This window comes from Hemiscyllium ocellatum, chromosome 7 (genome assembly GCF_020745735.1).
Source record: "Hemiscyllium ocellatum isolate sHemOce1 chromosome 7, sHemOce1.pat.X.cur, whole genome shotgun sequence".
NCBI classification, from domain to species: Eukaryota; Metazoa; Chordata; class Chondrichthyes; order Orectolobiformes; family Hemiscylliidae; genus Hemiscyllium; species Hemiscyllium ocellatum.
In genome coordinates this window covers 37,483,377-37,555,465 of record NC_083407.1, presented here as the reverse complement: position 1 = coordinate 37,555,465, position 72,089 = coordinate 37,483,377, and the positions used below count along the sequence as shown (strand labels likewise).

At 42.0% G+C, this 72,089-nt stretch overlaps 1 protein-coding gene across 1 annotated transcript; it reads right to left on the bottom strand.

Moving 5' to 3' along the window:
• Positions 1–17,645: 17,645 nt before the first annotated feature.
• On the bottom strand, positions 17,646–66,422 carry LOC132817333 (histamine N-methyltransferase-like). Its single transcript, XM_060827742.1, has 6 exons — positions 66,286–66,422; positions 58,670–58,725; positions 49,615–49,722; positions 37,695–37,825; positions 31,759–31,852; positions 17,646–17,983 (listed from the first exon to the last, which is right to left on the bottom strand). The coding sequence occupies exons 1-6, from the start codon at positions 66,420–66,422 to the stop codon at positions 17,646–17,648; spliced, it is 864 nt and encodes a 287-aa protein (XP_060683725.1).
• Positions 66,423–72,089: the final 5,667 nt, after the last annotated feature.

Below are 72,089 nucleotides of genomic sequence, written 5' to 3'. Positions count from 1 at the left end.
TTTCCCCTCTCACCTGAAACATCTAGTTCTGGATTTCCCCCACCCCAGGGAAAAGACTTTGTCTATTTATTCTATCCATGTCCCTCACAATTTTGTAAATCTCTATAAGGTCACTTCTCTGCCTCCGCGCTCCAGGGAAAACTTCCAGAGCCTGTTCCGCCTCTTCTTATAGCTCAAACCCTCTAGCCCTGGCAACGTCCTTGTATATTCTTTCTGAACCCTTTCAAGTTTCACAACATCTTTCCGATAAGAAGGAGACTAGAATTGCACGCAATATTCCAACAGTGGCCTAACCAATGTCCTGCACAGCCACAACATGACCTCCCAAGTCCTGTAGTCAATACTCTGACCAATAAAGGAAAACATACCAAACGCCTTCTTCACTATCCTATCTACCTGTGACTCCACTTTCAAGGAGCTATGAAACTGGACTCCAAGGTCTCTTTGTTCAGCAACACTCCCTAGGATCTTACCATTAAGTGTATAAGTCATGCTAAGATTTGCTTTCCCAAAATGAAGCACCTCGCATTTATCTGAATTAAACTCCATCTGCCACTTCTCGGCCCATTAGCCCATCTGATTAAGATCCTGTTGTAATCTGAGATAACCTTCTTCACTGTCCACCACACCTCCAATTTTGGTGGCATCTGCAAACTTACTAACCATACCTCTAATGCTCACATCCAAATCATTTATATAAATGACAAAAAATAGAGGACCCAGCACAATCCTTGTGGCACTCCACTGGTCACAGATCTCCAGTCTGAAAAACAACCCTCCACCCTGAATAACAACCCTCTACCACCATCCTCTGTCTTCTATCTTTGAGCCAGCTCTATATCCAAATGGCTAGTTCTCTCTGTATTCCATGAGATCTAACCTTGCTAACCAGTCTCCCATGTGTGCTTCAATGACCAAGAGAGGAAAATGTGAAATTATTTCTAACAATAATGCAAATGCAATAGTGGTGAACTGTTTATTTGATTGCAATGGTTCAGCCATTAGCTAACTATATTCACTTATAATTTACTTAAATCCTGGAGTGAGACTGAAATATTCTGCTTTAGAGGGCAAGGAGTTCCTAGTAAGCCAATTCTGACTCACTGCTTAATAACTGTACCTCTGGCATCTTAATATTCATTTCTATTTTGTGTCTCATCATTTCTTGATTGTACAATGGGCCCTGGCCATCAAGTACTGCAGTAAACATAAACACCCTTCTTATGTAAGATGAGATAATGATGCTTAGTGGGCTATGTTACCACAGAGAGTGAAAATTTAAACAAGATGAATATTGGTCTCACAAGATGTGTTCTACCAGCAGTTAAATATCAGTTGGGAATAAAAACCTCAACCAAGTGTGCCGAGCCAATTCTAATGCCCTTACTACCATCTGACCTACGCAAGATTGAGGATTAAAACTGTGATCTTCGTCATCTTTATAGCCCATACCACACAAGAATCATCCAACAGCTTCTTTGCACTATCTATCAGATTCAGGTTGTTAACTTCTGCAGAGATCAAGTGTCACAGATACGTAACTGAACTTGAATGAATACAAACGTTGGCATAATTGTTCTACATAGGAACAAAGTAATTATTCACTTTATAACACGTGCTTTTCATTGATCATGCTTTTACCTTGATTATATTCTTGTATCACAGGAGACTACTGACGACATAGTCATAGCGATACCAGTCAGGGAATGACAGGCTGCATAGCCCATAGTACAGGCTACTTAGTGTGGCAGCAACATAGCAATGTACTGCAGCTGAAAAGACAGGACTCGCATGTTATGTATGTGATATTTGGAACAGTCATGTAACTTTCAATGAATATGATTTCTGTTATGATTGATCAAATATTGGTTGGAAGGAATGCTTCAAATGTTTAATGAGCAGGTGGATTATACAACATCTGTTAAAGTTAAAAAATACAAATTTTAAACCTCATATTGGATACCATTTGATCATGGCCAATGTTTTTCGCAACCTCATTCTCCTGTCTTGCCTAATAACCTTTGCCCCTTTTGTTAATCAAGAACCTATCTCTGTCTTAAATACATTTAATGACTTAGCCTCCAAGGCCCTCTGTGGCAATGTGTTCCACAGTTTCATCACTCTCTGGCTGAAGACATTTCTCTTTATCTCAGTTCTAAAAGGTCATGCCTTCAGTCTGAGGTTGTGCCTTTGGGTCGTTGTCAATCCTACTCGTGGAAACATCTTCCCCAGACCCTCTTTATCAAGAGGGTTCTGTAAGTTTCAGTGAGTTCCCTCCCACCCCCCCCACCCCATCCTTCTAAACTCTACCGGGTACATACGTGAAATCCTCAACTACTCCTTCCAAGACATGCTTTTCATCTCGGATAAATTCTTGAAAATCTCTTCTGGACTCCCTCCAATGTCAGCACTTCCTTCCTTAAATATGGGGGCCAAAACTGTTCACAATGTCCCAAATGTGGTTTGACCAGGGCCTTATAATACCTCAGCAAAACATCCTTGCTCTTGTATTCTGGCTCTCTCAAACTGAATGCGAACTTTGTGTTTGTCTTCCTAACTGCCAACTGAACCTGCATGCCAACCTTAAGAATCCTCAACAGGGACTCCTACATCCCTTTTTGCTTCAGATTTTTGAAGCTTTCCTCCATTTAGAAAATAATCAATGCCTCGATTCTTCCTTTCAGAGTGCAAAACCTCCTGTAGAATTCTACTAGACACCAATTGCCAGCCTAAAAAAGACCACTTTATCACCACTCTTTGTCTTCTGCCAGTCAACAAATCTTTATCTGTGGACTCTTATCTATTTAACAGCCTCCTGTATGGCACCATGTCAAAGGCCTTCTGGAAATCCAAATAGATCACATCCACTGAATCTACTTTGTTTAATTTGCCTGTTACCTCCATAAAGAAGTCTAACAAATTTGTCAGACATGACCTTCCTTTGATGAAGCCGTGCTGACTCAGCCCAATTTCACCATGCACTTCCAAGTACTCTTCAATGTCAGTTTGAATCAGTTGCTAAGTCAAGGGCATCTTCCCGCAGCAAAGAGTAAGTATCAAATTACACTGGGTTGAAGTAAAATCACTGAATCCCATACCTGTTAAATTTACAGACATTCAAATAAATACAAAAGACATTCACATGGTAGAATTTTAAAAAGTAGGTCCTCAAGGGTAGTAATATTTGGATTACTCCCAGTGCTATGAGCTAGTGAGGGCAGGAATGGGAGGATAGAGCAGATGAACGCATGGCTGAGGAGCTGGTGTATGGGAGAAGGATTCACATTTTTGGATCATTGGAATCTCTTTTGGGGTAGAAGTGACCTGTACAAGAAGGACGGATTGCACCTAAATTCGAAGGGGACTAATATACTGGCAGAGAAATTTGCTAGAACTGCTTGGGAGGATTTAAACTAGTAAGGTGGGGGGTTGGGACCCGGGGAGATAGTGAGGAAAGAGATCGATCTGAGACGGGTACAGGTGAGAACAGAAGAGTCAAACAGTCAGGGCAGGCAGGGACAAGGTAGGACTAATAAATTAAACTGCATTTATATCAATGAAAGGGACCAAACTGGGAAGGCAGATGAACTCAGGGCATGGTTAGGAACATGGGCCTGGGATATCATAGCAATTACAGAAACATGGCTCAGAGATGGGCAGGACTAGCAGCTGAATATTCCAGGATACAAATGCTACAGGAAGGATAGAAAGGGAGGCAAAAGAGGAGGGGGGTGGCATTTTTGATAAGGGATAGTATTACAGCTGTGCTAAGGGAGGTTATTCCCGGAAATCCATCCACAGAAGTTATTTGAGTAGAACTGAGAAATAAGAAAGGGATGATCACCTTACTGGGATTTCATTATCGACCCCTCAATAGACAGAGGGAAATTGAGAAACAAACTTGTAAGGAGATCTCAGCTATCTGTAAGAATAATAGGGTGGTTATGGTAGAAGATTTTAACTTTCCAAAAATCAAATGGGGCTGCCATAGTGTTAAAGGTTTAGATGGAGAGGAATTTCTTAAGTGTGTACAAGACAATTTTCTGATTCAGTATGTGGATGTACCAACTAGAGAAAGTGCAAAACTTGACCTACTCTTGGGAAATAAGGCAGGGCAGGTGACTGAGGTATCAGTGGGGGAGCACTTTGGGGCCAGTGATGGAAAAGGATAGACCAGATCTAAAAGTTGAAGTTCTAAATTGGAGAAAGGCCAATTTTAACGGTATTAGGCAAGAACTTTCAAAAGTTGATTGGAGGCAGATGTTCGCAGGTAAAGGGACAGCTGGAAAATGGGAAGCCTTCAGAAATGAGATAACAAGAATCCAGAGAAAGCATATTCCTGTCAGGGTGAAAGGGAAGGCTGGTAACTATAGGGAATGCTGGATGACTAAAGAAATTGAGGGTTTGGTTAAGAAAAAGAAGGAAGCATATGTCAGGTACAGACAGGATAGATTGAGTGAATCTTTAAAAGAGTATAAAGGAAGTAAGAGTATACTTAATAGGGAAATCAGGAGGGCAAAACGGGGACATGAGATAGCTTTGGCAAATAGAATTAAGGAAAATCCAAATGGGTTTACAAATATATTAAGAACAAAAGGGTAACTAGGGAGAGAATAGGGCCCCTCAAAGATCAGCAAGGCAGCCTTTGTGTGGAGCCACAGAAAATGGGAGAGATACGAAATGAATATTTTGCATCAGTATTTACTGTGGAAAAGGATATGGAAGATATAGACTGTAGGGAAATAGATGGTGACATCTTGCAAAATGTCCAGATTATAGAGGAGGAAGTGTTGGATGTCTTGAAACGGGTAAAGGTGGATAAATCCCGAGGACCTGATCAGGTGTACCTGAGAACTCTGTGGGAAGCTATAGAAGTGATTGCTGGGCCTCTTGCTGTGATATTTGCATCATCGATAGTCACAGGTGAGGTGCCAGACAACTGGAGGTTGGCAAACGTGGTGCCACTGTTTAAGAAGAGTGGTAAGGACTAACCAGGGAACTATAGACCAATGAGCCTGACCTTGGTGGTGGACAAGTTGTTGAAAGGAATCCTGATGGACAGGATGTGCATGTATTTGGAAAGGCAAGGACTGATTCGGGATAGTCAACATGGCTTTGTGCGTGGGAAATCATGTCTCACAAACTTGATTGAGTTTTTTGATGAAATAACAAAGAAGGTTGATGAGGGCAGAGCAGTAGATGTGATCTATCAGGACTTCAGTAAGGCGTTCGACAAGGTTCCCCATGGGAGACTGATTAGCAAGGTTAGATCTCATGGACTACAGGGAGAACTAGCCATTTGGATACAAAACTGGCTCGAAGGTAGAAGACAGAGGGTGGTGGTGGTGGGTTATTTTTCAGACTGGAGCCTGTGACCAGTGGAGTGCCACAAGGATCGGTACTGGGCCCTCTACTTTTTGTCATTTACATAAATGATTTGGATACGATCATAAGAGGTAGAGTTAGTAAGTTTGCAGATGACACCAAAATTGGAGGTGCAGTGGACAGCGAAGAGGGTTAGCTCAGATTACAACAGGATCTGGACCAGATGGGCCAATGGGCTGAGAAGTGGCAGATGGAGTTTAATTCAGATAAATGCGAGGTGCTGCATATTGGGAAAGCAAATCTTAGCAGGACTTAAACACTTAATGGTAAGGTCCTAGGGTGTGTTGCTGAACAAAGAGACCTTGGAGTCCAGGTTCATAGCTCCTTGAAAGTGGAGTCGCAGGTAGATAGGATAGTGAACAAGGATGTTCACAAAGATTTACGAGGATGTTACCAGGGTTGGAGGATCTGAGCTACAGGGAGAGGCTGAACAGGCTGGGGCTGTTTTCCCTGGAGCGTTGGAGGTTGAGGGGTGACCTTATAGAGGTTTACAAAATTATGAGGGGCATGGATAGGATAAATAGGCAAAGTCTTTTCCCTGGGGTTGGGGAGTCCAGAACTAGAGGGCATAGGTTTAGGGGGAAAGAGGAAAGGTATAAAAGAGATCTAAGGTGCAACTTTTTCAAGCAGAGGGTAGTACATGTGTGGAATGAGCTGCCAGAGGATGTGGTGGAGGCTGGTACAATTGCAACATTTAAGAGGCATTTGGATGGGTATATAAATAGGAAGAGTTTGGAGGGATATGGGCCAGGTGCTGGTAGGTGGTACTAGATTTGGCTGGGATATCTGGTCGGCATGGACAGGTTGGACCGAAGGATCTGTTTCCATGCTGTACATCTCTATGACTCTATGACTTAATGACATGGGATTAAGGTGGAAGCTAAATTATAATATTCATGAAAAATTAAAAATAAATGCGCAATCCTTTATTATGGAAAAAGAATTGACATTCGATAAATACAAAATTAAACTTTCAGGGTCAGTAAGGCAGTTCTGCTATTTATTAAAAGTATGATATGCCATTAAAAATCCAGATATATATCATTAAGCAAGCTGTAACTTTTTCAAGGGACATCAAGAGTGCAATATGACATGTTTTCATTAGTTCAATGAATTCCAATTGGTTGCATTTTGGAGAGACTGCATCAATGCAGCTTCTGTAGATGAGAGACTCATTGGCACAAATATCTTGATTTCTGAATTGGATTGCATGCATGGAATTCAGGAGCTGTATAATGAAAAGGTATAGATATTCTGATGGTCAGAGCAGTTGCTGGAGCAGTGGAGACTGCAGTTGTGTATCAATTTGACTGATTTCATGGGAATTGCCCAAGAGATCAATTCCCTGCATTTTGAACTTTCTAAAAGAGTCCATTCATTTTGGAGACTACAGTGGGTTCAGATTCACTTAGGTTTAACAGGTATCCAGGAAAGGTTAGAGAATTAACAACCTGCTATCGCTCCTCCTTAACCATGAAACTGATCTCTAAACTCATTACCACCCTATCCACTACCTCCCTTGAAACCTCAGGCCACCCAAACCCTTCCCTTCCCCTCCCCTTCCTGACATGGGAACCCCATCCACAAATTTCTACTGCAGAAGACAATTAAAGGTTAAGGCAAGTGAGTCAGCTTTAACCCAGTCATGATCTGATCGAAATATCAGAAGTTGAGAGAATTACTGACATCAGCTTCTAGATATCCATGTTTAACTAGATGCATTTTATCATCCAACACATGGTATTTAATCAAAGATATATTCATTGTGCTGTACAGAATAAATGTTCAAGTTTTAAATAATGATGGTTCTCTTATTCTATTCTATAGAAAACGCAAGAATAGTTCTGTGCCCTTTGAAGTGATGATGGGTCTGGCACAAGAGAGTTAATTGCCTGATAGGTGCATGATTGCACCAGGGTCCTGGAAATGGCCATGCTGATGTTGTTCCCCAATTTTCCAACTAGCAAAAGTCAGCATGAGATGGTGATGAGATCCTGCACTTTAAAAATATTTTATTCTTAGAAGGGAATCGGCAGAAAATTACAAATGGAGCAGGGAATAAAAAGTGTTCAGGAAGAGGTAGCCAGATTTATCTATTGATTTCATACTCAGAGCTACTTGTGTGTGGTGAATCTTTTGTAACTAACGGTTATCTCACATGGTAAGCATATCTTCTAATTGAAACTGAGGTAGGATAGAAAATGTTAAAACCTAACCTTAGATTTTCTGAAGTCTTGAATAAACGTTACACATGCACAGGAAAAAGAAGCAACTGAAAGGTCAGTTTGAAGCTGAAGATTACAGCAAACAAAATGTTCTCATTTATATGTATATTTACTTTTGTAAAGCTTTTCTCAATATCTATTGGCTCAAAACTGAATTTAAGGCCAAAACGTGATCAGAGTAGACCACTTCTCATTACAAGATCATGTGGTGGAATCATGAGTATGTAACGAATCTGTTGTATCAGTGGAGGGCTTTTTCATGTATCTTTCACCAAGCTAAGGCATCAACCTCACATTTCCAACTTTTCTGAGTAATGACAGAGTATAGCTCTGCTGATGACTGCCACTTCGTCAAAGGAAACCCAGCAAGGTTCAAAGTAGCTGCAGCCAATGCTCCTTTTGAAGGCAGGAGTAACAAGAAGGATGGCAGGAAGACAAGGTAAGACTGCGGTCTTCTCCACCTGCCACACCTCACACCCTCCAGTCCTGCTATCCTGATGCTCCACCCTGAGACTCTGTGTTTCCCTGATTCTTCCTTGGAGATCGTGCAAGCATGTTTATCGTGGCAAAGAACAGATAAAAGTTTCTAGTGGCTCTGAGGAAGATGCCAAAGTGAGAGAATTAAGAGCAACGGGAGTATGGTTTCATACAAATGGATACAATGTCACAAGAGGTTTAAGGATCTCATAACTTTCATAAGGATGAGTGATATATATACTCCCGAATTCTACAGAGTTCTCTTACACAGCGCTTGTCAGAAATAAACACCCTATGGTTTCATTCATTCTACTCGCTCCAAGCATCTCCTCACATCCTGACACACATCCCTCACAGTCACTTTCCATAAATGGTCTCATTCCATCCTGTACAAACAAGCCACTTCTTCCACTCAAAATCCCTCTGCTTTCCCTCCTTGCACAACAAGGAAATAGATAGTTCCAGTGAGAGGCCAGAAAGTAGGACTGATTTTGTCACTATGTCTGCTATACAGGACCAGGCTCTGGATATTAGCAGGGTGTCAAAGCTCATAGACAAGGAACAGGAGAGATGGGGATAAATCACATACCTGGTGGTCTCACACCTCAACTCAGTACTCATGCTCTCGTGTTGAATTGATATCAGCACACACTGAAGTTTCATGATATTCATCCCATGCAGAGTTTGAACCAGTTCCTCAGGTCAGCAAGAAATTGTTGACTTCCATCTCTTAAATGTCCTCGAAGGGGAATGGAGGAACTCTAGCAGCAGAAGGCCAAGAATCTTCAGATAGGGTTGAACCCTCTGTGGCTGCATTGATACATGACATACATGCAAAACGCATCAGCACTGATACACATATGTGAAGGCCAAATAAACAGCTCAATTTCCTTATGATGTGGCACATACCATATATGAGCAGGAATAGCTTGTGCCTAACAGAGTCGGAGAGGGCAGAGGATGGGGATGGTGGAGGGAGAGTGTGGAAGACATTTCAATTTCAAAGTGAATTCAGATTCTGATCCTCAGGTGGGGTGGGGGTATTGGAGGTGCTAATCCACAAAGGAGCAATTTGTGGAGTCGAAATTGGAAATATAGCTGCTTCCCTCATTATTAGCAGGGTCTGACACATCACTGAAGGGAAACTGTTAGGAAAGGGGCCATCATGAGTCAGACAGCTACTTTGGTCTTCACTTCCATGGAAATTGGGTCACCTATATGGAGCTGTAACCCAGACCAGAGGACTGCTCACTTTTTCAGGATGGGAGGAAAGTGTCTCTTTGGTGGCTCAAGGCCTCACTGAATTGCAGCCAAGTGCCCTCGAACTTTTGGCTAGTGGGCAAGTACAAAATATCCATATCACAAGGGAGATAGTGCTCGAAGGTTTTTGGCTAGTGGGCAAGTGCAAAATATCCATATCACAAGGGAGATAGTGTTCGAAGGTAGAAGACAGATAGTGGTGGTGGAGGGTTGCTTTTCAGACTGGAGGCCTGTGACCAGTGGTGTGCCACAAGGTTCAGTGCTTTCTGTCATTTACATAAATGATTTGGATGTGAACATAGGAGGCATAGTTAGTAAGTTTGCAGATGACAACAAAATTGGAGATATAGTGGACAGTAAAAAAGGTTACCTCAGAGTACAATGGAATCTTGATCAGATGGGCCAATGGGCTGAGGGGTAGCAGATAGAGTTTAATTCAGTTAAATGCGAGGTGCTGCATTTTGGAAAAGCAAAGCAGGTCAGACTTGTATGCTTAATGGTAAGGTCCTGGAAAGTGTTGCTGAGCAAAGAGACCTTGGAGTGCAGGTTTATATTTCCTTGGAAGTAGAGTCGCAGGTAGACAGGATAGTGAAGAAGATGTTTGGTAAAATTTCCCTTATTGGCCAGAGCATTGAGTATAGGAGTCGGGAGGTCATGTGCGGCTGTACAGGACATTGGTGAGGCCACTTTTGGAATATTGCATGCAATTCTGGTCTCCTTACTATCAGAAGGATGTTGTGAAACTTGGTCAAAGTGGGTACTGCAGATGCTGGAGATTAGATTCAAGATTACAATGGTACGGGAAAAGACAGCAGGTCAGGCATCATCCAAGGAACAGTAAAATCGATGTTTCAGACAAAAGCCCTTCATCAGGAATGTTGTGAAACTTGAAAGAGTTGAGAAAAGCTTTACAAGAATGTTGCCAGAGTTGGATAATGTGAACTAAAGGGAGAGGCTGAATAGACTGTGGCTGTTTCCCTGGTGTATTGGAGGTTGCGGGGTGATCTTATAGAGATTTATAAATCATGAGGGGTATGCACAGGATAAATAGACAAGGTCAAGATTAGAGTAGTGATGAAAAGCACAGCAGGTCAGGCAGCATCTGAGGAGCAGGAAAATCAACATTTCGGGCAAAAGCCCTTCGTCAGGAGTGAGGCAGGTGGGAAGGAAGATTACCAGGTAGGACCGTCCATGAGGATGGTGCTGAGCTGGCAAGTTGGAGCTGGGGTAATGTGGGGCAAGGGGAAATTAGGAAACAGGTGCAGTCCACATTGATGTCCTGGGGTTGAAATTTTCAGATGTGGAAGATGAGGCGTTCTTCCTCCAGGCATCAGGTTGTGAAGGAATGGCTGCGGAGGAGACGCAGTACCTGCATGTCCTCGGCAGGATGGAGGATGTGGGGGGTGGGGAGGGGGTGGGGGTGGGGGTTGGTGGGGGGGGATCGGGGGGAGTTGAAGTGTTCGGCCACGGGATGGCAGGGTTGATTGGTGTGGGTGTCCGGCAGATGTTCCCTAAAGCGCTCTGCAAGAATATGTCCAGTTTCCCCAATGTAAAAGAGACTGCATCGGGAGCAACAGATACAATAAATGATATTGGTGGATGTGCAGGCGAAACTTTGATGGATGTGGAAGGCTCCTTTGGGGCCTTGGATGGAGGTGAGGGAGGAGGTATGGCCACAGGTTTTGCAATTCCTGAGGTGGCAAGAGAAAGTGCCAGGAGGGGAGGGTGGATTGTTGGGAGGCATGGACCTTACCAGGTAGTCACGAATAGAGTGGTCTTGGCAGAAATTGAATAGCGATGGGGAGAGAAATATACCCCTGGTGGTGGGTTCCGTTTGTAGGTGACACAATTCCACCATAGAACGCACCAGATGGTCTCCTTCTTTAAACTCCATAATTCCCTTTCCCATGTGGTTGAAGATGCCCTCCAACACATCTTATCCATGTCCCGCACATCCACTGTCAAACTCCACCCCTCCAACTGCAACAAGGACAGAACCCCTCTGGTCCTCATCTTCCACCCCATGAACCTCCGCATAAACTGCATCATCTGCAGACATTTCCACCACCTACAAACAGGCCTCGCCACCATGGATATATTTTGTTCCCCACTCCTATCTGTTTTCAGCAAAGACAGTTCTCAATCAACCCCACTGCCTCGTGACAGAACATTTCAACTCATTCCCACTCTGCCAAAGTCATGCAGGTGCTAGGCCTCTTCCACCCCCACTCCCTCACTGCTCAACACCTGGAGGAAGAACACCTCACCTTCTGCCTCGGAACACTTCAACCCCAGGGCATCAATGTGGACTTCACCAGTTTCCTCATTTCCCCTCCCTCCACCTTACCCCAGTTCCAACCTGCCAGCTCAGCACCATCCTTATGACCTGTCCTGCCTGCCAATCTTCCTTCCCACCTATCCACTCCACCCTCCTCTCCGACCTATCACCTTCATCCCCACCTCCAACCCCCATTTCACAATTAGCTACCTTCTCCCCAGACCCACACTGCTATTAATTCTCTCACCAACCCAGAGGCTCCCTGCCTCATTCCTGATGAAGGGCTTTTGCCCGAAACATTGATTTTTCTGTTCCTCAAATGCTGCCTGACCTGCTGTGCTTTTCCAGCACCACTCTAATCTTGACTCTGATCTCCAGCATCTGCAGTCCTCATTTATACTGAAATAGACAAGGTCTATGGTGGTGGAGTACAGAACAAGAGGGCATAGGTTTAAGGTGAGAGAGGAAAGATATAAAAGGAGACCTTAGGGGCAACTTTTTCACACAGATAGTGGTGCATGTATAGGATGAGCTGCCAGAGGAAGTTATTACAGCATTTAAAAGGCATCAGGATAAATACATGAATAGGAAGTGTTTAGACGGATATGGCAGAAGTGGGTGCTTCAGATGCAGGAGATTAGAGTCAAGATTAAAGTGGTGCTGGAAAAGCACAACAGGTCAGGCAGCATCTGAGGAGCAGGAAGATCGATGTTTCGGATAAAAGCCCTTTATCAGGACGATGAAGGGCTTTTGCCCAAAGAGGGATATGGGCCAAGTGCTGCCAAATGGTCTAGATTAAGTTAAGAAATCTAGTCAGCACGGACGAGTTGGAAAAAAAAGGTTTGTTAGTGCTGGACATATCTATGACTACATGACGGACATGTGAAAATAGGAATTCTTCTCATTGTAGTCTCCCTTTCCAAGGCAAAATTCCTTAAGCTCTGCCCTGGTCTGATGCAATATGGGGTAGTCCTTGGTAAGACCTCATGAGACTTAAAGTCTTGCGGACATTATTACCAACATCTCATCTGTCAGAGCAGATCTTTCAAGTAATTTGCCTCCGTCCTTGCTGCATTACAGAATTTGCAATGTGTGGGAACAATGACAAGTGAATCAGAAAGATGTAAGAATTGCATAATGGGATTCAATTGGATGTGTATAGTCATATTCATAGAATAGGTTTATATTTCTATCAATGTATCAATTTGAACCCTTCATTCTCCTGGCCTTTATTTTGTTGCACCTGAATTCTACCTGGAGAGTGAAAGGAAGTGGATTTTTTATAATTATGATTTGCGTTACAGCAGAGGTATGGGACTAGTGTTTATAACTGCACTGTCATATCACCTCATGAGCACAAATTAGACTGCCATAATCTTTGCTGGCAGTGAGTAGCTCCTCGTATCTGACTCCACACTAGAGGATGAGGAGGAGGAGAAGCAGAATAGTAATTGTTCTGCACTTTCTTCTTCCAGCAACTTCAATCTTCTATGCACTGTGCTCTGCAGGCTCAACAGACCCTTATGAGGGTGTAGCTTTAAGGTGAGAGGAGAAAGATATAAAAGAGACCTAAGGGGCAACTTTTTCACACAGAGGGTGGAATGTGTATGGAATGAGCTGCCAAAGGAAGTGTGGAGGCTAGTACAATTTCAATATTTAAAAGGATCTGGATGGGTATATGAATAGGAAGAGTTTAGAGGGATATGGGCCAGGTGCTGGCAGGTGGGACTGGATTGGGTGGGATATTGGGTCAGCATGCACAAGTTGGACCAAAGGATCTGTTTCCGTGCTGTACGTCTCTACGACTCAATGTCTCTATGACTAAATGCACCCCAGATCTGTTTCTGGCATCTGAATGCATCTTCAGAATCCCAGTGCTTTCTTAAATGATCATCTGTGTTCCTCTTCTCTCATCAGTAGTAGAGTTCCTCAAAGGAGTCATTGGGGGTAATTGCTGTGTCCAATGAGCTAGAATTTCATGACATCCTAATATAAAAATATATAGGAAGTTACATAGGATATATGACACAGTAACCGACATCTCTTATGCAATAGGTTGCAGACTTTCAATGGCTGGATAGATTATGGATGTGGTAGTGTGGATTCCATGTTTCTTCTGAACCCTGGAAGTGTTCCTGCCTCTGTTGTTACTTCATCACTGCTCATAGCTTCAAGCCTTGCTCACTTGTGTCTGTTCTTCAGTTCTGTGTTCCAACTTGCTTCTGCTACACCTGGGATCTTGCAGCATCTTGATGGGATTTCAGATATTTTGTGTTTCCCCTGTTAATCTCATGGGGCTCTTCATTTGCCAGAATTGAATCTTCTTTTTCCCTTTTCCAAAGCCATCTTGTTAGGGTGTGGTATAAGGTTTGTCAGTGCTCTTTATTCTCCAACGCATAATTATTGAAATTGTTCTTTTCCATGCAAGAGATCTTTCTTTACAAGATATGCACCTTCACTGTTTTTCCTTTACTTTTCTCAATTTTTGTTTTGGTAGAACTAGGAACTGAATTTTGAAGAGTTCCTTGCTTTTAAAGAAAAGAAAATGAACCCATAGTCTCCTGTTGATGACTGGCTTGGAAGATAATTACCACTCTGAGGATCACCATAGATATTTTGTCAAACAAGTATTGCTTTGCTCAAGGCTGAAGCTGATTTGATCCTGAGTTGACGGTTCAAGGGAAGACTGAAGCTAACCAGCCAACCACAGAGGATATTGATTTTAATAAAGCAATAACAATTCTGACTGTTTTTTGGTAGGTGCAGAGACAGTTCAGAAGCTTTCGGATTGGCTGTACTGCTTTGCTCTCTATCCAATTAAAGAATTATTGAATGTCTGTGGAAAGAATCCCAGTCTGTAAAACAATAAGTAAATACTTCTGAAAGTATACATGCCAATGAACAGCTCAGTATCCAAAGACTGCATGAAGGCTTGGCATCCATTTGATACAGTTTGATTGAAAAGACATGTTACAATTCTTTTCTTTTTACGTTTTCCCTCAAATTTGTCCATCTATCTGTTTATGTGTAAGTGGGTGGATATGATCAAAGAAAATTGGGTTTGCATCATAGATATTAATTAGATTACACTATTGTTTAGCTTTATCCTGCAAACGTTACAGTTTTAATAATAAATTGTTTCTTTTTTGTTATAAACTTGCTTTCCAAGATCTGTTATTTGTAAACAAATGGGCAGTTTTGAGGGTCATTGAATATTTTAATTTCATGACGTCGTGAATTTAGTGAGATTAAGGCTGATTTGGTTTGTCTTCCTATTCCTGGTAGTAATAACAACTAAAGATGCATTCCAACTTCTCACAGCTTATGCTGTCTTCTGGATCCCACTCCACCGGTGTTGAAATCATTGTTACTTCATCTTCAGCATCATTATGTGTACTTCTGATATTAATCCACTTATTGCACAGTTAGTGACAAGAGCAAGTTTCATGCTTCACTTGCTGGAGAACAAATCCTCAGTAGCATTATGGTAAATAAAATAATCTTCCTATTCACCATGATGATGTAAGCTAGCCCAACGAGTAGTGCTTCCAGTAGCTGGAGTTAGAGTAAATTTTCTTTTACAGGATGTGAGTGTTATTGGTTAGGCCAACATTTATTACTCATCCCTAACTGTCACCCAGGAGATGGCAGTGAGCCCTTCTTAAAGTGTGGCAGTTCATTGGGAATGTACTCCAGTCTACTTGTTAGTTGTGGAAACAAATTGACTTTCAAAGGTAAAGTCCAGCAAATCTTTGAAACAAACCTAAGGGTAGAGTTTTAATGTGTTAATTATTGAAATAATATACCCAGAAAATCCTAATGGAGTCATACTGCTGTTGCCGAGCAACTACCGTGGCGTGAGTTTTTTTTGGTATGGGTTTGTAAGGATGCAGTGTGGACTGTCTCCTTGTCCCACACGGTAAAAGAAAATAACTTGGGATTGAAACCAGTATACTGTATATCTCTCTGAGTGAAGTAGTTTGATAAAAATTCCAACATTTCAAATATCCAGGCTCCTAACGCAAACTCAGCCGAATCTGAAAATTTTCCATTATTGTGGAACTGTCAGCATTCAGATCCCATCAATGGAAATTCATTTCAGAGGAATTAAGAGGAGTCAATTTTTTTCTGTCTGAATTTGCTCCTTTACGTAAGTGACTCTTTTGTCTTCATCCATAATGGCTCTGTAGAGTTGTATATGATTTTGTCCACCTTTATATGAATGTGTTGGAATAAAGGTTGGAATAAAGGATATATTATATAATTTGTATGGTGATGGTGGTGTAGTGGCAATGTCATTATACTGGTTATCCAAAAACATAGGTTAATATATGATGGTGGTGTAGTGGCAATGTCAATATACTGGTTATCCAAAAACATAGGTTCAAATTGTATCATGACAGATAATGAAATTTGAATTTCATAAGACTGGATTTAAAAAAAACTTTCTTAATGTCAACTATATTGTCACTGTCAATTTTCATAAAAAAAAACCCTCATTCATCAATATCATTTAGGGAGAAAACATTCACCAGCCTTCCCTCTTCTGGCCTACAATGACACCCCACACGTAGAAATGTGGTTTAATGGCAACTGAGCCATGGATGTCTCACATTCCATGAACCAATAAAACAAATTGATAATCATTTTGTCACTTGTTTGAGTTTATTGAGAAACTTAGGGAAATACACTTTTGTTCTAGTTATAGTAATAAAGAAAAACAAATTAACTATTTTTGATAATTGAATAAGCATTTATACTTTTTTATATGGCTCCTGGAGTAATTAGGGCTTGATTTTCAGTACACTCTTCCCATTAGAGTCATAAGAATGAATAACATAAAATAGAAAAGAATCAATGAAAAGTATGCAAACCTAACCTATAGTGATATATTGTTTAGTTCTTGGTCTTTGCAAAAGAAATATGAAAAGAAATACCACTGAGCAGATATGACTTGGAGGTGTCGGTGTTGGACTAGGGTGTACAAAGTTAAAAATCACACAACAATCGATTATAGTCCAATAGGTTTATTTGGAAGCACTAGCTTTTGGAGCACTGCTCCTTCATCATTTACTCTACAACAACTTGGTGAAGGAGCAGTGCTCCGAAAGCTAGTGCTTCCAATTAAACCTGTTGGATTATAACCTGGTATTGAGTGATTTTTAAGCGGATAAGCCTTTAAATTTAAAAGTATTTGGTAACAAGCAAGAAAGCCCACAGAAATAATCTCAATTTCAATGAAGACTCACTACAGTGCATACATTTCTAAGAGGTCTTAACAGACTGGATGCAAGATATTGAGGCATCTCGCCGGGCATGGTATTGATAACAGTCGAGGTGCTCTGTACAGAAAAACAATCATGACTTTTGGAGAAGCCATGGGCAGAGGTAAGGCAAAATCTTTCCTCTGAAAGGTGAATCTTTGTAATCATTTATCAAAGAAGCCTGTGGAGGATAAGTCATTGAACATTTTTAAGAAGGAAAGAGAAAAATATCCAGTTGTTGGCAGGGTCCCCAGGTATAGGAAGTCAGCAGGATTGTGGCATTGAGATGAAGGATCAGTCATGATCATGTTGCATGATAGAGTGAGCGTGAGGGGATAAATGGCCTACTCCTGTTTCCATTTTCTATCTCTAGTTTTCTAAGTTAAATGAAAGCTACACAATTTATTCTGGTGCAACAGGCAACCCTGTTACAAGAGTTTACATCAATCAAAAGGAGATTTCTGCCAGGAGATTCATTTACAGAGACCAGAAGTAATTGCAGTCGTGAATTTTAAAATGTATCAAAATAACTCAGTGTTCAGATAATATTTTAAAAGTTCTTTTCAAAAATGCAGGAATTTTTGTTTCTAATTTGCTGAAAAATTGTTCTAATAATTTTAAAGAAACATATTGTATGAATTTAGAACATTAATGCAAGAATAATTACTTAACATAACTAATACAGCAGCAACAAAATGTAGATTAAAGGAATTTGAGTGAAGTTAACTGGAAAACGATGTGCTGAAAGATATACGATCAGTAGTCAATTACTATGAATTTCAAATTATTGCAAAACAGAATTTTCTTGTTTTCCTCTCTTGAACATGAAGGTTGATGTAGGTATTGAAGAACTTCAGATTTGAGATCCTCAGGAGCGGTTTTCCTGAAATCTGCTGAATCTGTGAGGAAATCCAACAGACAGTCCCCATTTTCATTTCCTTCAATGAAACACTCGGTGATGTCAAAGTCAGAGGAATGCTCATAAATCTGATACTTCATTTTCATTTCAGCAAGCACGTTTTGCACATCAAGAGAAATGCTTGTAGGAAAACGAGATCCAAATTTCGTCCAAAGTGAACTCCATCCGCTATCATCTGTTAGCAGTAAAATTTGACATGTAAAACAAAATTGAAATGTATCTGATGTAGATTTCTTTTGGGAAAAATATTGATGATATTTACAAATTATTCATTATTTTTCAGAAAGAAAATAACCTGTTGTAAAATTTATTTGGGATATTAAGCAAAGCGATTTAGTGCAAATATGCATTGAATGATAACGCATGAGGAAATTACAGAAAATCGTGTATTGTTTGAATATCATTAAGTGTGAAATGCTGGATTAAAAAGCAACAGTTTTTTTTGTCATTTCACCAATACCAAATATTGGAGAATTATAGTAAATTGTAGAACTGAAAATAGGCCATTCAGTCCATCAAATGTTCCCTCCTACATCTAATATAATCATAGGAAGAGTCACCAGACCTGAAACATTAGCTTTGATTTCTCTTCACAGATGCTGTCAGACTTGTTGAGCCTTTCAGCAACTTTTGTTTCTGATTCACAGCATCCACAGTTCTTTCTGTTTTTAATATAATTCTGAATTGTTCCCTGTATATTTTCATACTCTCCGCATTTTTAGACGCTTAACTCTGCTAAAAGTATCTGCTGACTTCACTTCAGTGACAGTTTCTTGAGACATGAAACAATTTTTCTAGACGTTATACTTCTGTAATATTTTCTTTAACATCACAGAAATAGAGTTGTGGAAGGAATTATTTGGTCCTTCATGTCTGCACTGGCTCTCCAACTTCAATTATTGCAATTCTTCTGCCCGCTCCTCATAACCCAGAACACTGTTAATTTTCAAATAATAGTTTAATTCCCTTTTATGTGCTTTATTTGAAAAAGTGTCCACATGTCCTAAGGTAGTGCATTCTAGACCTTAACCACGCACAGTACAAAAAAGGCTTTGTTTCTCATTTAACTTCTGTTTCATTTGCCAATTAACTTAAATCTGTGCCCTTGCACTGATGATATTTTCGGGTGTGAGAATATTTTGTCTTATCTACTCAGTCCATGATTTAGAATACCTTTATCAGACCTCATTTCAAGTTTCTCTTTTCAAGAAAACAGTCCTAGCTTGCAGTTAAAGAGTCATGGAGCTGTACAGCATAGAAACAGATCCTTCAGTCCAACTCATCCATGATGACCAGATATCCAAAATTAAATTAGTCCCATTTGCCAGCATTAGACCAATATACATCTGAACTGTTTCTGCTCATATACCCATTCAGATGCCTTTTAAATGCCACTTTCTCTGGCAGCTCATTCCATACATACACCACCCTCTGCTTGAAAATGTTGCCCCTTACTCCCTTTTAAATCTTTTCCCTCTAAATGTAAATCTATGCCCCCTTGTTTTGGACTCCCCCACACTGCGGAAAAGACCTAGTGACCCTATCCATGCTCCTCATGATTTTATAAACCCCTATAAGGTCACCCTTCTGCCTCCAATGCTCCAGGGAAAACAGTTCTAGTCTATTCAGTCTCTCCCTCAAGCTCAAACTCTCCAAACTTGACAACATCCTTATAAATCTTTTCTGAACCCTTTCAAGTTTCACAACATCCTTCTTACAGAAGGGAGGCCAGAATTGCATGCAGTACTCCAAAGGTAGCCTAACCAATATCCTGGATAGCTGCAACATGACCTCCCAATCCCTATACTCAATGCACTGACCAATAAAGGCAAGCAGACCAAACACCTTCTTTATTATCCTGTCAACTTGTGACTCCACTGTCAAGGAACTAGGAAGCTGTCCTCCAAGGTCTCCTTGTTCAGCAACAGTACCCAGGACCTTATCATTAAGTATATAAGTCTTGCTAAGATTTGCTTTTCCAAAATGCAACATCTCACAATTATCTAAATTAAATTTCATTTGCAACTCCTTGGCCTATTGGCCCATCTCATCAAGATCTGAGGAAACCTTCTTTGCTGTCCACTACACCTCCAATTTTAGTGTCATCTGCAAACTTACTAATCGTACCTCCTATGTTCAGTTCCAAATTATTTATAGAAACACCGAAATGCGGTGGACCCAGCACCCATCCTTGTGGCACAACACTGTCTACAGGCCTTCAGTCTAAAAAACAACCCTCTACCACCACCCTTTGTCTCCAACCTTCCAGATAGTTCTGAATCCAAATGGCTAGTTCTCACTGTGTTCCATATGATCTAACCTTGCTAACCCATCTAACATGTGGAACCTTGTCAAAAGCATTACTGAAATCCATATAGATCACGTCCACTGCTCTGCCCTTATCAATCCACTTCGTTACATCTTTAAGAAAATCAATCACGTTTGTGAGACATGATTTCCCACATACAAAGTCATGTTAACTATCCCTAAATCAGTCTTTGCCTTTCCAAGTACATGTAAAATCTTGTCCCTCAAGATTCCCTCCAATAACTTGCCTGCCACCCATGTCAGGCTCACAATTCTATTATCCCTAGCTTTTCCTTACCACCTTCCTTAAATAGTTACACTACATTGGCCAACCTCCGGTCTCCTGGCACCTCATCTATGTCTATCAATGATGCAAATATCTCAGCAAGAGGCACTGCAATGACTTTCCTAGCTTCCCTCACAGTTCTAGGGTCCACCTGATCAGGTTCTGGGAATTTACCCTTCTTTATGTATTTTGAGACATCCAGTACACCCGCCTTTGCAATATGGACATATTTCAAGATGTCGCTGTTTATTTCACCAAGTTCACCAGCTACTATATCCTTCTCCAAAACATTGATACAAACTACTCATTTAGTATCTCCCCATCTCCTGCGACTCCGCACATAGGTGGTGTCATTAATCTTTAACCGGCCTATTTTCTCCTTAGTTACTCCTTTGTCCTAGGCACCAGAAAGGACAATAGCAGGAACAACCCTGTCAACTCTGTAAAGTCATTCTCACTAACATCTCGGGACTAGTGCCAAATTTGGGAGAGCTGTCTCACAGATTAGCAAAATTACAGCCTGATATAGTCATACTTACAGATAATGTCCCAGGTACCACCATCACCATCCCTGGATATGTCCTGTCCCACTGGCAGAACAGACCCAGTAGAGGTGGCTACACGGTCAGTTGAGAGGAATTTGTTCTCAGAGTCCTCAACATTAACTCTGGACACCAAGAAGTCTCATGGCTTCAGGTTAAACATAGGCAAGGAAACCTCCTGCTCATTAGTACATACCATCCTCCTTCAGCTGATGAACTGGTCCTCCTCCATGTTGAACAACACTTAAAAGACATACAGAAGATGGCAAGGGCACAAAATCTACTCTGGGTGTGGGATTTCAATATCCACCACAAAGAGTAGCACCAGAGCAGTACCATTAATGGAGCTACTAGACTGGGTCTGCAGCACGTAATGAGGGAGAAACATTCTGGACACTATCCTTTCCAATCCACCAGTTGCAGATACAACTGTCCATGACAGTATCATGAAGAGTGACCAACACACAGTCATTGTGGAGATGAACTTCCACATTCACATTGAGAATAAACTCCATTTTGTTGTGTGACACTATTACTGTGCTTAATGGGACAGATTTGTAACAGATCTGACAACTCAAGGCTGGACATCCATGAGGCACTGTGGACCATCAGCAACAGAATTGCCTTCTAGCACAATCTGTAACCTCATGGTCCAGCATATTCTCCATTCAACCATTACCATCAAGCCAGGAGATCAACTCTGATTCAATGGAGAGTGCAGGGGGGTAATGCCAGGAGCAGCACCAGGCATATCTGCAGATGAGGTGTTAACCTGATGAAGCCAACAAACAAGACTACTTGCATACCAAACTGCATAAGCAGCAAATGATAGACAGACTGAAGTGATCCCGCAACCAACTGATCAGATCTAAGCTCTGCAGTCCTGCCACATCCAGTTGTGAATGGTGGTGGACAATTAAACAACTCACAGGAGGAGGACGCACCACAAATATCCCCATCCTCAATTATGGAAGAGCCCAGCAGATCAATGCAAAAGATAAGATTGAAGCTTTTGCAGCAATCTTTAGCCAGAAGTGCTGAGTTGGTGGTCCATCCTGGCGTTCTCCAGTGGTCCCCAACATAACACATACCGATCTTCAGCCAATTTGTTTCACTCCCTGTGAACAAGTGGTTGGAGACACTGATACTGCAAAGGCTATGGGCTATGACAACATTTTGGCAAGAGTGCTAAAGACTTGTGCTCCAGAACTTGCCGCCTCCCCAGCGATCTGTTGCAGTACAGTTACAGTGCTGGCATCTATGGGACAATATTGGAAATTACCCAGGTATGTCCTGTACATAAGAGGCAGGACAAATCAAAGTCAGCTAATTAGTGGCCAATCAGTCTTCTCTTGATCATCAGTAAAATGTATCATCAATAGTGCTATAAGCAGCATGTGCTCAGCAATAATCTGCTCAGTGACACCCAGTTTGGGTTCCGCCAGGACCACTCAGCTCCTGACCTCATTACATCCTTAGTTCAAATATGGGGAGGATGTTTCTGGTGGTGGATGCATCCAGAACCAGGGGTCACAGTCTGAGGATTCAAGGTGGATAATTTAGGATGGAGATGAGGAGACATTCCTTCACCAAAACAGTGTTGAGTCTGTGGAATTCATTTAGGTGAAGGAGACAGTGTTGAGTCTGGGGGAGGGTGGGATCCTCAACAGCAGGAAGGCAAGTGCGAGGCTGGAAGGCAATACAGTAATCACAAATAGTAAGTTGAAGAGACAGGTCAGTCTGGAACATGACAGGAGCAAGGAATGTTTGTTGGATTAAATTGCATCCAGTTCAATGCAAGAGGGCTAACAGGTAAGGCTGGTGATCTCAGGGCATGGATAGGTATGTGGGACTGGGATAGTTTAGCCATTAGAGAAACATGGCTAAGGGAGGGACAGGACTGGCAGCTTAATGTGCCAGGGTACAGGTGCTTTTGGTCAGAACAGTGGTGGGAGAAAGAGGGGAGGGGGAGTTGCATTTTTGATCCAGGTGAGTATCACAGCAGCAGTCAGAGATGAAATAACTAAAGGATCATCCTTTGTGGGTGGAACAAAGAAATAAGAAAGGGATGGTGACATTATTGGGGTTACACTATAGGCCCCCAAATAGTCAGTGGGAATTAGAGCAACAAATATGTAGGAAAATTGGGAGACTTGGATTGTCACAGTAGGGGATTTTAATTTTCCTACCACAGACTGGGACTACCATAGTTAAGGACTTAGATCGGGTGGAATTTGTTAAGTGTGCTCTGGAAAGTTTCCTTAGGCAGTATATAGAGAGTTGTATTCAGGAAAGGGCAAAACTCGACCTACTCTTGGACAAGTGATTGAGGTGACAGTGGGGAAGCACTTTGGGACCATATAGAGAATATAGAACATAGAATATTACACATAGTTGTACCAATTTTAAAATAGTTATGGAGAGGGACAAAGCTGATCCACAGGTTCAAGTGCAAAATTGGGGCAAGGCAAATTTTGACGGAATTAGATAGGAGCTTTCAGGGGTTAATTGGAGTAGCTTGTTTACAGGCAAAGGGACCTTTGTCAAGTGGGAGGCTTTTAAAAGTGTGATAGCTAGAGTTCAAGGTCTATATGTCTCTGTGACAGTGAGGGGAAAGGTTGGCAGGGTAGGGAACCCTGGATGACAAGAGATGCTGATGCTTTGACCAGAAAAAAGGAGGCACGGCTCAGGTACAGGTAGCTGGGATCAAAGGAATCCATGGGGGTATATACGGAACACAGGAGTTTACTGAAGTAGGAAATCATAAGGGCGAAAGGGGGCGTGACATAGCCTTGGCTGAGAAGAATAGGACACATCTAAAGAGATTCATTAAGTATATTAAATGAAAAATAATAATTGGAGAGAGAATAGGATCCCTCAATGACCAAAGTGGACATGTATGTGGAGAAACGCAGGAGATAAATGAGGGTCCTCAATGAATATTTCTGCTTTGTATTTACCATGGAGAAAGTCATGATGACTTGGAAACTTAGAAAAGTTAGTGGTGATATATTGTGGACAGTTCATATCACAGCAGAAGAGGTATTGGATGCAGTTGAATGTACGAAGGTGGATAAATCTCCTGGAGCTGACCAGATACTTATGCCCGAAACGTTGAATCTCCTGTTCCTTGGATACTGCCTGACCTGCTGCGCTTTTCCAGCAACACATTTTCAGCGCTGACCCAGATACATCCAAGCACCCTGCAACAAGCTAGAGAAGAAACTGCGGGGGCCCTGTTTGATATCGTTGATTCATTGCTAGCCAGCGCTGAGGTCCCAGAAGACTGGAAGGTACTGTATATTGTCCCCTAATTCAATAAGGGTTACAAAGTAAAGCCTGTGAACTATAGATTAGGAAGCTTAACATCCTAGTAGGTAAGTTGCCTGACAATACTCTGAGGGCTAAGATATATGCATTTGGAAAGACAGGGTTTGATAAAGAGTAATCAGCATGGTTTTATGCATGGGAGATCACGCCTCATAAATTTGTGAGAGTTCTTTGCTGAAGTGACCAGGAAGATTGATGAGGGCAGGGCGGTAGATATAGCCTGCATGGATTTCAGTGAGACATTTGATAAGGTTCCACATGGTAGTCTGCTCTGGAAGGTTATATTGCATGGAATCCAGGGGAAATTGGCAATTTGGATACACAATTTGCTTGATGGTAGGAAGCAGAGTGTAATAGTGAAAGGATGCTTTTCAGATTGGAGATCTGTGATTAGTGGAGTGTTACAGAAGTCAGTGTTGGGCACAATGCTGTCTGTTATCGATGTCAATGATTTGGATGAGAATGTACAAGGCCTGATTAGTAAGCTTGCAGATGGCAATAAAATAGGTGGTATTCAAAGTTTGTGCGAAGATTTGTAGCTCGGGTGCTTGTTGTAGTGGTTCTGTTCGACGAACTGGAAGTTTTTGTTGCAAACGTTTCGTCCCCTGGCTAGGAGACATCATCAGTGCTGAGGAGCCTCCTGCGAAGCGCTTCTTTGATGTTTCTTCCGGCATTTATAGTGGTCTGTCCTTGCCGCTTCCGGGTGTCAGTTTCAGCTGTCCGCTGTAGTGATTGGTATATTGGGTCCAAGTCGATGTGTCTGTTGATGGAATTTGTGGATGAATGCCATGCCTCTAGGAATTCCCTGGCTGTTCTCTGTCTGGCTTGCCCTATGATAGTAGACATGAATAGTTGCCCAACAAGCAACATGAATTCGACTGGGCAAACACTACTATCATAGGGCAAGCCAGACAGAGAACAGCCAGGGAATTCCTAGAGGCATGGCATTCATCCACAAATTCCATCAACAGACACATCGACTTGGACCCAATATACCAATCACTACAGCGGACAGCTGAAACTGACACCCGGAAGCGGCAAGGACAGACCACTATAAATGCCGGAAGAAACATCAAAGAAGCGCTTCGCAGGAGGCTCCTCAGCACTGATGATGTCTCCTAGCCAGGGGACGAAATGTTTGCAACAAAAACTTCCAGTTCGGCGAACAGAACCACTACAAGTAGGTGGTATCATGGGCAGTGAGCAAGGTAATAAGAAATTGCAGCAGGACCTTGATCAGCTGGAGAAGTGGCCGAGAAATGGCAAATGAAGTTGAATATAGATAAGTGTGAGGTCTTGCACATTGGAAAGTGAATCAAGGTAGGAGTTCCATGGAGAATTGTAAGGCCGTAAGTGGAACAGGGGGAAATTATAATCTATCTGAAAGTGGAATCACAGGTAGACAGTGAAGTACTTGAGGGAGGGAGAGGGACCAGCAGGAGGTCTTGTACACATTGGGACCAATAACATAGGAAGGGAAAAGGTTGAGATTCTGAAGGGAGATTACAAAGAGTTAGGCAGGAATTTAAAAAGGAGGTCCTCGGAGTATTAATATCTGGATTACTCCCGGTGCTACGAGCTAGTGAGGACAGGAAAAGGATGATAGAGCCGATGCATGCATTGCCGAGTAGCTGGTGCATGGCAGAAGGATTCATATTTTTGGATCATTGAAAGCTGTTTTGGGGTAGAAGTGATCTGTACAAGAAGGACAGATTACACCTAAATTGGAAAGACTAATAAACTGGCAGGGAGATTTGTTAGACCTGCTTGGGAAGATTTAAACTAGTGAAGTGGGGGTGGGACCCAGGGAGATAGTGAGGAAAGATTTCAATCTGAGACTGGCACAGTTGAGAACAAAGGCAAGTCAAACAGTCAGGGGCAGGCAGGGACAAAGCAGAGAACAAGGTAGGACTGATAAACTAAACTGCATTTATTTTAATGCAAGAGGCCTAACATGGAGGGCAGATGAACTCAGGGTATGGTTAAGAACATGGGACTGGGCTATCATAGCATTTACAGAAACATGGCTCAGGGATGGTCAGGACTGGCAGCTGAATGTTCCAGGATACAAATGCTACAGGAAGGATAGAAAGGGAGGCAAGAGAGGAGAGGGAGTGGCGTTTTTGATAAGGCATAGTATCCCAGCTGTACTGAGGGAGAATATTCCTGGAAATACATCCAGGGAAGTTATTTGGGTGGAACTGAGAAATGTGAAAGGGATGATCAGCTTTTTGGGATTGTATTATAGAAACCCTAATAGTCTGAGGGAAATTGAGAAACAAATTTGTAAGGAGATCTTAGTTATCTGTAAAAATAATAGGGTGGTTATGGTAGGGGATTTTAACTTTCTAAACATAGACCGGGACTGTCATAGTGTTAAGGGTTTAGATGGACAGGAATTTGTTAAGCATGTACAAGAAAATTTTCTGATTCAGTATGTGGATGTACCTATTAGAGAAGGTGCAAAACCCGACCTACTCTTGGGAAATAAGGCAGGGCAGGTCACTGAGGTGTCAGTTGGGGAGCACTTTGGGACCAGTGACCATAATTCTATTAGTTTTAAAATAGTGATAGAAAAGAATAGACCAGATCTAAAAGTTGAAGTTTGATATTGGAGAAAGACCAATTTTGACGGTATTAGGCAAGAACTTTCAAAAACTGATTGGGGGCAGATGTTTGCAGGTAAAGGGATGGCTGGAAAATGGGCAGCCTTCAGGAATGAGATAACAAGAATCCAGAGAAAGTATATTCTGTTAGGGTGAAAGGAAAGACTGGTAGGTATAGGGAATGCTGGATGAATAAAAAAAATTGAGGGTTTGGTTAAGAAAAAGAAGGAAGCATATGTCAGGTATACACAGGATAGATCGAGTGAATCCATAGAAGAATATAAAGGCAGTAGGAGTATACTTAAGAGGGAAATCAGGAGGGCCAAAAATGGACATGAGATAGCTTTGGCAAATAGAGTTAAGGAGAATCCAAAGGGTTTTTACAAATACATTAACGACAAAATTGGCATGGTGGCACAGTTAGCACTGCTGCCTCACAGCGCCAGAGACCCGGGTTCAATTCCCGACTCAGGCGACTGACTGTGTGGAGTTTGCACATTCTCCCCGTGTCTGCGTGGGTTTCCTCCCACAGTCCAAAGATGTGCAGGTCAGGTGAATTGGCCATGCTAAATTGCCCGTAGTGTTAGGTAAAGGGGGTAAATGTAGGGGAATGGGTGGGTTTCGCTTCGGCGGGTCGGTGTGGACTTGTTGGGCCGAAGGGCCTGTTTCCACACTGTAAGTAATCTAATCTAATCTAAAAGGGTAACTAGGGAGAGAATAGGGCTTCTCAAAGATCAGCAAGGCAGCCTTTGTGTGGTGTCACAAGAGATGGGGGAGATACTAAATAAGTACTTTGCATTAGTACTTACTGTAGAAAAGGACATGGAAGATATAGAATGAAGGGAAATAGATGGTGATATCTTGCAAAATGTCCAGATTACAGAGGAGAAAGTGCTGGATGTCTTGAAATGCATAAAAGTGGATAAATCCCCAAGGCCTGATCAGGTGTATCCTAGAACTCTGTGGTAATTTAGGGAAGTGATCGCTGGGCCTCTTTCTGAGGTATTTGTATCATCGATAGTCACAGGTGAGGTGCCGGAAGACTGGAGGTTGGATTGATAAGTTGGAAATAGATATAGTGACCATATAGAAAATGGAGCTTAGAATGTTAACTAAAATGGCTGAAGCACATTGGCTGTATTGCCCAGCATCCTGAGCGAACAAATTGCTAATACAGCAACTTGCACAGGCTGGGTAAACATGTCCAATCCCACAGATCTGAGAATGACATAGTACCAGCACTAGGTCAAAGGGCAGCCATCAGAGGAGTACTGGTGCCTTACGGTCTAGCTGTAACACAGTAATGAGGTTTGAATGTCTACATTTAAAGAGCATCTTTGAGATTTGACTGTTGCCTTGAAAGAGCTAGAAAAATAATGGGAGTTAATGTCTGACTTTAAAGATAGTGTTAATATCTTAACCAGATGGCTGCTGGTGTCTGTGTGTTAGATTTAGAGCATGTCTTGATGTGTAAGCTTACAATTAAGTATACTTTGATTAATATACTTTGCGATAGCTTAATGACATGGGACTCTGTATTGCGTGAGAAGTTATGTATAAATGTAACAACTTTCCCTATCAACGGTGAGAAAATCCACTCTTTAGTACCCAGTGTGGTCTAAGTGGCTTTTCTCCGAGGATTGCTTGTATATTCGTATACTAACAGTCTTGAATAAAAACAGTACTGTTGAAGTGTATTAATTAAGTGGTGGTTCTCTGTTCTTGGACAGGCGTTCACAGAAAGCCAGGTAACGTGGCTGAGCTTTCACAGGATAACGTGGTGCCACTGTTTGAGAAAGGTGGTAAGGACAATCCAGGGGACTATAGACCAGTGAGTCTGATGTTGGTGGTAGGCAAGTTGTTAGAGGGAATCCTGAGGGACAGGATGTAAATGTATTTAGAAAGGCAAGGACTGATTCGGGATAGTCAACATGGCTTTATGTGTGGGAAATCATGTCTCACAAACTTGATTAGGTTTTTTGAAGAAGTAACAAAGAGGATTGATGAGGGCAGAGCAGTAGACTTGATCTATATGCACTTCAATAATGCAGTCATCAAGGTTCCCCATGGAAGACTGATTAGCAAGGTTAGATCTCATGGAATATAAGGAGAACTAGCCATTTGGATACAGAACTGGCTCAAAGGTAGAAGACAGAGGGTGGTGGTGGAGGGTTGTTTTTCAGACTGGAGGCCTGTGACCAGTGGAGTGCCACAAGGATTGGTGCTAGGTCCACTACTTTTCAATCATTTATATAAATGATTTGGATGTGAGCATAACAGGCAAGCTTGCAGATGACACCAAATTGAAAGTGTAGTAGACAGTGAAGAAGGTTATCTCAGATTACAACGGGATCTTGATCAGATGGGCCAATGTGTTGAAAGTGGCAGATGGAGTTTAATTCAGATAAATGTGAGATGCTGCATTTTGGGAAAGCAAATCTTAGTAGGACTTATATACTTAATGGTAAGGTCCTAGGGAGTGTTGCTGAACAAAGAGACCTTGGAGTGCAGGTTCATAGCTCCTTTAAAGTGGAGTCGCAGGTATATAGGATAGTAAAGGTGGCGTTTGGTATGCTTGCCTTTATTAGTCAGAGGATTGAGTACAGGAGTTGGGAGGTCATGTTGCAGCTGTACAAGACATTGATTAGGCCACTGTTGGAATATTGCGTGCAATTCTGGTCTCATTCCTATCCAACAGATATTGTGAAACTTGAAAGGGTTCAGAAAAGATCTACAAGGATGTTGCCAGGGTTGGAGGATTTGAGCTATTGGGAGAGGCTGAACAGGCTGGGGCTGTTTTCCCTGGAGCATCAGAGGCTGAGGGGTGACCTTATAGAGGTGTAAAAATCATGAGGAGCCTGGATAGGATAAATAGACAAAGTCTTTTTCCTGGGTTGGAGGAGTCTAGAACTAGAGGATATAGGTTTAGGGTGAGAGGAGAAAGATATAAAAGAGACCTAAGGGGCAACATTTTCACACAGAGGGTGGTACGTGTATGGAATGAGCTGCCAGAGGAAGTGGTTGAGGCTGGTACATTTGCAACATTTAAAAGGCATCTGGATGGGTATATGAATAGGAAGGGTTTGGAGGGATCTGGGCCAGGTGCTGCAGGTGGGACTAGATTGGGTTGGAATATCTGTTCAGCATGGATGGGTTGGACTGAAGGGACTATACCTTTATATAACTCTATGATTCTATAACACTCAAGAAGCTTGGCACCATTCAGGACAAAACAGCTCACTTGACTGGCACCATACCCACAAGCATCCATCCCTCCACTACTGATGATCAGTATTAGAAGGTGCACTATCTATAAGATGCAGAGCAGAAATTCACCAAAGATCCTCAGCACCTTCCAAACTCATGACCACTTCCAACTAGAAGAACAAGAGGAAAGACAAATGGGAACACCATCACCTTCAAGTTCCCCTCCAAGATACTCCCCATCCTGACTTGGATATATATCACCATTCCTTCACTGTCACTCATTCAAAATCCTGGAATTCCATCAGCCAGGGCATTGTAGGTCAACTCATAGCAGGTGGACTGCACCAGTTCAAGAAGGACAACTGAGGTCAGGCAATAAAAACTGCCTTGCCAACAACGTCCACATCACTGAATTTCTTTAAAAGGTGGCTGCTTGTCATCACCTCACCAGAGAACAATTCTCCCACTGGTTAGCCATTAAACCATTGCAGACTTCTATCAGGTAGTCTTTTCTCTCCTCCAATTAAAATCTGATAAATTAAACCTGATGAAGGGCTTATGCTCGAAACGTCGAATTCCCTATTCCTGAGATGCTGCCTGGCCTGCTGTGCTTTGACCAGCAACACATTTTCAGCTCTCCTCCAATTAAATAAGGCCAAACTTCTGACTATTTTTTTTCCAACCATAAATCTTCATCACCATCACCACATGAATGAATTATGCCACACTTTTTTATTGTTACTTATCACCATTCAATATTAGATCAACACAAATTTGTACATAATATTCCAAGAAAAACAAAATTAAGTTAATATTCTGGTTCCACTTGACCATTTTGAAGCAATTTTCACATTAAATCATTAGTTTGGCAGTGTAAAGTGAACAGAATTATATTTGATGCTGGAAATGATGAATTAGTGAAGACAAGTGTTTCCTAATGCTGTGGATGTCTCTGTAATGATAAAGGACATTATCCTCCAGTCAGAGTGTGAGAGATTACTGTGGCAAATTTGGGAAAGGGTGGAGCAAGTAGTTGAGCAATAGTTGAAATGGCCTTGCATGCAATACTTGGCACTGCCTATTCTTATTGAATTACGATAGCAATTTTAAAGTTCAGCACCATCTACAAATGGATTGCCTTTTGAACCTTTAGACAGAAGTAGAATCTAGAAACAGAAATATCAGTAAATAGAGCCATAAGGGCCAACTTATGATTCACTAATTATAATTAGGCACTTTCAATGCACAGCATTGACAGCTATCCACTTCTTTCTGTCATCTAGTCAATTATTTATCTGCTACACAATTTTTCACTTTGTTCACAGTCTTCTTGTTTGTTGCAAACTTTGTGTAAAGGGAAAGTTGCTGTAGTCCCAAAGGACTGCTCTCATGCGAAATGGTTTAACCTGAGGGTTACCACACCTCTGGCAAGAGGGTCCTTCATGGTAACCTCTGCTGGTATGGAAATTTAACTTGTGTTGTTGAAATCACCCAGCATTACTAGCCAGACATCTGGCCAATTCAGAGAATCAACTCTCAGGAATGCCAAGAAGTTGATCAATAGAATCCTTATGAATTTAGTTATCTTCTCCATATACTTTCAGATTGCTCAGGTAAAAGGCTGCATAGAATAACAGTACCAGTTTATCAGAAACACTGGACAATAACTTACCTGCAACTTGTATTATTAGAAGTTTGCCATTCCTTTCCAGAAGACTGTGAAAATACTTAATGGTATCATGCACATTTTCCACAAAGTACAGCAACTAGTCAGCAAAAAAAATAGAAACAAAAAAGTTATGAATATAAATCCTTATATTAAAATTAATTGGGTTACAATTATCAGTGCCTAAAAACACAAACTTTGAAATTCTTGTGGGCATATCCTGGAATCTTTGATCCAATGGCTAAAAACCTTAATAAAGTCAATTTCATTTTGTGAAATATCATTCAAAAGTAGCAAGGTTTAAATGTAAGAATGTAAATACTTGGCTGGCAGTTCATACTTGTTGATACCTGGAATGAGTGGTGATTTCTTATGAGGATAGGTTGGACAGACTGGACTGGTTTCTCCTGGAGTTATGAAGAGTGAGGGGATTTCATTAAAGATTATGAGATACTGAACAATCTTATCAAGGTCAATGTCAAAATGTCATTTCCCATTGTGGATGAGCCCAGACCCAAGTGGCTCTCTTTAAAAATTAGATGTCACCCTGTTCAGATTCAGAGGAGGACAAATCTTTCTGACAGCAAGTTGTGCAACACTGGAATTCTTTCCCTCTCAAAGTGGTAGTAGTTGTAGAGTCGTTGAATACTTTTAAGGCAGAGTTAGTCTCTTTTCTGGAAAGGAATCAAAGGTTATTGTATCCCTAGCAGGGACTATGAAATCTGATCTCCCATATCTCATAGGGGGAGTGGTATGCTCTTCCTGTGAGATATGGGAGATCAGGGAGAAGTCAAATCATCCCTGACAGCTATGTCTGCAGGAACTAAGAAGTGTGTCCACCTGCAGCTCCTCTCAAATTGTATAGCTCAGTTGAGTGGCAGTCGAACCCACTGAGGAGCATACATGAGGCAGAAAGCTTACTAGACAAGGTTTCAGGGATGTCATCACCTAGATTAATAGTTACTGCTGCGAGGGACAGACAGACAGGCAGTATAGGAGTCCTCTGTGGATATTTCCCTCTCAAACAGACATACCATATTGGATGTTGCTGGGGAGTATGATATCTCAGGGCAATGCAACAGCAGCAGTCCGATCAGTGGCTTCACAATTAGTTCTGCTGTTCAGCACAAAGTGTCAAAAGTGTAGGTAAGCAGTATTAATAGAAAACTCAATAATTAGGGTCATAGACAGGTGTATCTGTGGCCATGAGTGAGACTCCAGGATGGTGTGTTGAAAGGGGAAGTTGAGCAGCTTGATGTCATGGGCTATAAAATGAACAACAATGGAAAGAAGACAAATGAGATTCTGCAAAGAGAATGTAGAGCATTAGGTAGGAAATTGAAAAGTAGAACCTTTAGTGTTGTAATGTCTGAATTACTCTCTGTGCTACGTATTAGTGAGGCCAGGAGGAGGACAGTGCATTTCAATGCATGACCAAAGGACAGGTGTAGGAGGGAGGGTTTCAGGTATCTGGATCATTTGCATCTCTCTCAGGGCAGGATGGACATGTACGAGAAGGACAGGTCGTACGTAAACTGGAGGCACACTAACATCTTGCAGGAATACTTGCCCATGCCACTCAGGAGGGTTTGAACTGATGAGGCAGGAGGATGTAAACCAAAGTATTAGATCAGTATGTGGAGTTATGAGTAGAGGTAGAGGTTATGTCAAACAATGGGAAGACAGGCAAAGTCAGGCTAATGAACACTGCAGGACTGGCAATCAGAAGGTTTAACCTAAGAAGTAAGGCAGAGGAGTTTTGAGCCTAGATTAGTGTAGAGAACCATGATAATGTCACCATTACAAAAATTTGATTGAGAAAATGCAGGACTGACAGCTCAAAGTTCCAGAATTTAGATGTGATAGAGAGGTGGGGGAATGCATTACTAGCTGCGAACAATGTCACAACTGCAGCAAGGGAGGATATTTCAGAAAGCTCATCCAGCAATGCCCTTTGGGTAGAACTCAGGAATAAGAAAGGTACAATCACAATTATGGGGTTATATTATCAGCCTTCAAACAACCAGCAGGAGGTAGATGAACAGACATTTGGCATAGCATCGACAAACTGTAAGAGCATTTTACTGGGTTGTTGTATGGGGTGACTTTAATTTCCCCATTGACTGGGACTCCTTTAGTGCTAGGAGCTCAGATGGGGTAGAGGGCTTCTTGAAACAATATGTGGGTAGACTGACTGAACTAGACCTTGTCTTGAGGAATAATCCTGGGCAGATGATTGAAGTTTCAACGGGGAAGCATTTTAGGAACAGTGATCTTGAGACCATAAGTGTTAAGATATTTAAGTCTCTCGGCCTCAGGTGGAAGTACTAAATTGGAGGAGGTTAATTATTACAGAATTTGGCAGGAACTGGAGAAATTAGATGGGGGGGGGCAACTGTATGAGGGTAAATCTATCTGACATGTGGGAATATTTTAAAGATCAGTAGATCATTGTTCATTTCCAGCACATTCTGGTGATGTTGAAAGGTAAGGTGGCAAAATACAGGAACCCAGGATGATGAGATATCAAGAGTTTAGATAAAAAGGAAAAGCATATGGAAGGAAATAAAACAGGGCCACTGAAACAGAAAAAACTCAAAAAAAGGAATCTGTAGGGCCAAAAGAGGCCATGAAATGTCCTTGGCATGTTGGATACCAGGAGAATTCCAAAGCAATTTATATGTATACTTGGAGCAAGTATGTATATAGGGAAAGGGTAGGTCTACTCAAGGACAAAGGAGGAAAATTATGCTGTATCTGGTTCCAGGAACATGCTCGGACAGAGTCCGCTTGCAATCTCCGCTTACCAGATCCCTCGCCAGATCCTCAAACATGCTGGAGCAGGGTCTGTTCACAGCCTCTGATTGCCAGAACCCTCACCAGATCTCAGAACATACTGTGGCAAGGCCAGCTCGCAGCATCTGATCACCTGGTCTTGTAACATGCATGGACAGGGCCCACCCGTAGCCTCCAATCACTGGATTCATCCTCAGATGCCAGAACTTACTCGGGCAGGGCCAGCTCACACCATCCAATTGCCAGGTTCTATACATGCTTGGGCAGGGCCCACTCACTGAATGCTGGATCCATCACTGGATCCCAGAACATGCATGGGCAGGGTTGATCATCAATGCCTCGGTGACACAAAATACTTTAAACAAAAGGAAAAGAAAAAGAAAAAAAGATAAACAATAAGCAAAATAAAGAAAAGCAGATGGGTAGGAATGAGCTCAGGAGCTTGAATACGGTGCTGCTGGTTTCTAACAATGCCGTTGCCTCACCATTTTTGAGGTAGCGTTATTCTCACATTCTTGATTTGTCTGTAATTACATTAACTATCTTTGATTTGCCTTGGGTTGATCCAAACAAACAGAAAAATTACAGTATGTGGACAGTATGGATGTTAGCATAAAACTACAAAAAGAATTTGATAGACACAGTGAAAGGGCAAAATGGTGGCAGATGGAGTTCAATGTAAACAAGTGTGTGGTTATCTATTTTGGGGATGTATGAATTTTAATACGCAGAATGTCCAAATAGACTTGGGGATCAGCTGCATCGATCTTTAAAATGTCACTAAGAGGTGTAGAAAATAAATAGGAAAGCTAATGGAATGCTGGCCTTTTTATCCAGAGGTATGGAGTTAATGATGCAGAAGTTACACTGTAGTTATACAAACCCCTGGTTAGACCCCACTTGCAGTATTGTGAACAGATCTGGGCATCATATTTAAGAAGGATATATTGGCCTTGTGGGGAATACAATATAAGTTTACATGAAAGTTACATGGACTTCAGGGATTAAATTATAAGGCGTGATTATACAAATTAGGCTTGTTTTCTCCAGAATTTAGAAATGTAAGGGGTGCTCAAAGTCTTCAAGGTATTAACAGGAAAAGACAAGGTAAACAAAGTATTTCCACTAGTTGGGGATTCTATAACTTGGGGCATGGTCTCTAGAATTAGGACCAGACAATTCAGAGAGATGTCAGGAATTGTTTCTTCTGTTTGGAACTCTTTTCCACAAGCAGTGGATGCAGGATCAGGTGTAAATTTTAAATTTTAGATGGATAAGTTTTTGTTAAACAATGTTGTTAAGGGGTATAGGCCAAAAATAGGTATGTGGAATTAAGCCACAGATTATTGAACGTTAGAACAGGCTCAATGGGCTACATCTGCTCCTATGTTCCTATATTCTTACTGATATTCACAGATATGATCTGAAGCGTATAAGCTAGCTAACCACACAGCCTTGTCCATCACACAAGCCAGCCTTCCATCCATTAACTCCATCTACACTCCTCACTGCCTCAGGCAGCCAACATAATAAAAAATCCCTCTGACCCTGTTTATAATCTCTTCCAAAATCTTCTGTTGGGCAGAGGACTCAAAAGCTTACACACATGTACCAGCAGATTCAAGAATAGCTTTCTTCCCCACTGTCATTAGACTTCTGAGTAGACCTCTCCAGTTTTAAATTTAATGTTGACCTCGTTCTCTGTGCATCTTCTCTGCAGCAGTAACATTTTATTGTTTGCTTTGTTCTATTACCCTTATGCATTTTGTATGGTATGGTCTGCCTGTAATGCACACAAAACAAAACTTTTCACTGTACCAAGGTACATGCAACAATAATAAAGCAAATCAAATTGAACCAAAACAAACCATGAGATTATGTTGAGTTGAAGTAGGCCATTTGGCTCATTGAGTCTGTTCCAACATTCAAGGGGATCATGGCTGATCTAGTAATTCTCAACTCTACCTTCATGGCTTTTCCACATAACCTTTGATTCCCTTACTGTTTAAAAATCTGTCTATCTCAGCCGTGAATATACTTATGACCAAATGTCTACAAGCCATCTGTGATAGGGAATTCACAAGTACAGGTAGTTCAGCTATTACACAGTGGTTGTGTTCTTCTGCAACCCCGCACTGCATAAAAATTATGCAATACAAATACACTTAAAGTGTTGGCAATGTAATAAAGTTATAGACAACACACACTTTAAAAGTTCTTGTTTTACAAAAAGCATTCCTATTCATCCAATCACGTTAACAGTTGCAGCTAATTTGCATTATAGCAGAATTGCCTGTATCCGAAGAACAGAGAGAAGCCATTCTTTCTTATCTTTGTTTTTAAAAGGTGATCCCTTATTCTGAGAGTAATTTCCCTGGCCTTAGATTGTTCACAAGGAGAAACAACCTTTCTGCACCTACTCTGCAAATCCCCTCAGAGTCTTAGAGAAATTGAGGACTGCAGATGCTGGAGATCAGAGTCGAGAGTGTGGTGCTGGAAAAGCACAACAGGTCAGGCATCGTCTGAGGAGCAGGAGAATGGACACTTCATGCAAAAGTCCTTCATCGATTTTCCTGATCCTCAAATGCTGCCACCCGCCTCCTCAGAATCTTGTATGTTTCGAAAATTTCACCTCTCATTCCTCTGAATTCCAATGAGTAAAGGCCCAATTAATTTAACCCTTCCTCATAATACAGTCCCTCCATACCTGGGATTATAAACCTTCGCTGGACTGCCTCTATTGTAAGCTTTTTATTTCTTTAGATAATGTGCCCAAAACTGTTCAGTGTTCTAGCAGGTCAGTGGAGGGAATGCAGAGTTAACTTTTTGTATCCAGTGACTCTTCTTCAAAACTTTCCTTTCCCTCCATCCATTACATTTTTGCCTAGTTGCTTAACTTGTCCATATTTTCTGTGGACTCATCTGCACCAGAGGCACCAAAGGACAGGCAAATTAAAATAAGGAAAAACTTACAAAGACATAATGTCAAAATGAATATCAATTCTTAAACTGACCATGGTACTTAGAACCATTAGTATTTTAGACATTAAGCAGCATGAATGTGAATTTGCTCTCCATTTAGCCCTGAGTGACAGGTTGAATGTGCTGTGACTGCTGGTTATTAAGTTAACCTGAACAGCAGGTACCTGAATCATATGAATGAAATCAAACTTCTTGCTTTCCTTTCTCTCCTTGTTTTGCTTTTCATAGTCAGTTGTATACATCTGGTTCCAAGTGAAAGAGGCATTAAGTCCTTGACCCTTCTCTTTTACGAGCTCTGAAAGTAATATAACATTAGAAGGGCTTTCCTCTTACTAATAAAGTAATCAGAAATACTATTCATCATATCCAGGTTTCTGAAACCGAATTGTAGGAACTTGGTTGTCTGCTTTTAGGTGAAACAGTGACATGTTAGATTTAGTCAAAGGAAATAACATATTAAGCATTGTATTAATTTGTTTGCAGTTCAACATATTATTGAAAATCATAAACTGCTTTGTAAAATGCATGCACCATCAATCAACAAATCTAGTATGAGGTGGTACATTTTAAAAACAATTCTTTCTTGGGATATGGATACCACTGTTAAGGCCATGATTCATTATCCATCCCTAATTGTCCTTGAGGAGATGGAGAGCCATTTTCCTGAACCTTTACTGTCTTTGCTCTCTGTAAATATGGTCAAATACTGTTAAAGTGTTAGTTCCAGAATCTTGATCCAGTGATTGTCAAGGAATAGCAATATAATTCCAGTTCAGAATGCTGTGTGAGTTGGAAAGCTCCCATGTATCTGTTGTTCTTGTGCTTCACATTATAGCTGATATTTTAATGATAATAGCCAATCATTTTTGACCTAATTAACCCTCTGGATTTATGAAAAATTTAATAAAACACATTTCAAATTAAGAAGCAAATATTACAGCAAACTAATCGATTTCTACATGTGTAGTTTGCAACCACAAAGCAGACCGAGTCAGGCAGAGTCACAATATTGTATATACACAGTACATGAAGGCATAGAATCAGGTGGAAACAGGCCCTTCAACTCAACAAGTCAACACCGACTCTCCAAAAGAGTCACCCACTCATTTACCCTGACTAATTCACCTAACCTGTGCATCCCTGAACACTATAGGCAATCTAGCTTGACCAATTCACCTGGCGAAACTGAGGACTGCAGATGCTGGAGTATCAGAGCTGAAAATGTGTTGCTGGAAAAGCGCAGCAGGTCAGGCAGCATCCAAGGAACAGGGGAATCGACATTTCGGACATAAGCCTGAAGAAGGGCTTATGCCCGAAATGTTGATTCTCCTGTTCCTTGGATGCTGCCTGACCTGCTGCGCTTTTCCAGCAACACATTTTCAGCTCTGACCATTTCACCTAACCTGCAAACTTTGGACAGTGGGAGGAAGCCAGAGCACCTGGAGGAACCCCATGCAGACACGGGGAGAATGTGCAAACTCCACACAGTCACCCATGGCTTGGATTGAAACCAGGTCCCTGGCACTGTGAAGCAGCATTGCTAACCACTGAGCGACTGTCTTTAAAGGCAAACTTTCTTAAAAGGAAGGGACATATAAAACTAGTAGAGGTCCTGTGTTTCAAATGTGTTTTCAAAGGAGGCTTTGAGAGTTTTTGCAGTATATCTTGTATACGACACAGGCTGCTGCTGGTGTTCAACAATGGTGAAGGATATGAAAGTTTAAGGTGTTCAATGAGATTCTGAGCTTTGTCTTTTATTGTGTCAACCTTCTTACGTGTAGGTAGGGTTGCATTCATCCAGGAAAGAGAAGAGAATTGGAGATAGTGAGGACTGCAGGTGTATTGGCGACAGTGAGGACTGCAGGTATATTGGCAACAGTGAGGACTGCAGGTGTATTGGAGATAGTGAGGCCTGCAGAAGTATTGGGCGACAGTGAGGACTGCAGGTGTATTGGAGATATTGAGGACTGCAGGTGAATTGGCGACTGTGAGGACTGCAGGTGTATTAGTGAGAGTGAGGACTGCAGGTGTATTGGCGACAGTGAGGACTGCAGCTGTATTGGCGACAGTGAGGACTGCAGGTGTATGGGCGACTGTGAGGACTGCAGGTGAATGGAGACAGTGAGGACTGCAAGTGAATTGGAGACAGTGAGGACTGCAGGTGTATTGGCGACAGTGAGGACTGCAAGTGTATTGGAGACAGTGAGGACTGCAGGTGTGTTGGAAACAGTGAGGACTGCAGGTGTATTGGCGACAGTGAGGACTGCAGGTGTATTGGTGACAGTGAGGACCGCAGGTGTATTGGTGACAGTGAGGACTGTAGGTGTATTGGCGACCGTGAGGACTGCAGGTGTATTGGAGAAAGTGAGGACTGCAGGTGTATTGGCGACAGTGAGGACTGCAGGTGTATTGGTGACAGTGAGGACCGCTGGTGTATTGGAGACAGTGAGGACTGTAGGTGTATTGGCGACAGTGAGGACTGCAGATGTATTGGTGACAGTGAGGACCGCTGGTGTATTGGAGACAGTGAGGACTGCAGGTGTATTGGCGACAATGAGGACTGCAGATGTATTGGAGATAGTGAGGACTGCAGGTGTATTGGTGACAGTGAGGACTGCAGGTGTATTGACGACAGTGAGGACTGCAGGTGTATTGGAGATAGTGAGGACTGCAGGTGTATTGGCGACAGTGAGGACTGCAGGTGTATTGGTGACAGTGAGGAGTGCAGGTGTATTGGAGACAGTGAGGACTGCAAGTGTATTAGTGACAGTGAGGACAGCAGGTGTATTGGTGACAGTGAGGACTGCAGGTGTATTGGAGATATTGAGGACTGCAGGTGTATTGGAGACAGTGAGGACTGCAGGTGTATTGGCGACAATGAGGACTGCAGGTGTATTGGAGATAGTGAGGACTGCAGGTGTATTGGAGATATTGAGGACTGCAGGTGTATTGGTGACAGTGAGGACTGCAGGTGTATTGGAGAGAGTGAGGACTGTAGGTATATTAGCAACAGTGAGGACTGCAGGTGTATTGGTGACAGTGAGGACTGCAGGTGTATTGGCGACAGGGAGGACTGCAGGTGTATTGGAGATAGTGAGGACTGCAGGTGTATTGGCGACAGTGAGGACTGCAGGTGTATTGGTGACAGTGAGGACTGCAGGTGTATTGGAGATATTGAGGACTGCAGGTGTATTGGAGACAGTGAGGACTGCAGGTGTATTGGCGACAATGAGGACTGCAGGTGTATTGGAGATAGTGAGGACTGCAGGTGTATTGGAGATATTGAGGACTGCAGGTGTATTGGTGACAGTGAGGACTGCAGGTGTATTGGAGAGAGGGAGGACTGTAGGTATATTAGCAACAGTGAGGACTGCAGGTGTATTGGAGATAGTGAGGACTGCAGGTGTATTGGTGACAGTGAGGACTGCAGGTGTATTGGCGACAGGGAGGACTGCAGGTGTATTGGAGATAGTGAGGACTGCAGGTGTATTGGCGACAGTGAGGACTGCAGGTGTATTGGTGACAGTGAGGACTGTAGGTGTATTGGAGACAGTGAGGACTGCAGGTGTATTGGCGACAGTGAGGACTGCAGGTATATTGGAGACAGTGAGGACTGCAGGTGTATTGGTGACTGCGAGAACCGCAGGTGTATTGGCGACAGTGAGGACTGCAAGTGTATTGGAGATAGTGAGGACTGCAGGAGTATTGGCGACAGTGAGGACTGCAGGTGTATTGGAGACAGTGAGGACCGAAGGTGTATTGGAGATAGTGAGGACTGCAGGTGCATTGGTGACTGTGAAAACCGCAGGTGTATTGGCGACAGTGCGGACCGCCGTTGTATTAGAGATAGTGAGGACTGCAGGTGTATTGGTGACAGTGAGAACCGCAGGTGTATTGGTGACACTGAGGACCACAGGTGTATTGGAGATAGTGAGGACTGCAGGTGTATTGGAGACAGTGAGGACTGCAGATGTATTGGCGACAGTGAGGACTGCAGGTGTATTGGTGTTAGTCAGGACTGCAGGTGTATTGGAGATAGTGAGGACTGCAGGTGTATTGGCGACAGTGAGGACTGCAGGTGTATTGGTCACAGTGAGGACTGCAGGTGTATTGGAGATAGTGAGGACTGCAGGTGTATTGGCGACAGTGAGGACTGCAGGTGTATTGGTGACTGTGAGAACCGCAGGTGTATTGGCGACAGTGAGGACCACAGGTGTATTGGAGATAGTGAGGACTGCAGGTGCATTGGCGACAGTGAGGACTGCAGGTGTATTGGAGATAGTGAGGACTGCAGGTGTATTGGTGACTGTGAGAACCGCAGGTGTATTTGCGAAAGTGAGGACCGCAGGTGTATTGGAGATAGTGAGGACTGCAGGTGTATTGGTGACAGTGAAAACCGCAGTTGTATTGGTGACACTGAGGACCGCAGGTGTATTGGCGACAGTGAGGACTGCAGATGTATTGGAGATAGTGAGAACTGCAGGTGTATTGGCGACAGTGAGGACTGCAGGTGTATTGGCGACAGCGAGGACTGCAGGTATATTGGAGATAGTGAGGACTGCAGGTGTATTGGCGACTGTGAGGCCTGCAGGTGTATTGGTGACAGTGAAAACCGCAGTTGTATTGGTGACACTGAGGACCGCAGGTGTATTGGCGACAGTGAGGACTGCAGGTGTATTGGCGACAGTGAGGACTGCAGCTGTATTGGAGGTAGTGAGGACTGCAGTGTATTGGAGACAGTGATGACTGCAGGTGTATTGGCGACAGTGAAGACTGCAGGTGTATTGGCGACAGTGAAGACTGCAGCTGTATTGGAGGTAGTGAGGACTGCAGGTGCATTGGAGACAGTGAGGACTGCAGGTGTATTGACGACAGTGAGGACTGCAGGTGTATTGGAGATAGTGAGGACTGCAGGTGTATTGACGACGGTGAGGACAGCAGGTGTATTGGAGGTAGTGAGGACTGCAGGTGTATTGACGACAGTGAGGACTGCAGGTGTATTGGAGGTAGTGAGGACTGTAGGTGTATTGGTGGCAGTGAGGACTGCAGGTATATTGGCGACAGTGAGGACTGCAGGTGTATTGGCGACAGTGATGACCGCAGATGTATTGGAGATAGTGAGGACTGCAGGTGTATTGGTGACAGCGAGGACTGCAGGTGTATTGGAGATAGTGAGAACTGCAGGTGTATTGGTGTTAGTCAGGACTGCAGGTGTATTGGAGATAGTGAGGACTGCAGGTGTATTGGCGACAGTGAGGACTATAGATGTATTGGTCACAGTGAGGACTGTAGGTGTATTGGAGACAGTGAGGACCGCAAGTGTATTGGAGATAGTGAGGACTGCAGGTGCATTGGCGACAGTGAGGACTGCAGGTGTATTGGTGACAGTGAGAACCGCATGTGTATTGGTGACACTGAGGACTGCAGGTATATTGGAGATAGTGAGGACTGCAGATGTATTTGCAACAGTGAGGTCTGCAGGTTTATTGGAGATAATGAGGACTGCAGGTGTATTTGCGACAGTGAGGACTGCAGGTGTATTGGAGACAGTGAGGACTGCAGATATATTGGAGATCGTGAGGACTGCAGGTGTATTGGTGACAGTGAGAACCGCAGGTGTATTGGAGACAGTGAGGACCGCAGGTGTATTGGCGACAGTGAGGACTGCAGGTGTATTGGAGGTAGTGAGGACTGCAGTTGTATTGGAGACAGTGAGGACTGCAGGTGTATTGGCGACAGTGAGGACTGCAGAGGTATTGGAGATAGTGAGGACTGCAGGTATATTGGAGATAGTGAGGACTGCAGGTGTATTGGCGACAGTGAGGACTGCAGGTGTATTGGCGACAGTGAGTACTGCAGGTATATTGGAGATAGTGAGGACTGCAGGTGTATTGGCAACAGTGAGGATTGCAGGTGTTATGGCGACAGTCAGGACCGCATGTGTATTGGAGACAGTGACGACTGCAGATGTATTGGAGATAGTGAGGACTGCAGTTGTGTTGGCGACAGTGGGGACTGCAGGTGTTTTGGCGACAGTGAGGACTGCAGGTATATTGGAGATAGTGAGGACTGCAGGTGTATTGGCGACAGTGAGGTCTGCAGGTGTATTGGCGACAGTGAGGTCTGCAGGTGTATTGGGGATAGTGAGGACTGCAGGTGTATTTGCGACAGTGAGGACTGCAGGTGTATTGGCGACAGTGAGGACTGCAGGTGTATTGGTCACAGTGAGGACTGCAGGTGTATTGGAGATAGTGAGGACTGCAGGTGTATTGGCGACAGTGAGGACTGCAGGTGTATTGGTGACTGTGAGAACCGCAGGTGTATTGGCGACAGTGAGGACCGCAGGTGTATTGGAGATAGTGAGGACTGCAGGTGCATTGGCGACAGTGAGGACTGCAGGTGTATTGGAGATAGTGAGGACTGCAGGTGTATTGGTGACTGTGAGAACCGCAGGTGTATTTGCGAAAGTGAGGACCGCAGGTGTATTGGAGATAGTGAGGACTGCAGGTGTATTGGTGACAGTGAAAACCGCAGTTGTATTGGTGACACTGAGGACCGCAGGTGTATTGGCGACAGTGAGGACTGCAGATGTATTGGAGATAGTGAGAACTGCAGGTGTATTGGCGACAGTGAGGACTGCAGGTGTATTGGCGACAGCGAGGACTGCAGGTATATTGGAGATAGTGAGGACTGCAGGTGTATTGGCGACTGTGAGGCCTGCAGGTGTATTGGTGACAGTGAAAACCGCAGTTGTATTGGTGACACTGAGGACCGCAGGTGTATTGGCGACAGTGAGGACTGCAGGTGTATTGGCGACAGTGAGGACTGCAGCTGTATTGGAGGTAGTGAGGACTGCAGCGTATTGGAGACAGTGATGACTGCAGGTGTATTGGCGACAGTGAAGACTGCAGGTGTATTGGCGACAGTGAAGACTGCAGCTGTATTGGAGGTAGTGAGGACTGCAGGTGTATTGGAGATAGTGAGGACTGCAGGTGCATTGGAGACAGTGAGGACTGCAGGTGTATTGACGACAGTGAGGACTGCAGGTGTATTGGAGGTAGTGAGGACTGCAGGTGTATTGACGACAGTGAGGACTGCAGGTGTATTGGTGGAAGTGAGGACTGCAGGTGTATTGGAGATAGTGAGGACTGCAGGTGTATTGACGACAGTGAGGACTGCAGGTGTATTGGAGGTAGTGAGGACTGTAGGTGTATTGGTGGCAGTGAGGACTGCAGGTATATTGGCGACAGTGAGGACTGCAGGTGTATTGGCGACAGTGATGACCGCAGATGTATTGGAGATAGTGAGGACTGCAGGTGTATTGGTGACAGCGAGGACTGCAGGTGTATTGGAGATAGTGAGAACTGCAGGTGTATTGGTGTTAGTCAGGACTGCAGGTGTATTGGAGATAGTGAGGACTGCAGGTGTATTGGCGACAGTGAGGACTATAGATGTATTGGTCACAGTGAGGACTGTAGGTGTATTGGAGACAGTGAGGACCGCAAGTGTATTGGAGATAGTGAGGACTGCAGGTGCATTGGCGACAGTGAGGACTGCAGGTGTATTGGTGACAGTGAGAACCGCATGTGTATTGGTGACACTGAGGACTGCAGGTATATTGGAGATAGTGAGGACTGCAGATGTATTTGCAACAGTGAGGTCTGCAGGTTTATTGGAGATAATGAGGACTGCAGGTGTATTTGCGACAGTGAGGACTGCAGGTGTATTGGAGACAGTGAGGACTGCAGATATATTGGAGATCGTGAGGACTGCAGGTGTATTGGTGACAGTGAGAACCGCAGGTGTATTGGAGACAGTGAGGACCGCAGGTGTATTGGCGACAGTGAGGACTGCAGGTGTATTGGAGGTAGTGAGGACTGCAGTTGTATTGGAGACAGTGAGGACTGCAGGTGTATTGGCGACAGTGAGGACTGCAGAGGTATTGGAGATAGTGAGGACTGCAGGTATATTGGAGATAGTGAGGACTGCAGGTGTATTGGCGACAGTGAGGACTGCAGGTGTATTGGCGACAGTGAGTACTGCAGGTATATTGGAGATAGTGAGGACTGCAGGTGTATTGGCAACAGTGAGGATTGCAGGTGTTATGGCGACAGTCAGGACCGCATGTGTATTGGAGACAGTGACGACTGCAGGTGTATTGGAGACAGTGAGGACTGCAGGTCTATTGGAAACAGTGAGGACTGCAGGTGTATTGGCGACAGTGAGGACTGCAGATGTATTGGAGATAGTGAGGACTGCAGTTGTGTTGGCGACAGTGGGGACTGCAGGTGTTTTGGCGACAGTGAGGACTGCAGGTATATTGGAGATAGTGAGGACTGCAGGTGTATTGGCGACAGTGAGGTCTGCAGGTGTATTGGCGACAGTGAGGTCTGCAGGTGTATTGGGGATAGTGAGGACTGCAGGTGTATTTGCGACAGTGAGGACTGCAGGTGTATTGGCGACAGTGAGGACTGCAGGTGTATTGGAGGTAGTGAGGACTGCAGGTGCATTGGAGACAGTGAGGACTGCAGGTGTATTGGTGACAGTGAGAACCGCAGGTGTATTGGCGACAGTGAGGACTGCAGGTGTATTGGCGACAGTGAGGACTGCATGTGTATTGGAGGTAGTGAGGACTGCAGGTGTATTGGAGATAGTGAGGACTGCAGGTGTATTGACGACAGTGAGGACTGCAGGTGTATTGGAGATAGTGAGGACTGCAGGTGTATTGGCGACAGTGAGGACTGCAGGTGTATTGGAGGTAGTGAGGACTGCAGACGTATTGGCGACAGTGAGGACTGCAGGTGTATTGGTGGCAGTGAGGGCTGCAGGTGTATTCGAGATAGTGAGGACTGCAGGTGTATTGGTGACAGTGAGGACTGCAGGTGTATTGGAGATAGTGAGGACTGCAGGTGTATTGGCGACAATGAGGACTGCAGGTGTATTGGAGGTAGTGAGGACTGCAGACGTATTGGCGACAGTGCGGACTGCAGGCGTATTGACGACAGTGAGGACTGCAGGTGTATTGGAGACAGTGAGGACTGCAGGTGTATTGGTAACTGTGAGAACCGCAGGTGTATTGGAGGTAGTGAGGACTGCAGGTGTATTGGTGGCAGTGAGGACTGCGGGTGTATTGGAGATAGTGAGGAATGCAGACGTATTGGCGACAGTGAGGACTGCAGGTGTATTGGAGACAGTGAGGACTGCAGGTGTATTGACGACAGTGAGGACTGCAGGTGTATTGGCGACAGTGAGGACTGCAGGTGTATTGGTGACAGTGAGTACTGCAGGTGTATTGGCGACAGTGAGGACTGCAGATGCTGGAAAATTAGAATTGATAAAGTGTGAAGCTGGAAAATGTACAGCAGGTTTAGCCGCATCAGAGGAGCAAGGGAGTCAATGTTTCGGGTCAGAATCTTTCATCAGAGTATTCCATCACACTCCTGCTTTTTGCTTTAAAGGTAATAAGAAGACTTTGGGTGAGTTAATCTTCACAGAATTTGAACACAAACTGCCATGGATTCTCTCTTGGCTCTTCCAGCAGATTCCATGTGTCTGCAGTAACTTCAAGTGAACAAAATGTCCATTTGACTTTTCAATGCACTGGCATAGGTGGTTTAAGGTGGTTTTAGACATCCACTGTTGTGTGCCTATGTTGATCTCTTGAAAACATCATTAATTAGTTTTATCTCCTGAGTTGGACATTTGCCCATTCAAATTTGTTTTCTTTATTTTAAGCTTAAAGAACTAGACATCAGTCAGAACAAAAGATCACCATTTGGCACTTTGTTTTCAATGAGCTAATATGTGTTTCAGTCAATTCACAAATGATAACTCAATATAATGCTAGGATTCTTATCACTGAGTTCATAATTCACTGTTTGAGCTCAATGGGATGCATCACAATTCCAGCATGACTTCCAGCAAGGAGTCATTTAATCAAAATATCTTTTCTTGTACTTTTCTTGTGCCCAGCCAATTGTGGTACAGCGCACTGAGATAGTGATCTGGGCCATCTTGGATTAGGGTGGCTGCACACACATTGCCCCTGAGGTTACTTGCTCCTTATCTCAAAGATAGGCTCTTCAGCTCTATCCACTGGAGTGCTCCTTTACTTACATCTGCACATAGTAGTTTACCCAGTACAGATCTCCAATGAAGAATCTAAGATCCCTCTCTCTCCAATATTCAGGTTTACACTGGTAGCCTCAGACTTGCGGATATCAAACTCATGTGACCAGTTACATCACAATGACTTACATAGATCTTATCATGCTACATCTTCCCTCAGGTTTCTCTCTACTTGATTTAAATTATTCCAATGGTATGATTTTACTTAATTACATAGTCTGTGTAATCATTAACATCAACACTGTCATTGTCAATGTTCTCACCGACCTCAGTGTGGATATGACTCCCAGCATTCCCGGTCTCGAGGTGAAGCCCTGTCTTGGTTGGAAGGACTGTTATTCTGAACTGTTAGTTCCCTATTTTTCTAATTCATTACTGGACTTTTTATTTTTGTTCTATTTTTTCCTAAGAATTTGTACTAATGAAGTAGCTTCAGGCTTCCTATCCCTTAAGCAGACTGTCTGTCCTGGTTTTAAGATTGACTGTTTCTACCCTCAAGTCACAGCATCTCAACTACTTTGTGAATTTTCTTGAGTTATTTTTCTTTCTGTTAGTTTTCAGACATTTTCTTGAACACGAGGCTGTGATGTATTGGTAAATATTCATTATTCAGTGGTGTTGTTCTTTAACTGATTAGAACTAATTCTAATGCATCAGTACCTTTTCAGTGCAACTGAAGGTGGAGTTCAGAAATTGTCACCTTTTGTTTATTCTAGACTGGCATCTCTTCTTTAAGTGAGGTCAAAAACGTATGATTAATTCCATCATCATGATTTACATAAACATCCTTATACCAGACTTAAGTCAATTCTCTATTTTAATCTTTATGTTTCATCTGTGCTAACACAAAACTTCTTTACATATACGTAGAAATGCAAAGGCATCTTCAGATAACATGAAGCCAAGCAGAGAATGTATTTTCAGGCATGCAGGAAAGGTGAATCCTTGAGAATGACTCTGCTCAGGCTTTGGGCAGGATGGATGTTGCAACCTCACCAAAAGCTTCCTTTCAACATTTAATGCTGCACAACATCACATGTGTCTAACAGGTACTTCCTCTCCAACAACATTGCCACCCCAACAGACCTCAATTCTCCTTCACACCCGGAGGGCTTGACACATTTCTGTACTTGGACTACTGGGACTTCTTGCAGTCTCACTGAATGGACTAGAAAGCTGCTGGTAAACCTGTCTGAGTGGAAACTCTCTGAGGTGTGGAGGTGTGACTTCTTCTAGAGAGAGGGGCAGAAACCCCAGATTCATGTAATTAATGACCCTTGGTGTGCTAAACTGATCAATTTTTAAAAGGGAAACACTGCCATCCTAGAAGTCCTGGCCATTGGGTGTTGATCCCACAAACAATGATGTGGATGGGCAATGTGAACCCATGTTCCCATATCTCTCTTTGACTTCTTCTGTGGGTTCTATGCAATTCGCTTCGAAAACCTTTGCAGATGGTTAATTCCAGATCATAATAAAAGGAAATGGAATGTAGAGAGTACCTTTGATCAGCCCATATGTCCCCCAGCAAATGTTGAAAACTGCTCATGAATGACTTTACAATGCACAATTTCCAGGAAGATGCTGCAGTTTTTTTTTACTTCTGACCATAGTTCAGAGCTGTCCCCATTTGTTTGTAACTGATTATACAAAATCTCAGGCCATTGGGCTGAAACATTGAATTTGAAAAGCAATATTTTATGAATTATAATGAGCATGTTCATTGAAGATAAGAATTCATGAATGATTAACTTATCTTTGCCAAAATTGGTTACCAGCCATCTTTGCATTACGTACGTAACTATGTTTTCCATGATCAATTGGAAAAATGTTATGCCTCTTCTACTTGTGGGCATGATCAGAAACAGATCAAAGATGAGTTCACACTTCAAGTAAAACTGCTGTATTTGTCTAAAAGCACATATTGAATATCAGCATTTAATGTTAAAAGGTCACCTTTGTACTTGGAGATGTGTCCAGCATTAGGTTCCACCACTTCGTTGTGAATTGAAACACCTGGATGCCTGGAATGAATTTGCTCAAGAATTGCCAAGTCCATTTCACCTGAATGAAGAAATAGAAAATTGCTGAATATTTATTTCCAAATGTTCATTAAGTCAACCTTCCAATTGAGATATTTAAGCTGCAGTAAAACTGCTAGAATTTCACTTGTTCATTTCAAATATACCATGACCGCCAATTGAGTAGAGTTCAAGATCAACATGTTCCTACAAAAATGAAGGATAATAATTGCAAGATGCAGGAATGTCAGACGATAACAAGCATTGTGAGCTTGGTCAAAAAGAAAAAGGAGGCATATGTAAAGTCTAGAAATCTGAAGCTAGACGGAACCTTCAAAGATGATAAAATAGTAGGAAAGAACTCAAGCAAGTTAGGAGGGCTAAAATGGACCATGTAATACAGGATTAAGGAATAAAAACAACGCATTCTACACATACACAAGGAGCAAGAGTTTAGCTAAGTGATGGGTAGGTTCACTCAAGGGGGTAAGGAGGGAATTTATATGTGAAGCTGGAGAAATTAAATATTTTGCAATTGCATTCACAAAGGAGAATGACATGATGGTTGGTGAGTCCAGAGAGCAGTATGTTAATATTCTAGGGCATGTTGATATTAAAAAGGTGGGTGATTTCAAAAGCGTTAAGATATGCCAGTTGTTATGACACAGAGTAAACCCTCCTGTTTAATTTAAAACCAGCAATAGACAAAGGATTTATCCCATGCAGTAATCTGTAAAAAATCAATCGGCCAAGAACTAGTTAAAGTAAAGATTAACAATGTTATTTCTTAAAGTATAACAAAGAATAGTTAACTAACAACTATTTATGATACCTTACTCTAACCTATCTTTTACCTTCCCTTCTATGATACTAGCCCAATAAAACTCCCAATTATGGTTTACAAAACAAAACTTCTAATCTCAAAACCAGGCAGCTTTAGACTCTCTTCAGCATTTCAGTCTTCTTTTTTTTCTCCTTGGGGATTCTGTTTCACAGGTTACTGATCAATAAAGGTATTTCTGAGAGAACAATTTTTCCAGGCTGCCTTCTTACATGTTGGTAGCTTGGCAGGTCTCCTCTCAACTGTCAATTTTCCTTAGTCTTCTACCCCCAAAGCATCAAATTGTGTCATTTGCTTTTAAGATTGTCAATATACTAAATTCAAACTTGATTGAAGCTTGTCACTTTTTGGAGTATAACTTAAACTGATAGACTTAATTCAAATCTGGTTTGTCATTTCCAGGCAACCAGCTAACTTAGATTTTGACGAAGTGTTACATTGTTGCTTTATTAAGAACACTTGGTGCTGTCAGGTAGCTCTACCAGCTTTTAACTTTCTTAAAGGTGCACTGCACCCACATCTTCATAACTCAATTCCCAGGACCAGTTGGGATCTATCCCAGAATTCTGAGGGAGTCAGGTGAGTTAATTACTGTGGTCTTGTTCAAAATTTTTGTGTCCTCATTTGTCACAGGAGAAGGCTCAGAGAACTGTTGAATTGCCAATGTTGAGGCATTGTTTAACAGGGATGATGCGTAAGATTACAGGCCTTTAAGCTTTAAGTCATTGGTAGGAAAGTTATTGGTCAAGATTCTTAGTGAAAGCATTTACTCACATATGGAAAAATAAAAAATTATTAGAGACAGAGACCATGGCTTTGAGTAGGTAAATTTGATTGAGATTTTAAATAAGTTGTAAAGATGATTGGCGAGGCAGGATTGCAGATATTGTCCACGCGGCCTTTAGTAAGGTCTTTAACAATGTCCCTTATAGCAGACTGATGCAGAAGTCACATGGAATCCACAGTGAGCTGTTATGTTGGGTACAGAATTGGCTTGCTCACAGAAGACAGACAGTAGTTGCGGGAATGTTTTTCTAACTGGAGATCTGTGATCAGTGGTGTTCTGCCTGAATCAGTGCTGGGACTCCTGTCATTTATAATAATATACATAAATGATTTGGAAGAGAATGTAGGTGGACTTATTAGTAAGTTTACAGATAACACAGACAGTTGGGTGGGGGGGGGGGAGCGAGATGTGGTTAGTAAGGAGGATTACCAGAGGGAACAATAGAATCTCGATAAGCTGGAGAAATAGCAGATGGAATTTAACCAGACAGCTACGTTTTGAGATCTATTGCAGGAGGGAAGTATACAGTAAATGTCAGAGCGCTGAGAAGCATTAGCATACAGACTCAAAATGAAAACTGAGGTATATGTACGGATTAGGAATCTGAAGACAGACAGAGATTTGAAAGTGGCAAGGCAAATGGATATGGTGGTCAAGAAGGCAAATACCTTGCTTTTCTTCATTAGTCAAGAGTAAAGATTGACAAGTTGTAGAATTTTAGTTCAGCGACATTTGGCATATTGTGTGCCGTTCTGGTTACCATATTACCAGAAGGATGTGGAGGCTTTGGGGAAGGTATGGAGAATACTTGCCAAGATGTTGCCTGGTTTGGAGGATATTTAAGATATGAGGAGGGATTAGTCAAACGTGATATTTTTTCGCTTGAATATCAGAGACTGACAGGTGACCTGAGTGCAATTTACAAAATTAGGAGAGGCATGGATAGAGTGAATAGTTGGAGAGTTTCTTACAGATAAATAGTGTCAATTATTAGGTGACATATGACATTTAAGGGAGGAACAAGATTTATATACAGACTATGCCAAGTAACTGGAACACACTGACAGAGGAGTTGGTAGAAGCAGAGACAATAACTATTTTTAAGAGGCATCTTGGCTGACAAATGAATAGACAGACAATAGACGGAAGAGATTAGAGTGGTGCTGGCAAAGCAGAGCAGGTCAGGCAGCATCCGAGGAGCAGGAAAATTGATGTTTCAGGCAAAAGCCCTTCATCACCATTCCTGATGAAGTGCTTTTGCTCAAAACATCGATTTTCCTGCTCCTTAGATGCTGCTTGACCCATTGTGCTTTACCAGCACCACTCTAACCTTAACTCTAATCTCCAGCATCTGCTGTACCCACCTCTACCCAGGCAATAGAGGGATCCTGACTATGGCGAGGCAAAAGATTTTTAGTTTGTTAAAGCATCATGTGTCAGCACAGTCTTGGTACGTGAGGAGTCTGTTGCTGTGCTGTTTGCTTTTTATTTGAGGCCCTTTGAGACCATCCTGCCATTCAGTGAGATCATGACTGATTTTCTATTTCAACACGATTTTCCTGCGCTATAATTGTTTCCCGCAAAGTTTTTAATTTTCAGGAATCTATTTGTCTCAGGCTTGAGCATGGTCAATGATTAAACTTCCAAATATTTCTCTTCCAAATATTTAACACCCTCTGAGTGAAATTCACTTATTAAATATAAAGGAAAATATAAAGGAATATATTATGTTGCTAATATAAAGGAAAACTGAAAGAGGTTTTAGTTATATAAAGGACAAAAGAGAAGCAGAAGTGGCTATTGGGCCTCTGGAAAATGATGCGGGAGAGATAGCAATGGAGAACAAGGAAATGGCTGAGAAACTGAACAATTATTTCATGTCAGGCTTCATGGTGGAAGACCATGCAGAAGGTGCTAGAAAAACTGAATGGCCTGAAGATTGATAAATCACCTGGACCAGGAGATAGCTGAAGCAATCGTTGAGGCATTAGTTGTGATCTTTCAGGAATCACTGGAATCAGGAAGGGTCCCAAAGGGCTGGAAAATCACGAATGTGACATCTTTGTTTAAAAAGGGAGTAAGGCAAAAGATGGAAAATTACAGACGTATTAGCCTAACCTCAGTCGTGGGTAAGATCCTGGAATTCATTGTGAAGGATGAGATTTCTGAATACTTAGAAGTGTATGGAAAAATAGGGCAAAGTCTGCTTGGCTTTATCAAGCGGAGGAGAAAGTGAGGACTGCAGATGCTGGAGATCAGAACTGAAAATGTGTTGCTGGAAAAGTGCAGCAAGTCAGGCAGCATCCAAGGAGCAGGAGAGTCGACATTTCAGGCATGAGCCCTTCTTCAGGCGGAGATCATGCTTGACAAATCTGCTAGAATTCTTTGACGGAGCAACGAGTAGGTTCGACCAAGGAAAGCCAATGGATTTTATCTACCGGACTTCAAGAAGATCTTTGACAAGGTGCCATACAGGAGTAAGACAAGGGCCCAAGGTGTTAGAGGCAAGGTACTAACATGAATAGAAGCTTGGTTGATTGGTAGAAAGCAGAGAGGGAGGATAAAAGAGTCCTTCTCAGTATCACAAGTGGTGTTCCGCAAAGCCCAGTTGGGACCACAACTTTCCACTTTATACATTAATGATATAGATGAAGGAACAGAAGGCATTATGGCTATGTTTGCAGACAAGACAAAGATAGTAGACAGACTGTAGCATTGAGGAAGTGGGGAGGCTGCAGAAGGATTTGGACAGGTTAGGAGAGTGGGCAAAGAAGTGGTAGATCTAGTCCAGGATGCTGTCAAGCTAAACTCACAATTGAGTCAGCAGCTAGGAAGGCAAGTGTAACGATGCAATTCATTTTGAGAGGACTTGAATATAAAAGCAGGAATGTACTTCTGAGGCTCTATAAGGCTCTAGTCAGACCACATTTGAAGTATTATGTGCAGTTTTGGGCTCCTTATCTCAGGAAGGGTGCACTGGCCCTGGAGCATGTTCAGAGGAAGTTGACAAGAATGGTCTAAGGAATGCAAAGCTTAACATATGAGGAACGTTTAAGGACTCTGGGTCAATACTCAATGCAGTTTAGAAGGATGAGATTAGAAGGATCTAATTAAAACATACAGAACACTGAATGGCCTGAACAGGGTGGATGTTTGGAAGATGTTTATATTGGTAGAAGACACTCGGACTCAAGGGCATAGCTTTTGAGTAAAGGGACATGTTTTAGAACGGAGATAAGGAGAAACATCTTTAGCCAGAAAATGGTGAATACATGGAATTCATTGCCACAGAATGCTGTGGAGTCCAGGCCATTGAGTATATTTAATACTGATATAGATTAGTTCTTAAGTAGCCAGGGGATTAAGAGTTACAGTGAGAAAGTGGGAGAATGGGTTTAGAATCTTATCAGAGAGAAAAAAGTGAAGACTGCAGGTACTGGTGATCAGCGTCAAGAGTGTGGTGCTGGAAAACCATCAGGAATGATTCCTGACGAAGGGCTTATGACCGAAAGATCGATTCGCCTCCTCCTCGGATACTGCCTTCCCCTCTGTGCTTTTCCAGCACCACACTCTTGACTGAGAAACTTATCAGCCATGATTGAATGGTAAAGTAGACCTGATGGGTTGAATATCCTAATTTCTGCTCCTATGTCTTACAGTCTATGGTCTAAGGCAGACTGCAAGGGTGGAATAGCCCTGAGCACTGAACATTATGGTCAATGGTGAATAAGGTGGGGTACAATGTGAAGAGCTTGTTGATGTCAAGAGGAAAAGGTCTTATTTTATAACCAAATATTAAATGATGAAACAAGGTTCTTGCTAGTGAGTGGCGCAAAATCTATTTGCATGTATTAACATGCTTTAATATCTCATTACTACCTTATCTCACCCGACTTTGATATAGTTCCCATTTTTCCAGCTGCCACATAGAAATTAAACAGTCACAGATCGCAATATGAAAGTCAGTCATTTCCTGGCAATGCAGCCCTTCTCTTGCTTCCCACAACCTCCTTCTTGGATGTCAGTCATCAACATCTGAGGGCAAACATCAAGGGCTGTGAACTCAGACCCCACCACCCCTCTGCACAGAATCAGGCATCTGGACAAATGTGAGAGAAAACTGGCATCCAATACAGCAGGTATTAGAGAAGAAAGTGAAATGTAGGTCTTTATTTCACAGAGAATTAAATATAAGACTACAACGTGCCAATTAGACAACAGCTGGAGTATTGTGAACACTTTTGTTCCCCTTATCTAAGGAAAGATATATTTGCTTCGGAGGCTCTCCAGAGAAGGTTCGGTAGCTTAATTCTAGGTATGGAGATATGAATAGCTCTCAGGAACCAAGAGTGGAGAAAGCTGGAAACAGGGTACTGGATTGGATGATCAGCTAATGGCAGAACTGGCTTGATGGGTTGAATGGCTGACACCTGCTCCTGTTTTCTCTATTTGTATGTTTCTGTAAAGGGTTTGCCTTTTGAGGAGAGGTAGGTGTGATGAAGCTGCCACTGTAAGAGGTTATTTTTGTCTTTTTTTTTCTTAAGTGAGATTGTAAGGCAGAGACGCAGAGTTAGGAAAAGTGAGGACTGCAGGTGCTGGAGATCAGTGTCAAGAAGTGTGGTGCTGGAAAAGTACGGCCGGTCAGGCAGCATCCGAGGAGCAGCAGAGTTGACATTTCAAGCATAAGCTCTTCCTCAGGAAAAGGCGCAGAACTGGCTAGTTAAGACCACTTCATTAACCTCTTTGGGAGACCTTAGGGTTTTTATGAACAGGAAAAGTGAGGACTGCAGATGGTGGGGTTTTTATGAACAGCCTGAATGATTAGCTTTCAGAATAAACAGCTTTCATAGATTAGGGCTTTGTGGTTTTGGTTTTCAGTGGCATCAGAAACTATTGGGGTCTCAACACAGTTGAAAGCTTCAGTGAATGTCTCCTAGCTGTAACTCTCTGAATTTTCTCTTGATTTTTTTTCCTGGATTGGAGAACTACATGTAAGAATCTGTGCCTGAATTTTCCTTTTTTGCCAAGGGGTATGTTTAAGGGATAGTACTGTATAGGAACATTTAATTAATGATAGTTACTGTATCTATTAATATATTAAGTTTCCCAAAAGAGTTGTTATTCTAAATTCCTCTTTCTTTAGTTATATTTTAACAGCAATGTTCAAGTAAATTTTGTTTTGCTTAACATCATTTAGCTAGTCACATTTCATCTGGAACAGATGCTTTACACTTGCCTTTAAAATAGGTAAAGGCCAGGGTCTAGGCTACCTTCCTAAAATATTTTAAGAGGTCCAGGACAAATTATGAGGCCTGTTGTCCAGATTAAACCCCCTAATTCCAAGTTGAGTTTAGGGTTGTTGAACTCAAAGGCTTCACAGAGAGGAGGTAAAGTTAGAAGGTTGGTTTAATGAGGATAGTGATGATGAGCAAACCCATCGTAGTCAAAGGCCTGGTGGGGATCCGTTTAAGTATGTCCAAACTTTGCCTAAAATCGACGAGAAAAATGTAGAAGCCTTTTTCATTTCATTTGAGCAAGTGGCTAAACAAATGAAATAGCCAGTGACTATGTGGATATTGTTGATCGAAGCAAAGTTAGTAGATAGATCTAGTGAGGTCTTTGAATCACTATCAGAGGAGATTTCTGGGTAATATAATGAGGTGAAAAGTGCCATCTTGAGTGCTTACAAGTGCTTACACAAGGTAAAAAGGAAACCCATGAGGGGAAAAGAGAATTATAGAAGCTCAGGTGTTTTCACTGTAACAAAATAGGCCACATGAAGTTGCAGTGTTGGTGGTTTAGAAAAAGGACTGGGAAGACGGGTATGGAATTCACAGGATAAGCTAATGAATTTTGTTAAAGTGGTTAAGGAAAGCACACTGAAAGCTAAAAGACTGCTGCATAATGTACAACCTGGCTGAGATAAAAAGTGTCAGATTGCCTTAAACAATTTACTTGCAAGGGTAAGGTTTGCTCATACATGCCAGAAGGGCTTAGAGTCTATATAATGTATTTGTAATGCAGTGTATTAGTATCATAAGCCTAAAGATGTTTAAAATTGCAACCACCTTTTGTGCATTGGTAATTCATTTTTTTAAGGGAGAGGAGTGATGATGCTATGGCTTTACACTTTCCCTGTGTTGGCATGGGTTTCCTTTGGGTGCTGTAGTTTCCTCCCACTGACCAAAGATGTACAGATTAGATGGGTTGGCCATGATAAATTGTCCATAGTGTCTAGAGATGTGCAGGATAGGTGGATTAGCTATGGGAAATTCAGGGTTACAGGCATAGAGTTGGAGGTGGGACCTGGCAGGATGGTCTTCAGAGGGACAATGTGAAACCAATGTCCAATGTCTGGATCAGTGGTGCTGGAAGAGCACGGCAGTTCAGGCAGCATCCAAAGTGCAGCGAAATCGCTGTGCTCTTCCAACACCACTGATCCAGAATCTGGTTTCCAGCATCTGCAGTCATTGTTTTTACCCCAATGGTCCAATGGCCTACTTTCACACTGAAGATTCCATAATTCATAAGAAGATTTCTTTTGCCATGTAATTTTAGCAAGTTCCACTTCAAACTCAAATTTGATTTGCTTTTTCTATCTAATATTTATTAAGAAGTTTATAAAGATCTATGGGTAAATTTTGACATTGGTTGATTCACAGGTTAACAAATTAGTTAGGAGCAAATTACTGCACATGCTGGAATCTGTACTGAAAGCAATAATTCTGGAGATCACAGTGGGTCAGGCAGCACCCAAGGAGAGAGAGAGAGAGAGCAAACTGTCATTTTGAGTCTAGATGACACTTCACCAGAGCTGAAGTGAAGTGTGAAGGGGGCAGCATTAATGCATTGGGAAGGGCTGTTGGTGTGCTGAGGGAGAAAGATATTGATAGCTCAGATTAAGTGATTGGAATGTGAAAATGGCAGAACAACAGTTTGTCTAACTGCCAGACTGGAAAGAACAGGTAGTTATTAGTTATTGCAAAATGCAAAATTAGCTGCAATTAAGCTGTTGTTGATTTTGCCAGTAACATTATATTCCATTGCTCCATGTGAAGTTTTTTGCTTATTCCCTTGGAACAATATGATGCAATAGAAATCCTGAGCAGATTTCCATGGTTACAATGGTAATAGCATAACCACAGTTATTTGCTGGAGCCTCAGTGCAATTATATGTCACTTAGGCAATTAACTGCCGAGTATCAGAGCTTTCATCCTTTTAAGGATTCCCATGCATTATTCTTTTGCTTCTTACAGAATAAAATATAGAGGGTCTATCAACATTTAATACTTGATCTGTTTCTTTATATATCACAGTAAATGTATAATTGAATATGGAATAATGGTGACTGTAAAGCCTACCTGAACCACTTCCTATTCCCAGCACATTTAGACAGGAGACTCCTCTTTTCCCGATACTGTAAATAAAGAAAATCTTCATTTTGAATATACATTAACTAACTTATATGATATTTCTAACACCAATGTAGGTCTTAATTTTAATATTCAAAAGATAAGCTGTTGATTTATGCACCTGCAAAGCTAAAAGTGTCAAATTATGCAAACAATGCCACTAATTGTGAACAAGAAAATAGTCTGAATTTAGCAACAGTAATATAGTGAGACTGTCAGCGTTCATCATTACTCAACTGAAATTAATTGCAATGGAGGCTGGTCATCAATTAAAATAGAAATGCCAAGTTCCTATCACTAATTCTGTGCATTTGGACTTGCTGCATTATTGAGGTCCTTCAATAATGCAATAAATTAGAAATTATTTCATGGGTGAATCAGTCTTCCACTCTTAGTATTGCAGTAAACCCTTTGGAAAAGTTATATTTTTGTTTTATTTAGGTGTAACTGAAATTTTACTGACTTACCATGCTTGCACTTAATTGCCAAGCAGCATCACTAAATTTGTAAGTTTAATCCTATATTTGTTGACTGTAAAATTGACATTGTGACAAGAAAATCAATGTATATTTCATTTTTCAAATGTTGTGATACTTTAGCTTCCATAGGAATACCTTGTGTATGTCCCAACAATTTATTCCACAATCTCTAATATTTAAAGTTATTCCATCTCCAGCTTTTTCATCTTTTCTTTATGTTCAAATTGTTTAAATGCCACTCAATATTAACTGGTTTCAATGTTTCATTCTCCAAAGCACCTGATCCTTCCTCCAGTTCCATAAAGCCAAAACGTTGTGCTGGAACCTCCGTTATTTCTGCCATGTTAGCTTTCGCAGGAAATTCTACTTCTAACTTACATGACAATGGAATTAACCAGATTTTTAGGATTTCTTTTTATTCTGTCATAGAGTCACAGAGTCATACAGCACAGAAACAGATCCTTAGGTCCAACCAGTGGGACACAGCTGCTTCCTGACATAAGTCTTTGGAAGTTTCTTTGCCATTATTCTTTGGGTAGAAATAATGTACAAGTGTATGGGACAAAAGCAGGATATCGTCACTAAGTAATGACACTTATTTCAAAAGCCAGTGCAGATGTAATAGGCCAAATGGCCTCCTTCCACATTGTAACACTTCCTGTGATTGCTTTTGCAGTAAAGAACCTGGTGTTCCCTTTAATTCACGATCACCTCCATACCCAAATTTTTTTTGTATATTACATTATAATTCTTAATGATACCCCAATCTCTTATCACCACTCCCTTGGAAACATCATTGACATTGAACCCTAATTATTCTTGGGGTCTTCACAAAACATTTTTTAAAAATTACCCAATTTTATTGTCTGATTACCTCAGGTAAAGAGGAAAAACTGACCAGGTTTCTATACATAAAAAGAAACCACCATTTGTTGCACATAGATAAGTTCCCATGACAGGCAAATAAAACATCAATGATCAATTTATACTTCTACTAACTTACAATATAACTCTTTCTTAAATGCTACAATTACATGCGGGCAAATAAGCAGAGAAAAATATTAGGAAAAACAGTTACGTGACACAAGTCTATAGGATTCAATGAGATCGTTCTAATCTCTGATCTTCTTACTTAAAATACTTTTGGTTCTTTGCAGTAGAAACAGGGTACTAGGCACATTAATTGTTCACGCTCTCAGCCCTGTTTAGAGACAAGAACTTAACAGCAAATAGAGTGATGTGGTCTTCACAAAGCTGAACTTCAAAATTTACTAGTAATTTTAGTTCCAGACATACCTGTGAGTTTTGCCTTCTCAACTCTAGAAAGAATTGTTGAATGTAGGAAATGCTAATCACAGTTGCTGAAGAAGCAGAGGCAGGAAGCATTTGAGACATTTTATTGAGAAGTAAAAATACTATCCATCTGTTAAAGTTTTAGATTTGTACAAGTTTCCAAAGACCAGTATTAATTTCAGATTTATGTATTTTAGTATTTGCATGCTTGTGGATTCTCATAAAACATCCCCAAAAAAGATTACTATAAGGTGTCAATAAAATATCAGCTTGAACTATAAACTTATGGTCTAACTGCGAAGTGTTCTGTGTGTAGTTGGATGTGCTGTCATTTTAAGAGTGACCTGGAGGAGCAGAGCTTGGGTCCAGTCTAGAACTGGCTGTGGACATGTGTGCACTGTAAATAAAGTGTTCCTGGTCAGATTTATCATTTATCTACCTGCTTCCAAAGGAAGAATCAACATACAAACTGGCAATGAGAGGGGATCTGGATCTGACACCGCCTGAAGTTCGGAAATGGGATAAGGAGGTAACGTTGAGGGAAGTGTTTGAGAGGGGACTTGGGCCATGGTTGATGCCAGGAAGGAAGATAATATTGCAGAGCTGGCCTTGGATGGCTGTTGGGCCAATGGTTGAAGAAGTCAGTATGCACCAGGGAGCTACCGAAGTCATTGCAGACAGTGGCCTCGAAGGGACTCGGGTTGTGGGCAACGTCAAGAAGAACGATGCTCTCGCACAACTGATGAGGGAGTGGTCAATGTAGGACTCAGTCTGCGAGCAGCTGTTCAACCCAAGAAGGGGGAAAGATTCCCGCCAACAGGAAGACGAAATGGCCTCACCCAGCAGCAGCAACACAGGGCAACAACAGCTAACTAGAGAGGGATGTACCTGCCGAACAGCCAGAGTTTCCAAGAATCCCTATAGATGCCATTAGAAAAGGTTCCTGAGATGAGGTGATGAACTTCTAGGAATTGCCATCCCCCTGAGAAACTGATCATGTCAGTGGAAATTCCGGGTAGGTTGTTTTCTTTTTCCATGTTTTTTTTGGATATATTCCAGAGATGCATTTGTGTTAATTACAGTGCTTGCATGATAGTTATAATTGGCGTATGTTTAATCATGGGAGTTTTAAACTAATGGATGAAGGGTGTTATATATGCAGTTGGATGTGCTGCCCTTTAAGAGAGATGGTTATGTAAAGCTTGGGTCCCATTTGGGACTATCTGTGGAGGTGTGAGGATTTTCCTGTTCAGATCTACTATCTGTCTCCCTGGTGTATAATTTCTTGATTAATCTTTCACTTTGTCAAGACATAGGTAAATTACTCGATAAGAATCTTATCCACATCCTCATCTTAAATTATCTTGTACATCTGTGATCAGCCCTACCCTTTCTTTGGTTATCCTCTTGCCCTCAATGTGCAACTCAATTTGGAATGACACACAGAAAGAAGATAATTAATGTCTGTCTCAATCCAGAAAAGCATAGCTAACGTCTAGCTTCCTGGTCCAACTGAGCTTCCTCCTGCACCTTGAAATGTTTTGAAAAATGTTAGGGCTGCTTGTGGTTGAAGCAGAATAAAAGGGCTGTTAGAATGTATGGGGAAGACTTTTAGCTGAAGCAGAAACTTCCATAGTCTGATATGTAAAAATAAATTATAAACTAGAGTAATAATAGCCTTTGTAGATGGAGTACATCCAAAGTAACAAAATTAAGATAACATGAAAAGAGTCTTGTGAAATGCAGGCAATAAAATCCTGTTGAATGCAGGATTTGCTACTTGTTAGAGATGGTGTGATAAGGTAGATCCTTATGAAATGCTGATACAAGCCTCCATACCGGGCAGGTACAAAGTCTGGTATTTATCATGGGATAGAAGGTAAGTTGGACTTACCTCAATTAAGATCCCTAATTAAATATAACCACATGTCATGTATCAAAATGGAATTGTAAATATATAACATGAAGTGATTTAATTGTATTCCTGTGATGACTGGATTCAAGAAGCACCAATATAACATGAAGTTGAGAGAAGTGAGAACTGCCGTTCAAACTGGTTCATGAATTAAAATAGCATTCATTTACTGCAAGAGATTTCTACTCAATCTTTATTAAATTAATACAAAGCATGGTTATTGAATGCAATTTGAGGGCTTTTTGTTTGTTCAGTTAATGTAATGGCAGTTTCACTGTGCACATACAATCATAGAATTATACAGCACATTAGGAGCAGCGTGGTGGCTCAGTGGCTAGCACTGCTCTTCACAGTGCCAGGGACCTGGGTTCAATTCCTGCCTCGGGCAACTGTCTGTGTGGAGTTTACACATTCTCCCCGTGTCTGCGTGGGTTTCCTCTGGGTGCTCCGGTTTCCTCCCATAGTCCAAAGGTGTGCAGGTTAGGTGAATTGGCCGTGCTAAATTGCCCGTAGTGTTAGGTGTAGGGGATTGGGTCTGAGTGGGTTGCTCTTCGGAGGGTTGGTGTGGACTTGTTGTGCTGAAGGGCTTGTTTCCACACTGTATGGAATCTAAACATGCCATTTAGTCCAATGAGTTCAAGCCAAATATAAGTTTAAGAAGGGTGGTAAAGACAAGCTAGGGAACTATAGACTGATGACCCTGACCTCTGTGGTGGGCAAGTTGTTGGAGGGAATCCTGAGGGAAAGATGTACATGTATTTGGAAAGGCAAGGACTGATTTGGGATAATCAACATGGCTTTGTGCGTGTGAAATCATGTCTCACAAACTTGATTCAGTTTTTTGAAGAAATAACAAAGAAGATTGATGAGAGCAAAGCGGTAGATGTGATCTATATGGAAGTCAGTAAGGCGCTCGGCAAGGTTCCCCATGGGAGATTGATTAGCAAGGTTAGATCTCATGGAATACAGGGAGAACTAGCCATTTGGATACAGAACTGGCTCAAAGGTAGAAGACAGAGGGTGGTGGTGGAGGGTTGTTTTTCACACTGGAGGCCTGTGACCAGTGGAGTGCCACAAGAATCGGTGCTGGGCCCTCTACTTTTTGTCATTTACATAAATGATTTGGATGCGAGCAGAAGAGGTAGGGAGTGTTGCTGAACAAAGAGACCTCGGAGTGCAGGTTCAAAGCTCTTTGAAAGTGAAGTTGCAGGTAGATAGGATAGTGAAGAAGGCGTTTGATATGCTTTCTTTTATTGGCCAGAGTATTGAGTACAGGAGTTGGGAGGTCATGTTGTGGATGTACAGGACATTGGTTAGGCCACTGTTGGAATATTGCATGCAATTCTGGTCTCCTTCCTATTGGAAAGATGTTGTGAAACTTGAAAGGGTTCAGAAACGATTTACAAGGTTGTTGCCAGGGTTGGAGGATCTGAGCTATAGGGAGAGGCTAAACAGGCTGGGGCTGTTTTCCCCAGAGGGTCGGAGGCTGAGGGATGACCTTATAGAGGTTTACAAAATTATGAGGGGCATGGATAGGATAAATAGGCAAAGTCTTTTCCCCGGGTTCGGGGAGTCCAGAACTAGAGGGCATAAGTTTAGGGTGAGAGGGGAAAGATATAAAAGAGACCTAAGGGGCAACTTTTTCACGCAGAGGGTGGTGCATGTATGGAATGAGCTGTCAGAGGATGTGGTGGAGGCTGATACAATTGCAACGTTTAAGATGGGTATATGAATAGGAAGGGTTTGGAGGTATATGGGCCGGGTGCTGGCAGGTGGGACCAGATTGGGTTGGGATATCTGATCGGCATGGCCGGATTGGACCGAAGGATCTGTTTCCATGCTGTACATCTCAATGACTCTTTAATCCCAAACTAAACTTGTCCCACCTGCCTGCTTCTGGCCAATATCCGTCTAAACCTTTCCCATTCATGTATCCATCCAAATGTCTTTTGAACTTTGTAATTGTACGTCCATCCATCACTTCCTCAGGAAGTACATACCACACGTGAACCACCCTCTGCATAGAAACATTGCATTTTATGACTTTTTAAAATCTTTCTTCTCTCACCTTAAATATCTGCCCTCTAGTCTTGAAATTCCTCAGCATAAGGAAAAGGCAACTACCATTAACTCTATCAACCCTCTCATTATTTTATTAACTTCTATCAGGTCATCTCTCAACCTCCTGCACTCCATTGAAAAAAGTTCCAGTCTTTATAGCTTTCCGTTATTACTCAAAACCTCCATACTCAACAACATCCTGGGAAATCTCTTCTGAACTCTCTCGAGTTTAATAATGCCCTTCCTATAACTGGGCAATCAGAACTGGATACAGTATTCCAGAAGAGTCCTCAACAATGTCCTGTACAACCTCAACATGATTTCCAAACTCCTATACTCAAAGGACTGAGCAATAAAGGTAATCTTTCCAAATTACTTTTTAACTACCCTGTTTACATGTAATGAAAACTTCAAAGAATTAAGTGCTTGCACTCCTCAGTCCCTCTGTTCTACAACAGTATCCAAGGCCCTACCACTAATTGTATAAGCCCCACCTTTGCTTTTTGTACCAAAAGGCAATACCTCACATTTTTCCAGATCAAATTCCCATCTGCCATTTTTGAGCCCATTGACCCATTTAATCAAGATCTCTTTGTAATCTTAAAAACAAAACCTTCACTATCTACTATGCCACCAATTTTGGTGTCATCCACAAACCTCCGAACAATGCCTTCCATGTTCCTATCCAAGCCATTTATATAAATGACAAACAAAAGAGGAACACAACCAATCTCTGTTGAACAAAGTCGGTTACATGCCTCCAGTCTGAAAAGCAACCCTCCATCATTACTCTCTGTCTCCTGCTGTTAAGTCAATTATGTGTCCAATTGGCAAGCTCACCCGAATCCCACGCGGCCTCACTTTACTGATTAGCCTACCATGCGGAACCTTGTCAAAGGCTTTACTAAGATCCAAATAAACAACTGTACCATCATCAATCTTTTTGATTACTTCCTCAAAAAAATTCAATCAAGTTTGTGAGACATGATTTTCCTCACACAAAACCATGCTGATGATTCCTGCTCAATTTTTGCCTCTAAGTGACCATAAATCCTATCTTTTATAATCACTCCAGCAAGTTATTCACAACCAAAGTGAGACTCAAAGACCTATTGTTCTCTGGTTTTGCCGTACAAACTTTATTAAACAACGTCAAGGTCAGAATATGGCTATTACAGAATGTAGATTACCTTTCTTCTATATATTGTAGCAAATTTTCTACTCACAAAATAATTGCCAGTAGCCAAATTGTCCAATCTCCTATAAATATGGATAAGCTCCTTTGTCTTATGGGTGAGCAAATATCCAAATATGAATATGACTAGAAAGTGTATGATTAAAATGAAGATTGAAATCTTTTCTTCTCGCACCCCTCATTCATAACGCCTCAGGTTCCACATTCAGGTCAGTAAATTTCTCTTTTTATTCATCCTTCTGCTGACTGGCAATCCTAAGGCCTGATTTTGTAAACTTGCTTCAAGGCAAACCAATCTGACTTTTAGCATCATGCAACCAAGTGTTTTAGTTTCCAATTTTGCTGGATAATATACTTTTGGCAAGAAATGTCTCTGTCTAACTGCCTGCTCTATTAAAGGGGAGTAGTCCTGGTATTCCCAATCTCTATGCCTGAATTTGTGAGCCATCATCTTAATATTTTGAATAAGCATATAACCAACTATTGCAAGATGATGTGTGAATTTAGAAAAAGCATTACAAAGTAACAAACATAAATTTAAGGATAAGTGCCTACTGAATAATAAACAGACTATCCAGTTCATAGTCTGTTCTAAGCCTTCAGTCTGGGCGTGACATCTTACCTGTTTATGATAGCTGGTAGATCATTGTCAAAGAATTTTTTCATGCACTGATGTTCAGTGGAGCGTTCTAAAAAGAGTTGAAATGACTTCAAATACCGATCGTGAAATGAGGAGAGGGATTTCATTGATGACTCCATCTCTAGTTTCTTGCAGTTATGAAAGGTTACAGTTTAAATAACTGAGCTTTATTATCCAAAAAGAGGGTGTGTACATTATAGTGACCTCCCTCCAGTATTATTTGCTGTTGATGAAAATTATGTTACACAATGTATGTTGTGTTCAATGACCTTTCTCAACTTCATCTTCCTGTCTTTGAGGTTTTTTTGGAGTAAACGATCAACTATGTTTACTCAAAGAAATAGCTGATCAGCATTTCTTGTAGCGACATCAGAGTGATCTGAACACATGGAACTAAACCCCAAGGGTATGTTTGTTCCAAAATATGTTTTCCTTACCATCCTTTGCATATGATTAGTTTATAAGTGCAATTATTGTTTATTCCAGGGGTGTTGTCCTGACTTTGCTACATGATGGCAATGTTTACCAGAATCAAAGGCAAATGTTAGAAAGCATGAGAAGTGAAGCCAGTGGCAGTACAGTGCTATGATTTGCCAGACCCCAAAGGCTGAACTTTGCAATGCAAACTGACTTTTGATCTAAGAGAACTGAACACTTCCCTGGTGTTTGTAATTGACAGCAATGCTAACCGTTTCTAAATCAGAAGTCAGTCAGTGTGCCAATGAGACAGCAGGCACAATGGGGGAACAGTGGCACTCCGGCCATTGCTTCTTGTTTGTTATTACAGTAAACTTCCACCTCAGTGCTAACCCTGTATAGCCAGCAATACTGAATGCCATGCATCATGTAATTTGATTAACAAAGTGAACTGAGTGTCTTGACAGTAAATCATTGAATGCAAAATGCCGATGCAGCAGGCCAATAGGAGGCGGATTGTATGTTAGTCTTCTTAACAGAAGAATTGGAGTTCAGGAATAGTAAAGTTTTGCTTTAATCACGTAGAATCTTGGAAGCTGGAGTACAGTGTGCAGTTCTTTGTTTCCTTAGCTGAGGACAGATATTTTTGTCATTGAGGGAGTGCAACAACAGGTTAGCAAATATGTCCCACTGGAAAAACTGGGATTGTTTTTTCTACAGTTTAGAAGAATGGGAGGTGATCTATTTGGAACCTAAAAACCAATAGGGTAGATGCAAGTAAGATGTTTCCCTTGTTTGAGGGATCCAGATCCAGGGAACACAATTTCAAAATAAGGAGGAAGCAACTTATGAACAAGAGAAGAGACTTTATTTCAAAGAGAGTCATGTGCCTTTGTAATTCTTGACAACAAAGAATTGTGTTTATTCAAGTACTATCAAAGTAATACTTGGTAGATTTCTAAATGCCAGCAACGTCAAGGGGTATGACAAAATGTATTGAAGAGGATGATCAGCAATGATGACATTAAATGTCTGAGCAGCCTAGAAATATAGAAACATAGAAGGTAGGAGCAGGATGAAGCCATTCGGTCATTCAAGCCTGCTCCACTATTCATCACGATCATGCTGATCATCCAACTCAGTAGCCTAATCCTGCTTTCTCCATAATCATTGGTCCCATTTGCTCCAAGTGCAATATCTAGCTGCCTCTTGAATGCAGCTCAATGTTTTGCCATCAACTACTTCCTGTGGCAATCAATTCCACAGGCCCTTCACTCTTTGGAGGAAGAAACATCTCTTCATCTCCATCCTAAATGGTCCACCCTGAATCCTCAAACTGTGACCCCTATTTCTGGATGAACCCAGCATCGGGAACATCTGCCCTGCATTACCCCATGTAGTCCTGTTAGAATTTGACAAGTTTCTATGAGATTCCACATGTCTGAACTCCAGCGAAAACAATCCTAACCTAGTCAATGTCTCCTCATATGTCAGTCCCACCGTCCCCAGAATCAGCCTGGTAAACCTTTGCTGCAATCTCTCGAGAACAAGAGCATGTTGTGGTTCTGTTCGCCGAGCTGGAAGTTTTTGCTGCAAACGTTTCGTTCCCTGGCTAGGGAACATCATCAGTGCAATTGGAGCCTCCTGTGAAGCGCTGCTTTGATGTTTCTTCCGGTATTTATAGTGGAATCCCACTCAGACCCATAGTATCACTACCAGGGACACCAGCATACAAACTAGCCAAAGAACTACAACAAAAACTGAAACACCTAGTCAGCGGATCCAAACACTCCATACAATCAACACAGGAATTCTTGGACATCATCAGGAATACACACATAGACAAAGAAGAAACCATGGTATCATTCGACGTGACGGCACTGTTCACATCAATTGACAAAACCCTAGCCAGAGAAACAATAGCCAACCTACTGGACATACATAACAGAACACAGGAGGCCGAACCTATCAACAAGGATGGCATACTTAAACTACTAGACCTGTGCCTCACCACACACTTTACATTCAACAATCAGATATACGAACAAATCAACGGAACACCCATGGGATCACCAATCTCGGGACTCATAGCAGAGGCAGTTATGCAAAGGTTAGAACATACAGCCCTACCACAAATCCAACCCAAACTCTGGATCAGATACGTCGATGACACCTTTGTAATCATCAAAAACACAGACATAGAAAAAACACACCGAATCATCAACGCCACACTCACAGGAATACGATTCACGAGAGAAGAGGAAAAGGATAGCCAACTCCCATTCCTAGACGTGTTAGTAGAGAGAACACCCAACGGAGAATTCACCACAAGGGTACACAGGAAACCAACACACACAGACCAAGTCCTAAACTATGAAAGTAATCACCCCAACACACACAAACGAAGCTGCATCAGGACACTATTCAAAAGAGCCACAACACACTGCAGTACACCAGAATTGCGAAAAGAGGAAGAGGAACACCTATACAAGGTATTCGCCAAAAACGGATACCCACGCAACTTTATCACCAGATGCCTAAGAGATAGACCACGGAACGAGGACATGCCACAACCAAAAGGACTAGCCACACTACCATACGTCAGGAGCGTCTCAGAACTGACAGCCAGACTACTGCGACCCTTAGGACTCATAACAGCACACAAGCCAACTTCCACACTCAGACAACAACTCACTAGAACAAAGGACCCAATAGCCAGCACGAGCCAAACTAACGTAGTTTACAAAATACCATGCAAGGACTGCACAAAACACTATATAGGACAAACAGGAAGACAGCTAACAATCCGCATCCACGAACATCAGCTAGCCACAAAACGACATGACCAGCTATCCCTAGTAGCCATACACTCAGACAACCAGGAACATGAATTTGACTGGGAAAACACTACCATCATAGGACAAGCCAGACAGAGAACAGCCAGGGAATTCCTAGAGGCATGGCATTCATCCACAAACTCCATTAACAGACACATAGACCTGGACCCCATATACAAACCACTACAGCTGAAACTGACACCCGGAAATGGCAAGAAGATCCATCAAAGGACACATCAACCTGGATCCCACATACAAACTACTACAGCTGAAACTGACACCCGGAAGCAGCAAGAACAAACCACTATAAATACCGGAAGAAACATCAAAGCAGCGCTTCACAGGAGGCTCCAATTGCACTGATGATGTTCCCTAGCCAGGGAACGAAACGTTTGCAGCAAAAACTTCCAGCTCGGCGAACAGAACCACAACAACGGACACCCGAGCTACAAATCTTCAACCAGACTTTAAACAAGAGCATCCTTCCTCAGAAAAGAACACCACATCTGCACACAACCTTCTAGGTGTGGCCTTACCAAAGCCATGTATAACTGCAACAACACATCCCTGGTCCTGTACTCGAAATCTCTCACAATGAAGGCCAACATACCATTTGTCTTCTTAACCACCTGCTGCACTGCATGCTTACCTTCAGCCACTGCTGCACAAGGACACCCAGGTCATGCTGCACACTCCCCTCTCCTAATTTACAGCCATTCAGATTGCAATCTGGCTTCTTGCTTTTGCTCCCAAAGTGAGTATTCTCACATTTATCCAAATTATAGTGCATCTGCCATTGATTTGCCCATCACCCAATCTTTCCAGGTCATGCTGAAGCAACTCTGCATCCTTGTTACAGTTCACCCTCCCACTCCAACTTGTATCATCTACAAACATAGAGGTGTTACATTTTGTACCTTCATCCAAATCATTATTGTACATTGTGAATAGCTGGGGTCCCAGCACTGATCCCTGTGGCACCCACTAGTTACTGCCTGCCAGTTTGAAAAGGGCCCATTAATTCCTTCTTTCTTTCCTCTCTGCAAGCTGTTTTCTGTCCATCTCCCAATCCCATGCGCTTTAATCTTGCACAATGATCTCTTATGCAGGACTTTATCAAATGCTTTCTGAAAGTCCAAATATACCACATTGATTGGTTCCCTCTTGTTAACTATATCAGTTACATCTTCATAGAATTTCAACAAACTTCTCAAACATCATTTCCTCTTCATAAATCCAAATTGTTCTGATCTTTTCTTTTCCATAAGAATAGCCATTTTCAGGTGGTTTACCAAAACAGCAATCAGAGATTTCAATCCCAGTAAAGTTTAAAAATTGACTATTCTCGCTTGCAAATGTCAAAGAAATAGATGCTATCAAGGACAAAAAGAAACTTTCTTGGCTAACATCGTAAATCCATAAGATGATTTCGGGTATGTTGATAGCATGGTTAATGTTAAGGAAAGTCATTGCATACTGAATACAGGGAGAGTGTATCCATTTTGTCAGATCAGTGGTTGAAACTTCAATGTCTTCTATTGCAAAGAATGACTAAACAAGTCACTTGACAATGTGATGATGCCATGGCTTTAAGAGGAGCAGGTTATCCTGTCTTTTTTTTTGAAGAGAGGTTTTACGTCAGAGGGATCTCACTATTTGTTGAAAGCTGATAAGTTAAACAGATTGTGAAGGTTTCTTTTTGAAAGTAGGAATACTGGAACCAGCCTGAATGGATGAAGTAAGCTTCCACAGAACCAGGATTTTTGTTATGGTTATGAGTAGCTGCTGGAGTCTTGATGCAGGATTTAGAAGCTGCAATGTATCTCCCTCGGTACTCTCTCTCTCTGTCAGAGTTTTCTGTTGGTATTTTTCCTCATGGACTAGAGGTTTACCTGTCAATCTATTTTACTGAATTTTGCTTTTTGCCAAGAGTGTGCTTGTGGGATGTTACTACATTAGACCAATTAATTAACAGTAGTTACTGTGTAAAATAGTTTGATAAGCATTTCAATAGAGTTACAGCTAAGCTAAATATTTTATTTATTTTATTCTTTTGTTACATTTTAACAGTAGTGTATTAATAAAATTTTGCTTCAAATCCAGTTGTTTCACCAGTTAAATTGCATTTGAACTGCAACACTTACCTTTAAAACGTGAAAAAGTTAGGGTCTAACTAATCCTTCTGAATATATTTTGAGAGGGTTTGATCTGGTCAATAACAACACCCAGGACCACTTCCAGCAATGAAGAGTTTAATGTTTTACCCATTGGGGACAGAGCCTCTAGACAGTACAGCAATCCCCAACCAAACAAAGGGAAACATACATTATATACATTTGCTTTTAGCCAATCATATTATTAATTGATTATATGCACCGCCAAATCAGGTTAGTCATATAATTATGTGATCAGTCCACGGACAGCTAGTTCTTCCCATGATCTCATGAGGTTTACCAGACCTCCTTATCAAATATCCCTCAACCTATCCATCACATTCCAGGCTTAGCTCTGACATATACTGCCGTCTCTTGC

Bases quoted from the DNA above. Each gene is read 5' to 3' on its own strand.
- LOC132817333 (XM_060827742.1), bottom strand. From the start codon at position 66,422: ATGGAGTCATCAATGAAATCCCTCTCCTCATTTCACGATCGGTATTTG. The intron at 49,723-58,669 runs GTAGGCTTTACA...TTCTTCATTCAG, and splicing joins GGGAATAGGAAGTGGTTCAG to GTGAAATGGACTTGGCAATT. The intron at 31,853-37,694 runs GTACCTGCTGTT...TTTGCTGACTAG, and splicing joins ATTTCATTCATATGATTCAG to TTGCTGTACTTTGTGGAAAA.